This window comes from Phascolarctos cinereus, unplaced genomic scaffold (assembly GCF_003287225.1).
Source record: "Phascolarctos cinereus isolate Bilbo 61053 unplaced genomic scaffold, phaCin_HiC Scaffold_726;HRSCAF=1367, whole genome shotgun sequence".
Classification (NCBI taxonomy): Eukaryota; Metazoa; Chordata; class Mammalia; order Diprotodontia; family Phascolarctidae; genus Phascolarctos; species Phascolarctos cinereus.
The window spans coordinates 243,454,212-243,526,300 of record NW_027556098.1 but is presented as its reverse complement, the minus strand read 5'-3'; the positions used below and the strand labels follow the sequence as shown (position 1 = coordinate 243,526,300).

Sequence of the window (72,089 nt, the reverse complement as noted above, 5' to 3'; positions counted from 1 at the left end):
ATTTTTGTGCTGTTGTCATCTCTGTAAATATAAAGCTTTTAAAGAAAATATTAAAAAAAAGTAGTTATCATTGTTATTGATGTGTTGAGAACTCCTATGAAACTTTATTAAATTAGCAAAAAAAAAGTATTTAGAGTCATTAAGAACCAACATCTTTAAAGAGATTTATTTTGGTATCAAAATTTGCTAAAGAGTGGGTGAAATAGAAGCTAAATTTCCCATTGTAATCATCTCATCCTGGAAAAGGGAATGTAATGAATATCAGATAATGTAGTTTGAAATAATTAGTTATATTAATTATAATTTTAATATAATTAAATCATATTATACATTTAATATTATTATATTATTGCACATTTAATTTGTTATAATATTATATTGTATAATATTTAATATAATTAATTATATTAATTACATATAATTATAATTAGAAAGATAAACACATACTGCTAGTATTCAACAAATAAAACGGTTACCCACAAATCCAAAGGGAAGAATAAAAGCTTTGATTAGAAGGTGGCCACAGGCAGGACCAACATAACCACATAAGTATTCTGTGAAGTTGGTTGGAGACACATGATCTTAAGGGCAACCATGCTGTGCAGACAGGGGGCTAGGGTCCAAAGACCCTAAAGCTTCCTTCTGTCAGTTGTTCCAGTCTTCAGTATTGCCAACTTGCCAAGTGTTCAATAAAGCCTTATTATCTTGTTGGGTGGTTTGGCTCTGTGGGTAAGTCTAGTATTATCACAGCCATGAAATACCTTGCTTTGTGGGTCATTCGTTTCTTCAAAAAATTGTTAGATTTGTTATTCCCTTTCATTTTATTTTACCTTCAGAGCAATCCTATGGGGGTGACAGAGTAGGCATTATTGTAAATTGATGAACTAAGAAACTGAGACCAAAGGAGGATTGAACGAAATTCCTTAAAATTACACAAGTGTTTGGTGGTAGAGACAGAATATGATGACAATGATGATGACCACCACTACTACCCATCTACCTAACATTTATACAGTACTTTAAGGTTTGAGAACTTTAAAAATATTATCTCATTTGATCCTCACAACATATCTTGGGGGTGGATGCTATTATTATCCACATTTTACGGATGAGGAAACAGGCAGATAGTTGTTAAATGACTTGTCCGGGGCCAAACAACTGGAAAGTATCTGAGGCCAGATTTAAACTCACGTCTTCCCGACTCCAGGTCTAGCACCACACCATCTAACTACCTCGAGAATAAAAATCTCCTGATGTCCAGCCTTGCTGTACTTTTCCCATTGTAGTACACTGTCTTCCAAAAGTGGGAGGGAGGATACTATCCAGTGGCATCTTCTAATGAATTGGATATCAGCGTTCATGAACTTCACCAAATAACCAAACCTCAGAGTCAGAGGCTACCCAGTCCAAACTGCACCTTGGCAAAAATGTCCACTCCCCCCAGTATTCTCAGCAAGTGATTATCCATTCATCTTTTGTTTAAAGATCCTTTGTAAGAAGGGATTGGATCCAATTTTTTGTGGGGGATCCCATTATTTTCTAACTAGATCCTCTCTGCTTTTGTATAGTTCTTATTTTCAGTATGTTTTTCTTTATATCAAATCTACTTTTGCCATTTTTGTGACCACCACCTGTTGCTAATAGTTCTACTCTTTGGAGCCAAGCAGAGCAAGTTTCATTCTTCATATGCATGATAGTCTTCCATATATTGAAGACAGTTATCCTGTCTCTCTCTCTCTGCAGATTTCAAAGGGGCAGCTGGTGATGCAATGGATAGAGCACTGGGTCCAGAGGCAGGAAGTACTGAGTTCAAATGTAGCCTCAGATAATGAGTAGGTATATGACCCTGGACAAATCACTTAATCTCTATTTGTTTTGGTTTCTTCAGTTGTAAAATGGGGACAATAATAGTACCAACCATGTAGGGTTGTTGTGAGGATCAAATCAGATAATTTTTGAAAAAAAAGTACTTAGTGCAAATAATTAGTAGATGGCATATAGTAGGTGCTGTATAATTGCTTATTCCTTCTTTGTTCTTCCTCCCAAGGTAAAATCCCCAATTTCTCCAACCATTCCTCATATAACATGTCCTAAGGGTCATTTGTCAGTCTGTTGACCTATTTCTGGATAATCTCCAGATGACCAAGACAATTCCTAAAATATGACACCCAGAACCACAAACAAACCCATTCTGAACAGGGCAGAGGATTAGCAGGGCTGTTACTACCCTAGCTCTGGACAGGATTCTTCTTTGAATGCAGCCTGAGATCTTATTAGTTTTTTGGGTTATCATATTGTACCGTAATGCACTGTAAGCTTGCAGTACACCAAGATCTCCAGACCTTTTTTCACACAAACTTTTGTCTGGCTTTGTCTGCTCCATCTTGCATTTTCAAAGTCGATTTAAAAAAAAAAATTCAAATGTAAAACCTTATATTTTTCCCTACTCAATTTCATCTTATTATATTTGGCCCATTGATCTAGTCTGAGAGATCTGCATACATTTTATATTTTCCAAGGAAATGGACATTCCATGGGGGACAAAGATTTTCATGTTTTTCTCCTTCTGTCCTTCATGCCAAGAACATTACATTGTACATAGTGGGCACTAAATAAATGCTTGTCTAAGTGAACTAAAGATTTCTGAAGCCTGATTCTAATATGTACTCTGTTAGCTATCACTTCTAGTCTTCTGTAAATAAGAAAACCCCAAATAGGATCATGAAGAGTTGGACATGACTTGGAACAACAACATCCTTCTGATTGGGTGGCTTAGTCAGGTACTACTAACTGTGTGACCCTGGATAAAGCTTTTAACCTTTCTGTGCCTTACTCAGTTTCCTCATCTGTAAAATGGGGATGATACTAGCACCTACCTCCCAGGGTTGTTGTAAGGATTAAATGAGATAACATGTCTAGCACTTTGCAAACTTTAAAGCATTATGTAAATGCTAGTTACTATTAGTAACTCATATTGCAATTTTAATTAACACCACAACTTAGCTTTTAATTGTCTTCTGATTTCCACATGTGTTAGATCCCTTACTTTTAAACTTAGGAAAATATCTCTATTTCTACTGCATTTTCCACAATGTCTAGCCACAGTTCTGGATATATTGTCCTCACTCAATAAATACTTCCTGATTGATTAGTTAAGCCTGACATTATCCTTCTTTTCAAGACCAAATGAAATTATAGATTTTATTTTGACTTCATTTTATACTTTTTTGTTGCAGCAGTTTCCGCATTAGCAATCAATAAGGAGAATATCAGGGTGGGGAGAAGGTTCTATTATAATTACTGTTATTTTTCAGTCAGGCTGGTTTCCTTCTCTCTGGCAGCTTTCAGGCTAGAAGCATCGTGAGCTTTATGAAGTGCTGGCAGTTCTGACAAGGCTATTGTCAAAGTTTCTACCAAAATTAGTGGGTAGATGACCGCCTAATCTTCCCCATTACTTCTTGGCCTTTATTTGCTTTTCGTCTGGCTTTCTGCCCTCCTAAAATGAGGATGACTGATGCACTGACTGGGGTAGTTATTTCACCAAAGCACTGGTTGACATGTAGGTTGTTATTTTATGATTCAACATGTTTTTATGATATGAGATATATCTGGTGATACTGTATTCACCCATGATGAAATTGCCTTTTTATCGTTGCTTTGGTTTATTTGGTATCCTAGATAACTTCTATTAGCTGATTGGCAACACTTAATCGTCTGTTTAGAAGTTTAAAACCCAAGTATATATCATTTAACTTTTAGGAAAAAAATAAATTTTACCCTATCATTTTCCAGTATCATCTTGGAAGTTTCATGTGTATTATGTTCTACGTATGAAATATTACTTGGGTTTCTTATGACCTTGTCATTGTGGGTGATATATAGTAAGTTTTGCACAATTCTTTCACAATGCATTTCTCATAAAAATAAATGTTGTTTCACATAAGTAGCTTCCCTAGTAGTGCTAGATCACACAAAGCCCTATGTCACATGACTCCTTTCTCTGAACAACACCCTTCCATAGATGAGATATTCTGTACTGAAAGAATCTGACCTTATGCTTGCCCATCATTGCTCACTCTATATTGTGATACAGCATATGGAATACCAGCAGCCAGGTCATGGTCCTAACCCACATGCAAAGTCTCTATTTGCAGGCCAATGTCTAACTCAGTCCATTCCTCAAACATACTAGTGTAGAGCTCAAATTCTCAGCTGCATCAACACCCACTCTCTCTCTTCTCAGTCCAGATACAAAATTTGTTGACATAGCTTCCAAGCACTACGCTACATTTTTTCTGCTCTGACTTTTCTAACTCTATAATCTCAGGCAAATGCATATTTAATACGTACTCTCACCATAACTCTTTCCATGCTTCTGTGTTCATACCTCTTGGTCTTCCAAATCTCCAATTGACACATACTAATACTTCCTTTTAAAATATTTTAAATCTGAAATTAACACACAATCAATGAGAAAAAAATATTAGAATAGAAGAAGAGAATTGCACATGAAGTCATGAATCTCTGTTACATACAGCTTTCTTTTCCTCTCAAATATATGATAAATTCAACATGGAACTTTGAAAACTGTTTTTCTTGCCTGTGTTTCCTTCTGTTCTTTTAGGTACATTAAAGGGTTCTGATGACTCTCTTTTTTTCTTTTTCTCCCTAATTCCTCTTCTCAAATTAAAAAACAAAACAAAACAAAATCCATATAAACAAATATGTATAGTCAAGCAAAATAGATTCTATACTGTTCATGTTTATGTCTCATTATGTACCTTGAGTCCATCATCTCTCTTTTAGGAGGTGAGTAGCATGCTTCACCATTTTATCTTCTGGAATCATAATTGATCATTGCATTGAACACAGTTCTTAAGTCTTTTGAAATTGTTCTTTACAAAATTGTTACTCTGTAAATTGCTCTCTGAGTTCCCCCTTCACTCTGTGAAGTTATATAAATTTTTCTCTAGGTTCCTTTTACTTCAATGTATATGCACTTCAATTTATGCAATATATTATAGCTTCTTGCCTCTCCTAAATATCAGTCTAGACTTGAAATTATCTCTGAAATGATGGAAGATAATAAAGAAATCTTTCTCTGTGGAGTATAGTTGTGCCTTTCTCCTCTACTTTCCACTTTATAACATCTTAAGATCCTGACCATTATCTTTTCAAGATTCTGATAAGACTTTTTAATTGTATTAATAACCAATATTTTTTCATAAGCTAGAAATTTTTCTGGAGGAATACAAATGATTGAAATGGGTTTGGTGAGTTGCTAGTAGTTTGTTGGAGAAAGGGATTAATTCTATTGGTGTAAATGACATTGATGAGTTGATTATCTATGGATTTTATGTAGCAACATCCCTCATTACTATGAATAATTGCCTAGCTGTATTTTAGCCTGATGAAAAGGCTTTCATGTTTCTTTATACTTCTTAGTCAAGAAAGGAAAATAGTTACTTACATAGCCTGTACAGAAGAAATATGCTGAAATCATTATTCAGGGATTTCTGTCACAAAGATTTGTTCAACTTCTCTGATTCCCTGTAATTCTTTTAATTTTTGTTCTTGGATAAGTTTTCACCAGTCCCTGGGCTCTGATCTTTAAAGACTTGATGTGCCTTTAAAGTAGAGAGTAAAGACCAAATCTAGACAATTTTTTTTCTTGGAGGTGGGAGTGAGGGGAAATACACAGAAGATCTGAATTGTCTAACTACTTTTTATTCCAACTCAAGTTGAATAGAATGGTAATGAACTAGGAGTGAGCCAGCACAAGAAGGAGCTCTTGCATATTGATATTAGTACATGTAGGAAGATTAGTAATATCATGTCATGATTCTTTGTGCTTCCCTTTCAATAAGACTTGTCTAATGATGGAAAGAGTCTCAGTCTACCCTTTGTTTGCTTGGAAGATTGAGAAATAAGGGCCCTAGAAAATGTATCCCCTTTCAACACTTTTCTTTCCTGGGTCTGAGATTATATGTAGAGCACTCAAGTTAAACTTCTGCTCTCTTTATGTGCATACTTAGACACTGAAACATAGACCATTTATTCTTATGGGTCAAGTCCCTGTAAAAATTAATGAGATGTGGCAGAATAGTGCTCTTGGGAATGATGAACTTGGTGGTTGTTGGGTTTGGTTTGAGACAATAGCCCATGCTGCTGGTAGGGGGAGTCATTGACCTGACCCAAGGAAAGAAAGTACCAAATCCTAGAGGTGCTTTAATTATGGCAGATCCGTAAAAGCACTATTTACCACACATTATACATTTTTCCATACCTTGAATTTGGAAACGATTGAGGGAGGAAAGTAAGAAATAGAACCTTCTTGAACTTTTTATTTTGTTGTTAAAAGAAAAAAGCCCCATCTTTTATAATAGGTATGGTCTGCTTTTAACATATCTAACACAGGAAAAAAATGGATCCACAGAACCTAAGCAGTGGAGTGATTTGTCCTATGAAAGGATTCTTTTCTTTACCAAAGGATTAACAGTACAAATCTTTAAGTAGCAGGGCCTTAAAATATAATTCAATTTGTAGAAATATATTTATCTGCAACTCTTTAAAGATATATTTATTGCATGAAGATAAGGATATGTTTATTGCATGAATCTCTATAAGCAATGTTTATCCTTCCATTAGATCTTTCATTATTATCATTATAGTTATTAATATTTCGACTCTGTTGATAAAGTATTGAGTCTGAGACCAATAATGCAGCACATCTGTATCATGGTCTGTCATAAAGATGACTACTGCTAGGTATTCTTCCCATGTGATGAAGGATTGAGATCAGTCATTAAGGATCAAGTAGACATCTGAAGGACCTCTGGATCTTCAGGACACATTATCACTGTCAAAATCTCTTCCTGGGGCAGCTTGTTGGCGCAGTGGATAGAGCACCGGCCATGGAGTCAGGAGGACCTGAGTTCAAATCCGGCCTCAGACACATAACACTTACTAGCTTTGTGACCCTGGGCAAGTCACTTAACCCTGATTGCCTCATGAAAAAGCAAAAAAAAAAATCTCCTATTATAGATGTATGCTATGTCTTAGCTCCCAAGCAGTATGGAACCTGACCTTGGACCACACCAGAACCTCAGGGAAATGCAAATGCCACACAAGCCTGGTAGGAATTTCTCTCTCAAAGGAATATTAGTTAGGACTAAGCATAGTAACACCAGAAAAGACAAGAAGAGAAAAACTACACCATTGCATCTGAGTCAGTGCAAGCTTCTCAGATCCTTATTTGAGGATTCCTTCCCCATCTATTCAAATACTCTACTGGAATCTCAGAAGGGTTGGGCTGCCTGAACAGGGTACACTAGCACTGAAGGCAGTACAGAATACATTGAGTATCTATTGGATCTGTGTGGGATCTCTGATGCTAGTATCTGGGGCATAGTTTCAGCTGACTTTTTATATCCCACCCATGCTCTTTTAAAATACTCATCTCCCTGTGCACTTACACATTTGCCATTCCTCCATCCCCACCCAACACAAAAGAGTAGAAACCAATATATACTGTTTGTCTTTCTTGCTTGTTTCTTGGGAAGCTTATTTGAAAAATCATTTAGAGGGATTGTTCTCATTGGAATAGAGGTATAGGGAGTAGATTTGTAATTTCCTCAGCAGATGGAATTCCTGGATGAGGAAATTCTCTCTACTAGTGCAGGTCAGGGACTTCTCTGATACTTATAATAATGAGTAGTAGTCATTGGAAGATTCTGCTTATGGTAACTTGGGTTCTGATAGGTTAGGTTTCACCATATTGTCTTATCTAGAATCGAGCAAACATGCTACTTGGCCACCATTTTCAAATTCTGTTATTCAACCTTGATATCCCTTTCCAACATGTGCCCTAACAGTAGAATGTAACTTTCCTGAGGGCAAGGATGGCCACGTTTGTTTATATTTATGTATCCCCAGTACTTAGCACAGTGCCTAGAACACAGTAAGTCCTTAATAAATGCTATTTCATGAATTCAGAATTGCCTAGAGCACTGAGAATTAAGTGACTTGCTCAAGGTCAACAGCCAATATGTGTCACAGGCAGGACTTAAATCCAGATGTTTTTGGCACTAGGGGTGGTTCTATATCCATTATGCCTCTACTTCCTCATCATTGGCTAAAAACTGCATTTTTCAAGAGTTCAGTTCTGTGAAGAAATAGGATTTGGTATGGGTTAGCTGAGATAAAAGAGGGACCAGAGGAGAGAAAAAAGATGATACAGTGTCTTCATATACTTGAGAGTGGTATTGAATGTTCTTAGATCTCTGCAAAAATGAACATAGTTGAGTTGGGTTTTGGTGTGTGTGAGGACTCTTTCCCTTTATGGGCTGCACATTGTGTGGTGAATATAACTGTACCAAATGCTTACATTATGAAATGTCTATGTTGACCTGTATAATCAGATGTCATAGCTATAGTAGTGGAGCATGGCAAAAAACTAACTTAAGTCTAGAATTTATCAGTTGCCGTGTTCATGGCAGAAAACTCTAGTAAATGTACAGATAGTTTATGGCATCAAGATTATATCATGTCTCTGTGCCAAGTTTGTGATCTATTTCCTGAATTCATTATCCATTTCTTCCTTCTAGGCTCAAGTGGTGTCAAATTCAAATGGAAACAGGAAGCCACTAAACTGTTGATAAAAATCCCCCTGGGCCGCAAATAAACTTAAAAACCACAAATTAGCATTATCTATATTCTATTGTATTTTTATTTATTTCATTAAATATTTCCCAATTATGTTTTAATTTGGTTCGGTTTGCACTTGAGTGTTGCAAGCACTGTGTTTGATACCTCAGTTTTATAGCATATCCTCACTATCATTTATGTTTCTTCTTCCAGTGATCTTCATCCATTCTGTTATTTTTGAGAAAAGTATGCACTTCCATAGTCATGAGTCACATCTCACCAAGTCAATGATGCTAGTGATCTTGAATTTACCTTTTTGTGTTAAGATCTTTAGTTCATTTAGCTTATTACTCACATTTTGTTCATTATTGTATAGACATCTGAAGCTCTGAGTTTAATTGATCCCCCTCAGATATTTTCTTTTGTGATATACAAGTCAAATTCACCATTATCCTTCTTCTCATTGCTACCTGGTTTGGTTAAATATATGTTGAAAGTTTTTTCTCTCTCCCTCTATTTTTAGTTTAGAGCTCTTTTGATTATCGACTTTGATTTAAATTCCTGATAAAATTTCCATGCTATTTAAGGTATATTATCAAAGGAATGGTTAGAGAATGTCTAGAAAAGGAAGTGATATTCACAAAAAACGGCATGTGTCCATATCAAGAATAGATCACTTTTTGATAGGATTACTAGGTTAATTGATTTATGGAACTGAATTGATTGATTTTACCTATATTTTAGTAAATTTTGACAAAATCTTTGATGTTATTCTTCTTGACAAGTTGAAGAAATTTTGGCTAAATGGTAATATAGTTAGATAGATTGTGAGCTGATTGAATAGGTAGACCCCACATTAGACATGAATGGTTTAATATCACATTATAAAGAGTTCTCCAGTAGGATTCCTTAGGGATTTGTTTTTGACCCTGTGTTCCACCCTCTGCCTTTACTTTTCATAGACAGAGATTACAGGAGCTTTGAAATGTGCCATTAATATGGGCAACATCTGATTGGTCTGTCTTGTCATTGCTCTTAATATATTGCTATTATTAGCTAGAAACTACATATAGTTTTAGGATTTAAGTACGGGTGAAATGTTCTAGAATGCCACTCACCCAACTAACTACTCTCTCGACCTTCAATCAAGGCTTAATGAGGGGAAGGCCCAACTCTCTGGCACACTCCAGAAATGTCATGGCATAGTTCGCAGAATGCTAAACTTGAACTATATCAACAGCTGAAGCCAATTAAATCTAGAAGATACTTTCAATATCTTTTTTTTTGGACTTTTATTTTTCAATTAACAAGCATTTTTTTTCTTCTTCCTTCTACCTTCCTCACCTGGAGTTGCAAAAAGAAGAAAAACAAAACCCTTGTAGCAGATATGCATAAGGAAGAACTAGACTAACCTGTCTGGGATGGCACCTCTGGATATTGTTCCTACCATAGATGTGGCATTAATTAGTATTCCGTATGTTATTGTGTTAGTTTAGTTCAAGTAAAACATATTTTATTCTAATAGGGAATGAATGAATTTAACAAAAGGAAACAAAGAAAAACTTTGGTAGATATGAAAACTAAGACAATATATTTGCCCTCCAGAATCCAACAGTTTATTAAATAACATTTCCTGAAAAAGACAATCCATCTTTAGACCCCCATTTCTGGAATGCACTCTATACTCATCTAAAACTCACAGAGTTCCTGACTTTATTCAAAGCACAAATCAAGTGCCACCTTTACACAAAGCCTCTATTGATTTCCACTGATTCTTAGTGCTCTAGTCCACTTGTAATAACCTTGTATGTACTTCGTATTTATTTATCTGTGTAAGATCTGATTCGGATTTGGAAGCCAGGAAGGGCAACAAATGACATTGGGGAAATAGCTTATAGGATCTCTTGTTTCAGTTAATTTGGCATTCTGGTTTGACTCCCATGCCTGACCATTATCTTGAATTGGGCAAGAATGCCTTGCTCGATAAATTCCTTGACATACAGCTAGCTAACATTAGATAGGGCCCCAGCATCCCATAAACCTAAGAGGCAAGGCTAAGGTGTTAATGACTATATTTATTTTAGCTGAACCAGCCACCAGGGCATAGTAAATGCCTTTCAAAAATCATTACGTTTACAGTATTTAAATCAACTTCTCTTTTGGAATCTCTCTTTTCTATGCTAGTTCTTTTCCTTGTCTCCATGTTACTAGATTTTAAATACACAAGAGATTAAGTAATACAGACATATTCTAAGATTTCCCATAGTGAAGGTGGCTTATGCTAAATGAGGAAGTGGTAGAAATGATGCCATGCTGGAAACCAGTGGTCCTTGGTTCTAGTCCCCATTCTACCAGTAACTAACTTGAAGTTCTATTCAATAGATATGTTATCAATTACAGGTAAAGCAGTGTTCTGGGCACTCTGAAAATAAAGACAGAAACAAAACTTTCCTTGCCATGAAGGAGCTACCATAAGGAGTGTTGGATCCAGAATCAGAGCACTGAGGTTCAGATTCTCTCTTTGCCACTGACTTTGTACCTGTTTGCCTTAGATAAATCCCTTAACCTCTCTGGGCTTCAGTTTTCTCATCTATAAAATGAGGGGGATTACTATCTGACCTCTGTGGGTCTTTCTAGCTCTAGTCTATCATCCTATGAACATTCTCTTGGAAGGAGGAGATAGTACATGTATCAAGGGGGGGAAGTAGAAAGGAAGATAGAGGAGGAAGAAATTATTAATAACTGGGGCATTTGAGAAGGCTTCACAGAGGAGTTGGGCTCCTGGGCTGAGCCTTGAAGGAAGAGAAGGATTCTGAGACATAGAGATAAAGAAGGAATGCATCCCAGGCGTGGGGGATGACCTGGACAAATGGATGTAGGCAGGCAGATCAAATGGTAGGTAGTAGATACAGCACTATCTGTGTGACCCTGTACAAGTCACTTAACCTTTTTAACCTCAGTTTCTTCACCTGTAAAATGGGTATAATAATAGCACCTGACTCATAGAATTGTTGTAGGGATAAAATGAGGTAGGATATATGTAATCTTACTTTGGACCTACTCTTCCAGAAGGTGACTGATTACATCTCCCCCTTGGGTTCTAGGGATACCACTGAGGGGCATTAGTGTGGTTGAGCACAGCACTTGGCATACAATAGGTGCTTAAAACATTTTTAGAGCTTATTATTTATTGACTTTCTCTAATTCTATTAGCTTGAACTTCCATTTTGGTGTTTTCCCATCATGTTTAGCTTCTAATAATCAGTATCAGAGGAGGCAGCTAGGTGGTTCAGTGGATAGAGCTCTGGGCCTGGTGTCAGGAAGACCTGATTTCAAATCTAGCCTCAGACACTAATTAGCTGTGTGATCCTGGAAAAGTCACTTAACCTCTATCTTTGCCAAGAAAACTCTATGGACAATATGGTCCATGAGGTCATGAAGGATCAGACATAACTGAACAACAATTAGTATCACAGTTCCTTATAGCCAGTTGACATCAACTAGCCTTTGAAAAGGGATATTTAATTTGAAGATATAGTAAGGATAGAAATAAAAATATTCTCCTTCCCTCTCCCAGTGTAAAAAGATTGCAGGTATGGAGGTATTGAGAAGGAATTTGAATGCTCAAAAGATCACGAGTCAGGTAGTTTGTTACTCATGTTACATACACACATGTAAGTGTGCTTATCTCGCTCAGCTTCCAGTCTCACAGTACCTTGATTAAGAACTCAGACCTCTTGGGTCTCTGCCCTTCTGTCTGATTGCCATTGCTGGGCAGATTCATAGGGGCAATGTGGGAGGGGGACCTTCGGGGCACTCAATCAGAGGGTAGTCTCCCCTCCATCAACCACAAGGTCAATGTGATTAGTAAAGTTTGCTAACATTATACACCTGGGTTAGATGAAGTTTGCTAAGCTGTTTTCTTTTCTTTTTTTTTTTTTTGCTAACCTTGCATTCCTAACTCTAAATGGAACTGACCAAGCCAGCTACTGGGTACATTGGAACTTCTCTGTATATATGTGGGTCAATCGGTGGTCAAAGATAGGGTCACTCCTCTCAGGTAGGGCCTTGACATAGGCCAGTCCTCATACTCCCTTTTCTCTTGTCCCCACAACACCTTGTGGACACATCCTCTTTTATGATACCACCTTGATCCCTGTGGATAGTTGTTTGAGACTTAACACAGTTTTTACATAGCGTTTAACCCCACCAAGTTCACTTCCAAATTTGACTTGATTGATGGATGGATATCTGCATCTCTTCTATTGCTGGACTGGGCCAGGAAGATCACTTGGGGTTTGGTCCCAAATGTTCTTCTACTCATTATCTGGCTTCTGGCAAATCCTCACATGGATTCACTTCCTGACTCTGGTGACTTTCTTTCCTGACTTTTTGAAGCTCACAAGGTGAAGCCATCTCTAATTTTTTGAAGCCATCTCTAATCCCCTTTACCCAGAATAGGAAAGAATAAATGCTGAGGAAAAAACAAAGATCTATATTCACAGGCCACATACTGGCCTTGGACAGGGAGGGCCTGAGTCCTCTCCCTTTATAGCATCATCACTCACCTGAATTCCATCTAGGCCAAAAGAGAACAAGCCAGACAAAGGCCAAGTCCTCTCTGACTGTTTTTAATGTATTCCTGCTCTAGCTACACAGTCAACGCAATCATGTGATTACAGTACTGGATCCAGTTCCAGCATACCCCCACTTGGGAATCAGGGCATTTCCATTACACATCATCATGCCTTTCTAGAAGGAGGCTCTCAGCTTCTTCCATGTGGGAGATTAACTCATTCCCTCCATTATATATGCAAATTACTTTGCAAATCTTAAAATATTATATAAATCATAGCTATTATTATTATGCTGAGTTTGGGAAACAGTTTTCTAGTTGGCATAAAAAGAGTTCAGGAGCTGAAGTAATATGACTCAAGGCTGGAAATATAGGTTGGAAACAGATTGTGAAGGGTCTTAAATGCTACACTGAGGAGAAATGGTAAGAAGCCATTGAAGGTTTTTGAGCAAGAGTGACATGGTCAGATCTATGCCTTTGGAAGATTGTTTCACAAATAGTTTAAGGATTTAAAGTATAAGTGAAGTGATCTAGAATACATCTCACCCTGCCATGTAGAGCAGAGGGGTCAAGGCAATGGCCTGCAGTCCTGAGTATAGCCCAAGCAAGATTCAAATGTAATCAGGAGATATTTAATGACATAAATCCATAGATATTTTGTAATAATATTTAAGAAAATAAATAAAAATATAATAAAACATGGAAAATAGTACATTTTTAAACTAAGTCAATATGTGGTCCACGGGAATTTTTATATATGGTTTTGCTGTTGTTCAATTGTTTTTCAGTTGTGTCTGACTCTTCACGACCCCATTTGTGATTTTCTTGGCAAGGATACTGGAGTGGTTTGCCAGTTCCTTCTCCAGCTCATTTTACAGATGAAGAAACTAAGGCAAATAGGCTGAAGTGACTTGTCCAGGGTCACACAGCTGGTAAGTGTCTGAGGCCAGATTTGAACTCAGAAAGATGAGTGTTCCTGACTCCAGGCCCAGCACTCTATTCACTGCATCACTTAGCCACCCCCTATGTATGGTTTAGGGGCTCTTTCATTTGAGTTTGACACCACTGTTTACAGAGGATGGATTGAGGGGGAGATATTCAGGGAGCACACTTTTAGAAGATTAGAACAATTGTTCTAAGCAGTAGATGAAGAGGAAGTTAACATCAGTAAGTCAACATGGCAAGTACTTTGATATGGAGGAGAAGAAAGGAAAAGAGAAGACTGAAGAACAACTCTGTGGTGATAAACCTTTGTGAATGGGAGGATGATAGCACTCTGAATAAAAATAGGGGATTTTTTTTTTGAGGATTGGGTTTAGGAACAGAGATGATGAATTCTGTTTTATGAATGTTGAGTTTTAGATGCCCATGACAAGAGATATCCATGTGGATATATATAATAGGCAATTGTAAAACTGTGGTTCAAGAGAAATTAGGACTGGGTATATAGATTTAGAAGCTGTTAATATATGATAATTGAATCATTGGGAGCAAATGAAATCACTGAGAGAGGGTATAGAGAGAAAAAGGCCTAGATAAGAGCCATGGAGGACACTCAGGTTTAGTGGGCCAGAGATGGATAAAGTTCCAGTAGAGAAAACTGAGAAGGTATAATCATGTAGGAGGAGAACCAGGAGAGGGTTAGCGCAGAAGCCAAGGGAGGAGGGAGTATTGAAGAGGAGAGGGTAGTTGACTGTGTAAAAGAGACGTCAAGGAGACAATATTGTAGAGAGGTGGAAGAGAATGAAGACATAAAAGACTGTAAGCAGCTAAAAGAAATCATACATAATCTTTGAGATAATCATTCCAACTGAGTGGTTGGGTCTCAGAAGTCAAAGGGTAGTGGAGAAAAAGGACCAAGAAGTATAAAGAATTCCATGACATTATCAGTGAAATGGAGAAGAGATAGGTTGAAAGCTTGAGGAGATGTCAGGGTAAAGTGAAAGTTTTTTAAGGATGGGAGAAACTTGATCATGTTTGTAGGCACTGAGGAAGAAGTCAATAGATAGAGACAAGTTGGAGAAAAAAGAGGGAGGAGAGATTAGAAATGATTGATAGGGATTTACTTTGGAGGAAATGATCAATAGGGCTTTACCTTGGAGGAAACAGAGATTATCCTTTGCAAAGAAGGTTTTCTGCTTTAGCACAGACTAGAGAAAAGGAAATAAGGATGGATGAGGAGGTAGAAAGGAAACTTTAAGTGTGGAATAGGAACTTGGATCGGATGGTCTTGATATTTCTCAGTAAAGTAATAGTCAAGATCATCTTCAGGAAAAGAGGAATATGAAGTTCTCTTTGGGGGCTGGGGAAAGAGGAGAAAGTTTGGAACAGCTTCTGTGAAGAGTGTAATGGACAATAAGTCCTCTGGGGATCAGTTTCCTCATCTGTAAAGGGAGGGGATTGGATTGGATTGGATTGGATTTAAGGAGATCTTTTCAAGATCTAATATTCTACTGCAGCATGTATACTCTGGCTTTCTTTTCCAGAGCCAGATTGCCACATTGCCCCATTGCCCCATTGCCCCTTAAGATTTCAGAGGGTAAACCTGAGGAGTTGGGGTTGGAAGACCACATTGGTACCCAGCTCTTTCATATGGCTTTACCCATGTAGTATTTGTTCTCACAACAATTTTTATTGCTTGTTGTTTTTTTTTAATTTGCTAACAATGTCTTCATTTTTTACATCACCTCAATTTCTAAATATATTCCTGAACCTTCCTTACTGAGCCAGCCACCCTTATAACAAGGAATAGCAAGATGGGGAAATATCAGTTTAGCAAAACTAATTGACACATAAACTGTCTGGTACTGTATACAAATTCTATACCTCTGAGAAGGACTCTGGATACATTTTCACATCCCTTTCTGGGGGTCAATCTTGGTCATTATAATTGTCCAACAGTTTCATTTTCTTGGTTCTCTCCATGTATCAGCAGGATATAGTGAATAGAGAGGCGGCCTTAATGCCAGGAAGGCATGGGTTCAAGCCACACCTCTGACACATACTGACTGTGTATACCTGGGTATCACTTACCTATTCACTATGCTAGGCAGTTTTCTAAGATGATCAAGTTACAGAGAAATTGCTGACTTGCACTGGCAGAGGGGGTATCTGTACTCAGCAGCTTCCTATTACAATGAATTCACAGAATTAGTCTTTATCCCTTTCATATATGGTGCTGGAATCATAGTAGATAGGGTTTTCCTGATTCTTTGTACTTTAGTCTGCATCAGTTCATCTAAGTCTAACTGGGCTTCTCTGAATTCTCCATGTTTATCTTTATTACAGGGCAATAATGTTGCTTTATGTTCATGTATCACAGTTTGTTTAAGCATTACCCAATCTATGGGCTATGTTGCTTCTAGTTTTCTTGCTATCACAAAAATGGGCTGTATTGTATGTTTTGTTCTTATGAAATGCATTTAAGTTTGAGATTCTTATTTCCATTTTACAAAAAGAGACATTGAATCAAGAGTTAATAATTATTTTAATGGTAAAATTAAATAAAGTCAAGAGAGGTCCATTGCTCTTTCTGCCAGCCTGTGTTTCTTTTCCATTATTTAAAGCAGCTTTGTTAAGTCCCTATAATATTCTGTGCAACTCTATAGGAAACAATAGTCAAGAATCTCTGGCTCTCTAGGATCCTGACACCATTAACTTCCAACCTAATTATCCCAAATATTATTGAATATAAAATCAGTTTTCTTCCAGGCTTTATTTTTACATAAAAATGTTCACATACATCATTGTGGCATATGAAGAAACTCAGCTTGTTGAAATGGCTAATCAAATTCTTGTTTCTCCATATTTAAAAAAAGCCTCTAAAATCTAAACCAAGTAATCATTGCTAAAAATGCTTTAAATTTCTGAAAAGTGCTAAAATGTGTTGGAGACAGAAAACTTAAGTAGTCTATTCCAGTGTTGTTATTTTCTTAAAAAAACTTTTTTTTTTAAAGTGTCATCTGTAGAGCATTTTACTCTCTGATAGATTACAACTGTAAGGACAAGGGAAAAGAAAACACAGTGGTTTAAAAAGAAATCTCCCTCTGTACAGTACTATTTTTTTTTCTTAGGTGGAGTTGTCAAAGAAGACCATGAACTATAATGAGATGTCACAGCCTGGAGTGACGTGTAAAGTAGCTTAAAAAACATTCTTCCTGATGTCGATGTTAACAATAAAATAGGTAAGTATATCTGATCCCTTTATGACCATGTTTGCAACATGGAAATCTTTCTTGCTACCATTTGGCTCGGATGGGTGGAAATATATTATTCAAACTCCAATGGATTCCCCACTGAAGTTCAAGTACTTTAAAACAATAATAACAATAGGCAAGAGCATGAACAAACAAAAAAATCCCACCTGACCCACCAAAATCTAAGGAGTTATAAGGCGCCTTCAGAAAGATATGATTGAATTCATCTTATTTTACTGTACAATTAAATCCCCCCTGCTTCCCAAACTTCTTTGCTAACAATGGTAAGAATGACTGGGCTGGCTGCTTCCTTGGTATTCAAGACAGATGTGGTCTAAAGTTTTAATAGATTAGAAATATGGAGATTTAATTCAGCATAGAATTTTCTGCCTTACCAGGTTTAGGTGATTGTTATTATATATGGTCTCTTTCCATTCGTATTTGTTTGATAGTTTAAAAAAAGTGAAATAATTTGGGAGAGGTGAAGCCTGCTACAGGATCAGAGCTTAGAGTAAATGTGTCTGATTAATGAGATAATCTAGTTTTTAGAGTGGCACGGGAAAAAAAAAAGAACACACACACACACACACACACACACACACACACACACATACACACACACACAGGAACTCACACGTGTTAAAATTTACCAGGCCTCTAGTTCATTAGCGTCCTTTTCTTTTCTCATGTGGAAAAGAGTAGATAAAACATACATTGAGAAAAGAAGACATTACGTTTCAGAGGTGACCACGATATGACAAGGCCTCCTTTTCATAATAAACATTGTTCGTTCTCCGGGCGGTAAGACAGTGTGCAGTGCTATAAAAACTGTAATTATTCTCTCAACAGGAAGCCTGCATTTAGAGTGATAGGAAGTATCTCTAAAAACCTGTTCAGTTCAGACTGCTAGTCTTAATTATATGTATTAGGAGTTTGTGTCTTCACTTTTTCTCTTTAAAAATTCAAAGGAAAAAACCTAATTATAACTTGGACCCTAGTAAATTGGCCCATATTTAGACGATGAACATTTGGCAATCTCTCTGCTCACCATGATGCTCTTGACTGATGCAGCTGCTACTGCAGCCAAACTGACTACCCCCACATAATTTGTTGTTGTTGTTCCGGGACAGAACTAAAACAAACAAAAGCCAAACTGAAGGGAAATGACAAAATGGTGTTGTCTTAAGTAAACAGGTGCCCAATTTTGAAAGGGGTGAAGTTGATTCCACAAGTGGGGCCCTATGTTTAGAATGGCATGTGATTCGAAGTAGCTAGATGACATGGACTCGGAGTCAGGAGGATTTGAGTTCAAATGCTACCTTAGACATTTAATAGTTGTATGAATCTGAGCAAGTCACTTTTTTATCTGTAAAGTGGAGATGATAATAATAATGATGATGATGATGATGATGATGATGATGATGATGATGATGATGATGATGATAACGGGGTTAGTATGAGGATCAAAGGAGACAATATGTGTAAAGTAGACCCGAAAGCTTCATAAAAATGTTGGTTATTATTAAATGTCCACCTTTCTGTATTTCACTTAGAAAATGGTAAATGAAGAATTAAAGCTTATTGGTAGGAGCTTTACTTTCCCTTCAGATTAAAATTGGGAATGAATGAAGCTTTCTAGTGATGATTACTTATGGTCATTTTTCCTAGTTCTAAAATTCTGGGATTCTATGATATCTCTCTATGACTGAAGCATAATTGGATGGAAATGGAATTTGGCTTCAATTCTCTTGGTAGAGAGACTACTTTACTTGAAGATCTTCATTTTAGTCCAGATTAAGCCATTCACTAGTTGTATGATTATGGACAAAACACTTTACTTTTCCTTTGGTTTCTTCCCTCTTCAAACCACATGGGTGCCAAAATAATCTACTTAAAAATACATATCTGCCCATATCATTCCCTTTCTCAAGACTTTTTAGTGGCTCTTTATTGCCTCTGGGATATAGTATGAATTATTTAGTTTGTCATTTAAAATTCTCTACAGTTTGGTTCCAGCATGTAACTATTTCTTATGCACCTGTGACCAAATCCTACCTTCCCCCCTCAACTCCCCCACCAAAGTTCTGGGCTCTCGTGGACCTGGTATGGTCCTTAAGACTAACCCAAAGGTGGTAAATTTTTTCTTCTCCTTTTGCCTATTTCTTTACCTCTTCCTCTCATCTCTTTTCTTTTTCTCCTCCCTCCCCTTTCTACCCAGCATTATTCCAGGAAATATCTGAAATAAAGCTTGGGTGAATGTAGCTCTTGTCCATGTTTCCAAAAACATGAAGAAAAGGGTCTGTAGTTCCCATATAAACACTTAGGGTATGTTGTGGAAATCAGGTATGGAACAGCCTTTATTTGTCTCTGTAGAAACTGCAGAAGATGCAGAGGACTTACAGGAGCTCATAAAGAGATACAAGAAAACATAAGCAGTCAAAGAGTCTTTCAGCTTCCTCCTCATCTCCCTCCAGAAAGGAGCTGAATTTGGGCTTACTGTTGAGGGAACCCTTTGTGGTCCCAGTGAATGCCTCATTCCCATGGAGTCCTACACAGTTGCTCCCTAAGACATGTAGTGTGATGTGGTTTAGAGTCATTCTGGAAGGAAAACATGCTCTGGGAGCTGTGGAGCAAGCAAATCCCCTCCCCACTGGACTTGACTTGTTTGAATAGTTTACCTGGCCTTGCACTTTAAATAGCATGATGCTGGGGAACTAGATAGAGAGTCCTCTTCTTTCTCCATGAAGTACTCTGTATCAGGAAATCCTCCTTAATTTCTAAAAGGGGACTTCCCTGAACTCTTGAACTTGGGAAATGCCTAGGAAATCTCCTTACTTAAACTAGAAGTCCTGATTCTAGAATTCTATAGTTCAGGGAACTAAAAAGTCCTTCCTCCTCTCCATGTGTCAGAATTCCAACCTATGTCTGACCCCAAGGTAGCCATTTTCAGTTCAGAGAACAGATTGTATATAGGCACAATTGCCCTTCTCTCTTAGAACTCAAATCTACTCAGTTGTGTACTGGTCTGTCTTCTGAAGACACAAATTCACAAGAGAATGTGAATAGAATTGTCAGGTTGTTTTTATAGATCATGGAGAGGGGCAGCACCTACTTCATTTTGGGGATCATCCTTTCTCCTGCCCCACTGGCAGGACAGACTAGGACAGGTCACTTCCATCAGCCCAGTGGTGCAGAGCCTGAGACCTTCCTCTATTTTGCCCCAACCCACCAATAGGCAGCAGAAAGACTGGCAACATCTGAAGGAACCACAGATTTTTCTCATCCCCAACTAATTCTCATTGTCTAATTGTCTAGTTCCTAATAGGCACAGATCACACGCTGCCAGATCTCTTCCCCTTCCCATTTCCATTCCACTTGCTCTTCCATTTCTCTTTCCCTTTCCCCTTCTGTGTTGAATTCCTCAGATGCCTTTAAACAGTAGTCTACATTCCATAATTCCATCAAATTGATTGGGTGACTTATCAATTTGATTGGGTCTCCCTTTATATACATTATTCTCTTGACCTCTAAATAGTCTCATTCCAGCCAAATTACCCCACTTGCTTTTTCCCTAATGTGGCATTCCATTTCACACCTCTGTTCATAAGCCTTACCCCATTCCTGTAATCTGCTACCTTATTTCCCCTGCCTCTTAGAATCCTTGGCCTCCTTTAAAGCTGAGGCTAGGTACTTCTTCCTATGAAAAGCCTTTCCTGAACCTTCCTTTTGCTTTGTTCTCTCTCTCCTTAATTTATATTATATTTACTTGTCTCCCTATATGTTGAATCCCAGAGTACAATGTAAACTCCTTCAAGGTAGAGAGTATGAATTTATGTTTACCAGAAGAATGTCTGGAGCTATAGAGTAGAGCTCTAGAACCCATTGTCACAATACTTATATTGTTGGGATGACCCTGGGAAAATGAGACTGACTTAATTTTACTGTTCAGCATCTGATGTTTATGTCACATCATCATGTTCCTCAGAGGTAGTGATCAGGCTAAATTTCCCTGCATGAACTTTTCCCTCATGCCACTATGGTGGCCTGAGAGATGTATAGGAAGCATAATTTAATTAATATCTAGTCAATCTTGGGTCTCAGATTGTAACCACATGGGAAAATTTCTTAACATTGGGGCTAATGGTTTATTTGTTCCATAGGAGTTTTTGAAACACCCACACAGATGTGTATATTTCATATCTTTCATTAGCAACTCTAAGGAAAATTTAAACATTGAGAAGTTTAGGAACTGACTGGGTTAACTTGTTCCAGTGGTGCCCAATCAATCCAATAGATGATGCCAATGTGGCTTTGATTAAATCAGATTAGGGTAAAAAATAATTTAATCATCTGCTCTATAGTTTCACACCTGGAAGCACTGGTCCCATAGCTTAAACCAGAGGTGTCAAACATGCCCTTGTGGGCACATTCCCAGTGTAGCTGAATGAGATTAAAATGTAATTGAGAAATATTTAACAAAATAATTAGAAATACAATAAAATATAAATAACATTACATTTTAAAACTAAGTCAATATGCTACTACCAAAGAGCCTTGCATATGACTTAGTGGACCCCTGTTTGTACTTGAGTTTGACAACATTGGCTTACATAGTGTTAAGGTAGTTGGCAAATTGAGATAAGTCCATTTTATAGCCTGAAACCAGATGTTGCTATTCTATATGGACTCAACTAGGATCACATTTTATAGCTTATAAAATTTCTTGTCAGTTGAATTTTTCCTGTAAATTGATTGGAAATCATTATCTCCTATCATTAAATAACTGTCTAGGCAACCCTAGTTTCATCTTGGAATGATTTAAGTGGACAGTGAGAGTTAGAAACAGGGTGTGCTGGTAAATGTTTAACGACCCAAGACACATTTTAAAGTTTGATCTGCATTATTAACATTTCCCCTCTCACTTTGTTAGGTCTAGAAAATCAACAAAACAATAAATCAAGCCCTGATTTGTAGTGGTTATTTATTTCTGAGGTGTAAATGCTCACAATGAAAACTTAACAGTTGGCTTTTTGAAGCTGCTATGAGTTGTTGCCAGCACATACCTGGTTGGAAACCACTTACCTTTGGCATGAACCAGCCAGTTCTCAGTGGAGTTTATATCTCCAACTACTAAACTGCATCAGGTATTGATTTTCTCTGTAACAAGGGTCACTAGAAAAAAAGCAACTAAGGGAAAGTATTATGCTTAAAACTATAAAAATTTTATAGCAGAATCTTACTGAGTCTCCTTAATGATAGGAACCTATAGTTTGAAATATAGGATTTTTTCTAATTAACCAGCATGTGAATGAACACAGTAAAAATCAAGCGATGTTGCTATCAATGATGAGCCATTCATTAATTTTGATAAATTGAGTTCAATTTGGATTGTATGTCACAGTGTATTTGTTATTTTTTTGTTGCATAATTTATGAGAGTAATATGCAGCATGAAATATCTAGACGGTTTTCTGCATATTACCAAAATAAATTATTTGATAAGAAGCTGAGTGAAAATTATCAAGTTCAAGGGGGACTTGGGAGACTTGACTGACTGTTGAAAACAGCACACACTAGAGAATTATCTGGTTTTTCATTTACTTTATCACTAGAGAGATAATATTTTACACAAATCCCTAATATAAATTCAACTAAAAATACCACTTAATTCTTCTGCCCATTGCTACCTAGCCCCAGTGTGGGATGTTTTAGGTAATCATAATTGTGCAAAGGCAGCCCAATTCTACATATACAGTGCTTGTACTACCAAAGTAAATAATAAATTCTGTATCAAAACAGTAAATAACAAAGGAAATCAAATGGTAGAGTTATTCTCCACTCTATCCTCATATATGGAAAGGTATCATTGTTCAGGTCCAAAGCAGAAGGAACACTACCCGGAGAGCCATCCTTGGTAAGGAGGGATTATACATAGCAGCTAAATGTAGCACCAGACGGTGCCTCAACACTGTTCTACTCTCCCTCTGCAATGGCCACTCTGCTGTGCCTTCAATGGCATCATTTGCTGCTTCCCTGCTGCTCTGATTTCATTTGCTACACTTCTCTTGTTGCAACAGCTTGTTCTTCCTCAGAAGAAGTGTCTACTGTTTTACAAGACTGTCTGGGCCAACATGCCTGGGATTTAATCAACAAATTTTCAGCATCAGGTCTCATTACACCTAGCGGATGCTCAGGTATCAGTCAAGATCTTTTGACCAGATTCATTGCTACCCCAAAAGATTTTTGCTTAGACCTTCCTTCTAGGGGGGTCCATAGGTTCATAGATTTGGAATTGGAAAGCATGTTATAGATCATCTAGTTTAATTTTCTTAGTCTTCAGATGGGGAAGCTGAGCCTCCTCACCAATTGCCCATCTAGTAATTCTCCTTGCCTTCAAGTGGAGCCATACCTGTGTCAGACCAAAGAGACTATACTATTTCAAAAGACTCCCAATGACCATCTCTCAATAATCCATTCCAGTGTACTTACAACTTAATTGTGATAATTTTCCTTACTTCTTTTATTTCTTTCTTGTTTTTAACATTTTATTTTTTCTTAGTTACATGTAAAAACAATTTTTAACCTTTTTTTTTTTTAGAATTTTGAGTTCCAAATTCTCTCCCAGCTTTCCTTCCCTCCCCCTCCCCTCTTTGAGAAGGCAAGTGATTTGATAATGGTTATACATATACAGCCATGCAAAACATGTTTCCATATTAGTCAGGTTGTGAAAGAAAACACAGAAAAAAAAGAAAAATAAAGCAAAAAAAAATCGGTATGTTTTGATCTGCATTCAGATTCCATCAGTTTTTCCTCTGGAGGTGGGTAACATTTTTCTTCATAGGTCCTTCAGAATTGTTTTGAATCTTTGTATTGCTGAGAATAACTAAATCCTTTACAATTCATCATTGTACAATATTGCTGTTAATGTGTATAATGTTTTCCTGGTTCTACTCACTTCACTTTGCATCAGTTTGTACAAATCTTCACAGGTTTTCCTGAGAGCATCCTCCACATAATTTCTTATAGCACACAATAGTATTCCATTACAATTAAATACCACAACTTGTTCAGCCATTCCCCAGTTGATCGAATATCCCCTCAATTTTTAATTCTTTGCCACCACAAAAACTAAATATTTATAAATAAATATAAATTTGTACATGTGGGTGCTTTTCTTTTTTTTTCAATCTTTTTAGGGTACACACTTAGTAGTGGCATTGCTGGGTCACAGGTTAGTTTTATAGTCCTTTCGACAGCATCTTCCTTATTTCTAACTCAAATGCCTCACGTTACAAATAAATCAATTCCTTTGTTCAATCTTCAATAGAAATGGAAAGCAGAAGGGCACTCTTCTATCAGCTCATCTTCAAATGGAAGTGGAATGGCCCTTCATCTGAGCCTCAGCCTAAGGCCAATTCTGCCTCCTGTTTATCTGGTACCTAAAGTAGTAGTTCACAAGTTGTGAGCTGTGGACCCAGGTGATCATGGACTTATTGTTAAGAAGCTCTTGAATCCATATGTTTCCCATGCACTGGTATGTTTGTTGTTGTTGTATAGTCTTTTCAGTCATGTCCAACTCTTTGTGACCCCAGATGGGGTTTTCTTGACAAAGACACTGGAGTGGTTCGCCATTTTCTTCTTCAGCTCATTTCACAGATGAGGAAACTGAGGCAAACAGGGTTAAGTGACTTGCCCCAGGTCACACAGCTAGTAAGTGTTTAAGGCCAGATTTGAATTCAGGAAGATGAGTCTTCCTGGTAGCAGGTCCAGCACTCTATCCACTGCTCCAACAAAATATGCCTCACGAATAGTGTTTTCTGCCAATGATTTTTATTATCCATGTTTCATTTGTGTCTAATGAGAAAAAAATTTCTGGCCTTTTGGGAATAAAATGTGATCATTTCCTTTAAAAGCATTACTGCATTCATCATAACTTTTTGTCATGTATTTTTTCAATCAACAAGTACTACTATAACCCATGATCATAATGGGAGGGGGTCCCCGATATTTTTGAGGTTAAAAGAGATCTCATTTAAAAAAAAACAATTTTGAGGACCACTGATCTAAGTCATATGGATATTTCTTCCATTAACAGTTTATTTTAGTTAACAATTCATGTACCGCTAAGATCTTAAAAGATCTCAGTTCGTTCAACCATAAATGGACGATGATCCAGCACTTGAAAAGAGCCTGATTAAGACACCTGATATTTCAGAGAGACTGCCTAATGGACAATTTGGCTATTTATTCCTAGAGGTTGTCTAAACTCTATCCCTGTATTAAGTTAGATCATCAGAAAACTATGCACTGGAACCATATTATCTTAGGTCCCTGTGAAAAAGCTTTCACTATGTTAAGATGGAATTTTATGCCTCAGCTCTTATAGAAGGTCAATATCAGTAATGTCTACTTGAAAAATGTGTCCATATATTTTGTGAGACTGTTGCCAAAGACATTGTCCATTATGTTGCTCAGTGCCCCTCACATAAAGATCCATGTAACAAATTCCTGTTGATAGAGGTCAGTACCATGACAAAGTATGTCTGCCCCCAAGCCCCAGCATATCTGATTCCTTATAGTAAACAACGAGAGCTATATAATTAAGTGTATCTTCTTCTTTGCTTTATCTCTGATCAAATTCAGAGTTAACTCAGAGCTAAGTTCAGGGGACAATTCTAATAATTCATTCAAGCCAGGTGCCTGTTTAATCTGTTTTTCTGCTCCTTTCAACTATTCTCTCAATTCTGATTATTATTTTTCTGTTTTTAAATTTTGAATTGCAGTATTTCAGATGTGATTTTTATGCAACCTGTATCAAATCCTTTTCCTTTTTGGAAGACAGGGTATGAATCATTAACGAATATTTCTTATCAGAGATTCCTGACTTTTTTGGGGGGTGTATTTTTTTTGCTTGATTTTGAATTATCCTCTTCTTTTTCCTCCTGTGCTTCTGGGCTACTCACCTAAGAATGCCAGGTGAGTGGCCTACTAAAAGATAACAATGTATATTTGAGATCATAAAACTGAAAGGTATAAGATTCTGGGAAAAGATACACGTTGGAGAGCACTTCAATGAGGAATCATCAAAGAGATCTTGGAAAATTGAGTGGAGATAGTAATCTGAGCTAGACATGATCAGTCATAAAGCCTAGGATCCATCAGCAGTCTCAGCTGTGCAAATGATCTCAGAACTAGAAGATTGCCTCAAAATGTAGTTGGGAACTTAGTGGTCTTTCCCATGTGAAATAGAGACTTTGGAGCAGTCAGATAAGGCATCCTGTTCCTGGAGACCAATGGGAGCTGGTATAAGGTTGCAGGAGTAATGGTATCTGCTAACAAGTCTGCATGGACACTAATGAAACAAAGCCCAGATGCCAGCATAGATTATAATGCAGAATTAATATTCACCTTGGAAGTATAGAACAAGATTGATCATCTAGCAAATTTGTTTCAGGAAAACCAATCAGGAGAGGGAGAAATTGGTCAGAGAATGGTAGGACTTCCGTATGCAAAACCATGGAGACATCCAGGGAGCTGACAGAAGGGAATGTGAGGTCATTGAGGGACAGTCTAGCAGAGGTTCCCAAAATGGGCTACACTGCCCCCTGGGGGTGCAGGAATGATCCACAGAGGCAGTAGTAGCCTCAAGTGCAGTTGGGGGACGTTGAATAAAAATAAGGGGGAGGTGGAAGCATAAGGAAAGAAGAGAAGAAAAATTTGAAAAATTGTTCATACATGTTTCATTTATTGTGTAACAGAATTAAAGTCGCAGTGATTATGTTATTTAAAACACACACACACACACACACACACACACACACACACACACAAAATGCAAGTTATAACCAATCAGTGGTCAAGTCAGCTGACAAATCTTAACAAGCAAGTGTTGGCAGGCTTGTAGCACATTGTCGGGAAGTTCAGAATGCCTCAGCAGGATTATATGTGTGTAATGACTTGTTAACAATACGATACTGTATGCTTACATGACTCGATATTGCATCATCAAAATTTCAATGCAGGAAAAACCCCACAAATTTATAATAAATTAATTTATGTCATTTTTTTAAAAAAAAATTAATATTTTTTTTGAAATGATGCAAATTAAAGGGTTAAAGAAGGTAGATTTCCAGGGAGGCGCTGAGTATTTTTTTTTTTAAAGGGGGTGGTAGGCCAAATAAATTTGGGAACCTCTGTTCTAAAGCCTAGGTGAGAAATATCTGAGACTAGATTTCTCTACTAGGGAGCCAAGAGTAAAATTTCAAAGGGCCAGAAACTATAGCAAGCTCTAGGAAGGGATATAGGATATACCTGCAAAGTCAGTATACTATAACCTGAAATTCTGAGAATAATATTTAGGTCCAGGTAGGGAAGTATCTTTCACAACTGTGGCAGAGATAAGCTTGTAAATGTTTAACAACCAGCTCTCCAAGAAAAAAAGTACACATGACACAAATGTTTAAGTTTAATCCACAATATTAACGTTTCCTCTGTTGCTTTCTTAAGTCTAGAAATCAACAAATCAGGCCCTAATCTGTAGCATTGGCCAATTTCCCAAGTGTAAACACTAGCACTGAAAAATGAACAATTGCCTCCTGGGCCAGTAGGAATGGGCTCCAGCACACCCAGAGATAAAGCTTGAGGTGCTGACTCAGAGCAAACAGCTGTCAGGTGGACAAGCTAGCTTAGCAGTTTCTGGTAGAGCTGGCTTTCGTGGAAGTGTTGGACTATCCTGCAGCAGCTACACAGAGGTGTACTTGTGGTGGAGGGGAGTAAGGCAGTGTCCTTCCTCTCACATGGCAGCAGGTGCTTACAGAAATCTTTCACTAGTCAATTAGCATTTATAAAATAAGTTCTTGTCTGACCCTGCATGACCCCATTTGGGGTTTTCTTGGCAGAGATACTGGAGTGATTTGCCATTTCCTTCTCCAGCTCATTTTACAGATGAGGAAACTGAGGTAAACAGGGTTTAAGTTACTTGCCCAGGGTCACACAGCTAGTAAGAGTCTGAGGCCAGATTTGAACTCAAGAGAGGAGTCTTTCTGACTCCAGGCCTGGCACTCCATGCTCTATGGCGCCACCTGGTGGCTCAAAGTAAGCATTTACCATGCATCAGTTACTGAGACTACAAATACAAGTAGAGAGACAGCTTCTTCCCTAAGGGGGCTTACATTTTAATGGAGGAAGGCAACACATAAAAAGAAGGTGCAAACTAGGATAGGGGGCATGGCAGAGGAAGTCTGGAGTGAGCCTGCAGAGGAACAAGGCATAGTGTGTCTGAGTGTACTCATTAAATGGACATTCTAGGAGGAGCCATTAAGGGAAGTTCTAACATGTGAATTCCAAGGCTGGAATGAAGCTTCAGGATGCAAAGCTGGGGTGTGGTGCTGCTTTGGCATGGTAGAGACAGGTTGGAGTATAGACTGGAGCAGCATTAGTCCTTAATGGTTGTTATCCCCACCTTTCTGGACACTTCTACTCATGGAGGTTATCCATTGTGTTATCATTAAGACTGTCCAGCTGCCTTAGAGTTCCATGATGGCAGAACCAGGGAATGCAAATGACTCTACCCTTCTAATTGTGAGTAACTCACCCCCTTTCCTCCCTTAGTGGGAGATTTTTGTGCCATGCCCCATGTGTCAGGAACTTTGATCAGTGATTCAAGTCAGAGCTACCTTCTCCTTGTCGCCTGCAGAGCAGTGTCATTGCGCCATCATAATCGTTTTGACCAGACTTTGACTTCACTTCCAGGGATGATCAGTACCAGCTTCTGCAGCTTGTAGACAGCTGCCTGGGAACAGTGAGAGATCAAATGACTTGCTCAGGGGCAAACAGCCAGTATGTATTAGAGACTGACCTTGAACCAACATCTTTCTGATTATAAGCAAATCTCTATTCACTATATCAGTCTGTCTTTGATCGTCATTATCTTATTAACTATCGTTAGAGCCAACTAGGTGGCACAGTTGCTAGACTATTGGGTCTGGAGTTAGGAAGTCTTGAGCTCAAATCTGGCCTCAGACACACATTATACCTGTGTGAACGTGGACAAGTCATTTAACCTCTGTCTACCTCAGTTTCCTTATTATAAAATGGGAATGATAATAGCACCAACCTCCCAGAGTTATTATGAGGATCGAGTAAGATGGTATTTATAAAATGGTTAGCACAATGCCTGCCACATAGTAGGTGCTTAATAAATATAATTTCCTTCCTTCCCAACTAGGATAGTGTTTTATGGTTGTAAAACTGGCATACATTATTCTATTTGATCCTAACAGCCACCCTGTGAGATAGATAGCACACAATACTCAATACTTTGATGGGTTTGTGATTTCATCTATGTGGTGCTCCTTCCAACCACTTTGATGACAATTCATCTGATCCTTCTCATCCTGGGCCAACTCTTGTCCATATTCTCCTATCTACAGAGGGTCCAGCTAGTGTCCTTCCTTTCATTCTCTTGATGAGCTTTATTTACCAATAGAGGACACAAGTGGTTCATTTGTTAGTCCTCATTCATGCTACATGATCACCTCATCTCTTTTCTATTCATACACATATTCAATAATAGGATCTGTTTTTTCAGCTGAGGAGACTGAAGCTCTGGGAAATGGGGCCATTTGCCAAAGGTCACACTGATTTTAAGTAGTAGGTCCAGGACTCAAACCTCAGGTCCAGTGTCCTCTCTACTACTCCATGCCGGGGGGCCCCAGTGCTCTCAGGGTGTGTAGTCATAGGAAGTACTCCTGCAGAGCCATCCTGCACAAGTCAAGGTGGTCTGGGATAAGGTTTGGCTCATGGACCGCTGCCTGAGGCAATTATGTGCCGCAGGCAACACCTTTACACATCCTTCCTTGTAGACAGGAATATAATGGGGAAATGTAGGGAAGACTGACTTTTGTTCTGGCATCCAAGCCAGGCAGAACTGGGGCAGGGCTGACTCTGGGGAAAGAATTAAAAGGATGAGTCAGTGCAATAAGAGGAGAGTGAAGTAAGAGCCGACCTACTCCATTTTTATCTTCATTGAGGATTAAGTCTAGCTTTTAAGTTTTATAACTTTGTAACTTGTCTCCTTTACTTATTATTTTAAAACTTCTCCTACTTTTTTTTTTTTACTAGAAAGAGAAGAACATTTTTAGGATATATAAAGGAAGATTATTTAGGAAAAAACAAGTTGGGAGAGAAACGGAATCCTCCCGCTTCACACTGAAAGAGCTGAATTGAGAAAAGGGGGGGGTGCAATGAGTTAAAAAAGGAGGGGGCAAAGAAAAGGAAGGAACTAGTGAGTCAAGCCCTGGGATTCATGGATGAAAAAAAAAGTAGGACTAGGAGAGCTGATAGGCCAGCCACCAAGAAGAGCTTCTAGGGGTGTAATATCAACAGAAACACCTCTGCCATACCACATCCACAGAGATTTTAAAAATTAAAATGTATTTGGTCTGAAGAATTTCACACCTCTTGAGCTCAATAGAGACAACTTGGATAAATAGCTTGACCAGGGTTGGGAATTGTAATTGATAATTCAATTTAATTTCGTTCAATTCAATTCAATTCAATTCACATCTATGTAAAATGTGAGGCAGGGTTCTAGCAATGTGAAAGAGAAGTCCCAAACCAGTCCCAACCCTCTTACATTCTAAAGTAACACTTCTTGTAACTTTCATAGTTTTAATCCAAGTTAACAGCCTTTTCTAAGCTAAGTAAACAAACTCTGGGCCCTTAACCTTTTGCTACTCTGTCAGAATAAGAATGAAATTTATCAATATTTGTGGAAATAGAATGGAATGCATGGTTATATTTGAGGTCCAAGTGCATCAATTCGGTTCATTTGTATGGGAGAGAATAGACTGTGTTTGAAGTCAGCAGATATAAAGAACTTGTGTTTTGATTTGTTACTGCTCCAGCAGTTTGTTGTTGGGTATCAGACCAGAAAGCAGAGTGTCAAGAAATCTAATCCTCACACGAGGCTGCGTATTTGGAATTCATCAAGCCTAGGAAAGACATACACATTTTTAAAATGCCATAGAAGATAATCTCTTATGTGGCATTTAAAATGTGTGTGTGTGTACATACATATATACATACTTACATACATACTTACATACATATGTACATGCATACATATATAAATATAAATATATATATACATATATATATATGTAAATATAAATGCCATATAAGGTAATCCCTGGGGCAGCTAAATGGCATAGTTGATAGTTTGCCTGGAATCTAAGCCTGGAATCAGGAAGACCTGGGTTTAAATCCAGACTCAGACACCTACTAGCTATGTGACCTCTGGCAAGTCACTTTAATCTTTGTTTGCCTAAGAATCAGCTAAATGGCTCAGTGGATAGAACTCTGGACCTGGAATCAAGAAGATCTGAGTTTGAATCTTGACTCAGACTCTTACAGCTGTGTGATCCTGGGCAAGTCATTTAACTTCTGTTTGCCTTAATCCACTGCAGAAGGAAATGGCAAGCCATTACAATATCTTTGCCAAGAAAACCCCATGGACAGTATGGTCCACAGGGTCATGAAGAATAGGACAAGACTGAATGACCAAACAACAACAAAGGTAATCCCAGGGCTCCTACGAATAATTCTTTAAAACATCAAGACACTCCACCCCTTTTTGAGGATTGAATTTAGTTCATTTCTTTAGCTCTCTTGTAGAGATTACAGGAGCATCTTGTTACCTCAAGGACTGAATTCTATTGTATTTGAGCAATATGTTAGGCATTTCTCTTATATTTCTTTTTTATAGGAAAAGCCTGGAGTAACAACTGTTATCTCTCTTCTAGGGAGACTGCATATAGGTGAATCTTTATTGCATCCCTTCTGCTAACATATGTGAAAACAGAGGTGACATCCTGGCTGTGGTCCACTCATCTGAGTATTAAGTATGGTGGAAAGAGTCTTGGAGACAGAAGACCAACTCTGACTCCTACTAGCTGTTTGATTCTGGAGAGGTCACTTAGGCCTCTCTGAAACTCATTTGTAAAATGAGTACTATGTGCTTTACAAATTGGTTGTGGGGGAATGGATTGTCAACCCTAAAGCTGAGAGGGAGAGGGACTGGACCTAAGATTACATTGACGGAGGGTCCTCCTGAATGAGGAAGTTCCCTCTACCAAGGCTTGGCACCTTCTTCAAAACTTATTGTTGGGGCAGCTAGGTAGCGCAGTGGATGGAGCACCAGCCCTGGAGTCAGGAGGACCTGAGTTCAAATCTGGCCTCAGACTCATAACTCTCACTAGCTGTGTTGACTCTGGGCAAATCACATACTCCAATTGCCATATCAAAAACAAACAAGCAAATAAACTTGTTGTCTTGGAGAGTTGTCAAGAGCATGGAGAGTTTCTGTGACTTGTATGGGGTCATATGGTTTGTATGTGAAGACCCCTAAAGTGCAATAGAAATATGGGCTTTTTTTTTTTATCATGTTGCCTTCACTCAATTTGCACAAGAGGCAAATACAAGGAGAGGACAGCTAGGCCTGTTTATAGTTCAGCAAAGATAGGGGGAAGCTAAATTGAGCCATTTGCCTGTCTTGGTTTTGGTTCAGCTTTTATCATTCCTGGGACATTCCCCTAACACAGTCCTGTCCCCTCCCTCCCCAACCTCCTTTCACCCCCACCCCCCCACACACATACAAAAAAAAAAAGATCATATTTTTGCATAACTATAAATTGAGACTTTGGATGATTTCTTTGGTTGTAAATAACAGGTCTGCATTTTCCATCTCAGACATCATGTTTATTAGAAACCTGGGGCAATATAACTTGAATTGAGTAATTTCTTAGCTCCCAAATTTATGAGGCTTCTGTCTATTAGAGGGGTGGGGAATGGAGTTCTACCTCTTTAAAGCACGTTTTTATTGGGACAGCCTGTTTGCCATTGCCGCTCAAAAAGGACCTGAAAGGGAAAAGACCATGAATCACTGGACTATTTGCCTTGGAGTCATGCCAAGAGGCAGTAAGTTTTCAAGATAAACAGTGCTCAGACTGAAAGAGTGGCACCAAAGGTGGAAGACTCTTCCCTTTAGGCATTTACTGTATTTTACAGCTGTTGGCAAGGAAGGGGCACAAAGACTTGTAGAATATTGTGCAAAAGGCAACTGCCCAGTGACATTTACTTCTTGGCATGCTTTCCAAACTCATCCTGAATAGAGGAAAGAATTCCTTTTCTTGAGTCTTGAAGTACATAATCACTGGTGAAAAACTATACAGATCCATGTTCCCATTGATTTCCATTTGATTGTGAATCTAAGGCTTGATTTACTGGAGTGCAGGTAAAGTAGACAGGCCTATGATATTTGGTGGGTCTCATTTGTCACATACAAATATGATATTTGGTGGGTCACATTTGTCTTCCAAACAACTGTGCAATATGATGAGGACATCAGAATATTGACCTTACTCATTCATTCATTCAATAAATAATTACTGAGCACATTCTACTGTGAATTATGTACTTTGGCAGGGTACGCTAATGTATAAGACATAGTTCTTTTTCTCCAAGATTTTTTAATCTAATAAGAAGGTTAAGGCATGTACACATATAACTAGAAAATGTGACAATAAATGATATGTCAGTGAATGGTGTCAACAAATTTCAATTCAATCCAGCAACTCATTAAGCACTTATTAAGTGTGTACTCTATGCCAGGCACTGTGCTACCTGCTGGGGATATAGAAACAACAACCAAACTGACCCTGTCATCAAGGAGTTTACATTCTTTTAGGGGGGAATTGTATATACATTAAAAATAAATACATACTATATACACAGTGATTTCTGAGGAGAGGGCACAGTTCTAATGTGAAAGGCCATTTGTGAACAATAGAACAGGGGTTCCAGAGGACACAATAGAGGTTAGAGTAGAGCAGGTAAAGTGAGAAGGACTGGGCTGACATGAGGGAGCAAAGAATGTTTGTTGAGCAGCTCATGGGAGCCAGGTTGTCCATGATTCTGAATGGAACCACAGGGCAATCTAGATTGTTATGCCCTTCACAGTAGCAACGGTAATGTTGATTTGATTATCAGTAACTGGTAGAAAGTGGGCTTCACTAATTCATAGGATGGAAAGATCAGCTGTAGCTGGAGAGAATCAGGGAAGGCTTTATAGAGGAGGTGACACTTAAGCTGGGATTTAAAAAATGGGTAGGATTTTGAGAGGTGGACAGGGATAATAATGGATAGCATTTATATAGCAGTTGTGCAAAGCACTTTACATATTTTATCTTATTTGGTTCTTATAACAACCCTATGAGGTAGGCCAATAAATCAACAAGCATTTATTAAGCACTTACTATGTGCCAGGTTCTGTGATAATCACTGGGAATACAAATACAAGCAAAAAGAACAGTTCTTGCCCTAAAGGAATTTGCATTCTAATGGAGGCAGACAACACATAAAAGGTGAGGGTGAGGAGAAGATACCCAAAGTGAGACATGGTCAAGAAAGTCCAGACAGTCAGGAGTAAAGCTGGGAGATGAATGAAGACATGGCTGGCCTGGGAACTTCCCTTAAAATGGAGGTGTTGGCAAAGGTAGGGACAACAATTCAGAGGAAGGGGCAACACCTCTCATCCTAACTTCCAGGGTCAGAAGGCCAATGGCAGCATGAACTTTAAGAGTTAAAAGGTTTCTGTGGCAAGGTGGTGGAGTCCAGAGAGGAAAGCAGAGATGTAGGGTCACACAACTGGTGCATTATTTAAAGCCGAATTTGAATTTCTTGACTCCAGGCCAGGTACTCTATCCACTGTACCAGGGATACTCTGAGATAGAGGAAGTCTCTCTACTAACAGATTGATACCTTCCTATATCTTATAGTCTTAGATCAGAGATTCTTACCCTTTTTGTGTGTGTAATGAACTCCTTTGGCATTCTCATGAAGTCTACCAATCCCTTCTAAGAATCATATTTTTAAATGCATAAAAGATGTGGGATTGCAAAGGAAACCAAATATATTGAAACAGTTTATCTATCTGTCTCTCTATCTATCTATAATCTATATGTCTATCGTGTATTATTTATCCTCAGACGCTAGAGTAAGAATTCTTCTCATAAAGCGCTAACTAGAATGTTGAGAGGTTAAGTGATTTGTCCAGCATGTGTGAGAGTTCATTTCAAGTTTTTCTGGCTCCAAGACGTTTCTATTCATTATACCACTAAAATTAGAAAAAACTGGCCATCACATCCACTGTCCGGCAATATATACAATGTTCCACACCCACAGTCCCCCACCTCTGCAGAGAAGGGAAATGAGGCACATTTTCTTATGTCTTCTTTGGGAACAAGCTTGATCATTATAATTATAAAACATCCAGGTTAAATTTTTTGTTCTTTTTCATTTCCATTGTTGTAATTTTGTATATCATTTTCCTGTTTCTGTTTCATTTATTTTACATAAATTAATATAAATCTCATTTTTCTTTTTATTGTTCATATTCATTGTTACTTGGGGCACAGTAATATTCCATCCCAATCATGTATAAAGTGCATGTCATTTCTTAATACACTAAAATGGGAGATTGGAAATACATAAGTCCAGGCCTAACATTTTTAGTACTTTTCCATGCAGATTTGTGCATGGCTGTCATGTTTGTCCAGTGATTGTTACTTAGAAAGTTTTAACCATTATTGTGTGTTGCTAATCATTGATTACCATCCCCAAAAAGCCTTGTGAAAATGTCATGCCCTATGTAACAGCAAAGTTATATAAAATAAAATTACATTTTATAAACCAAAAACAACAATTTGTTTAGCTATTGCACCATCCACTTTGAAAGCTCTTTTATTAATGTATCTTTATATTCTCCAAACATTATTAAAAGTAGAATAGCTTCAGAGGAGAGAAAAGACTTCAGGCCTGTTCAGAAAGGGTATCATGTAGAAATCAGGAATCATGCTAGAAATGGAGTATCAACCCCTTCCCTGACAGAGTTTGAGTAGATTCCTCATCTCTCTCATTGAACCATTTTATTTACTAGGGTGTCTTCTATTTGTTCCCAGACTAATAACTGGTGGAGAAAGCAGTAAATAAACTCAGTGGCCTCTGGTTTTCTTCCTGTTGATAGCTCTGGTTTGAAGCTCCATGGTGGGAATGACAGATGAGCCAAAGTCTTTGGAGCACTGGTATGGTTCAGATCTCCCTGTGTTATCAACTATGTAGGGGAAGCACCTGCCTCCTACTGCTTCCCAGAAGATACAGGACTCATGCATCAGAGCTCCCTTGACATTAGCCCCAGGTGCTTGACTCCCAAAGGGCATATCAAATTGACTCCAGAAATAGATAGGCCTAGAAATAACACCAAATTGGCCTCCTTACAAGTTATCTCAAGGGGGACTCTACAGATTATGTTTTTCTAATTTCAAAACCTGAAGCCCCAATTTTCCTTAAGAGTTTCTCATACTATTTCCTCTGCCCACTCAGTGCTCTTTCATTTTTCTTTAACAGTGTACACTAATTCTGAATATTGTAATGTCTTATCTATCTAGTATCTTTAGGGAATGAGATGCTCCACAAAAATGCATTTTCTAGTTAATACAGCTTACCTAGTTAAGTGCCAAAACTTGCTTTAAAAAATGATTGATAGGAGTCTTTTAAAAACAGATTGCATATTGAGACTTTGATAATGGTTCCTTTTCTGACTTAAGGGGATTCATGTAAGTGGGTGTTGATGTTTCTCCAATGACCTTCCATTGGTCAACTATGCTGCTAGGTACCTAGTTTCCCAAGGACTAGGCCCATTAGTAAATTCCATTCTGCTTTAAGAAATGTAGATTCTTCTAGAGGCCCTGTCCTCATAAGAAGCACAAGATTCTCTGGGGATGTGGTGAGAACACTACTAGCCTAACCCTTTCCCTTGTAAAATTTAGGCTATTTTTCCTCTGAAAGGAGACAAAGCTGCCCTTAGGACTTGATTAACCCAGAGGGGCCAAGGCTCAAGCTTCATTTTCTTTGATACAGTTTTCTGGTCACCTAAGGGGATAAAAGGCTCACTTGTGGAGTTGAGGCATTTCAGACTTGACTGATACCCTAAGACCCCTAGAATCACTACACTCTGCCCTACTGACCAAACACATTTCCATAAAGAGACAAGGAGTAGCCTAGAATATCCTTGTGGAATGTGTTGTCTATGCCATAGCTAAGTAAACCTCTTTTTAAAAATGTTGAATGGCTCATAAATGTATCATTTATCTGAATCTAAACTCATAGAGGATAGACCTGAGCCAGGTCCACTCCTCACAGAGAGCCCCAACCTTTGCTAAGTGTACTCATTGTCCTACTTGATCCTTGACTTTGGGATGGGAAGCAGGAAGAAGGTCAGCTGTAACTACTCACTAATTTTACATTTTATTTCATAGCTTTATTATAACTTGTTCATCATAGGCTGTGTGACCTCAGAAGCAATGCAAGGCACGGCCCAGATTAATACAAAAATCCATGAACATCTCTGTGTACCAATTCCCAATTATGATGCAAGGGAAGATGTTGGCATGAAAATTAGTGAAACAGCAATAGAATGGCAGCTCCTTGAGGGCAAGAATTATTTTTATTTTCTATTTTGAAGCAATTCTTTGAGGGCAGGAATTTAAACATTTTTTCTATTTTTGACTTTATATCTCTAATACTTAACATAGCTCCTTGCATGTAGCAGGCACTTAAATATTTGGCGAGTTCCATTGAGCATCAGGGAGCAGCTATATACTGTGTCTTAAGTAATTGAATTGGACTATATATTTCAAATAACCGAACCATTTTTCTGGCATGAAGAAAACATGTTTATTAAAATTGTTAGGTATTGTTTTCATTTTACTTTTAAAAAATACATTTTATTTGATTTTCAAACAGGGATCTGTCTTCTCTCTCTCCTATCTGCTTCTCTCCCTCATTCCCTGCCTCACTGAGAAAGCAAGAAAAAGAAAACCATTGTTACAAATGTGTATTGTTGAGCAAAACACATTTTAGCATGGGCTATGTCCAGAAAATTATGTCATGGTCTATACACTAAGTCTCTAGAAGATGAGTAGCACATTAAATCATGAGTTAGAGTCAGAGTCAATTAACATTTATTAAGAGCCTACTGTGTGCCAGGCAACATGCTAAGTGCTGAGGCTACAAAGAAAGGTGTGATAGTTCCTGCCCTTAAGGAACTCACAATCTGATAGGAGAGACAACCCAAAAAAGGAAGCTAAAGAAGGTGGGCAGGGGAGAGGGAGGTTGGGAGGGCATGATGAAGTTCTGCAGCTGGGGAGGGGAATCATCTGAGGAAGGGAAGTTTTCAGAGTTGATTTCATCTTTCAGAATGATAAATTTCTGGAGATCAGGAAGTTTAGGAAAGCAGCCAAGTGGGAAATGGTGATGTAAATTCCCTTTAAATAGTGGAGGATCTGAGGGGAGCTCTCTAATGTCAAACCTCCACTCTCTTCAATAAGAGGGAGAAAGGGGCCCCAGAGACAGAGGGTTTGGGGGAGGTGTGAGTTTCTGAGTTGATTTCATCTTTCAGAGTGGAAGGCATGGTTAGCTGCAGTGATTAAATAGAAAGAATGGGAGTGACTATTGCCTAGAGATATTTGACTAGCCATGACATTGCCATTTTTGAGTGACTTGCCTTTTCAGTAGGGAAAAGAGCTAACCTACCTCATGCCAGCAAGCACACCATGTCTGGAGCTAAAGAATCTGGGTTTAAATTCTACCTCTGACGTTTACTTCCTATGTGGTCTTGGCCAAATGACAGCCTTCTTGAGCTTTAGTTTTCTCACATTTATAGAATGAAGGAGCTGAACTAGGTGACCTCTGGAACCCTTTTAGCTTGAAATCTATTATTTAAGACTTTGAGACCCTAGGAAAGGTAAAACTGTTCTCTATAGGTATCTCTGGTATAACTGTCTTGTATAAGTATCCCAAGAAATCTTCGATCATACAGACATTTCTGTGTTCTCTGATAATGTGCTAGTCTACTAAAAAGGCAATTATGTTATGTCTTGTCTCCTATAGGTATATGTAGATCTTGTCACCATATGAATGAGACTGTGATGGCATGGAAATGCATGTAGCCAAGGCTTTATGCTACAAAATCTAGGGATGAGAGTCTCTCCCTGAATGTTTGAAAACTCCAGACAAGAGCTAACAGTGAGGATGCACCAGCTCCTCACTCTTCCTAGCTTCTGCTATTAGTCTCTCCCCTGAATGCAGTCTACTAATACCCAGCACTGCCTTCCAGCATTGGTAAGTAGATAACAGAGGTCCTTTGAATTGTAACTAAAATAAGAGTAAAACAGTCCTCAAGTGAGGGCATGAGAATATATCCTAAAGTATTCTTCATAGCACTTGCTCACTTTGTGCTATCAAATTAGCATCTCTCCCCAGATTCGATGAGTCCTTATATAACAGTTTGGGGGCTTTAAATATCCCGAGGTCACCCATAGGTGACCCTTTACTTTATCTTTCCTAGAACCCTCAGGATCCAATGCTACCCATGTCACCTTTCTCCCCCTTTTCCAACTCTTCTTTATGTATTTTCTTCCCCATATTAGAATGTTAGTTCTTTGGGAGGGCAGGAACTGTCTTGATTATATTTGTACTCCAGACTTTACTGAATAAATGTTCAATAAATCTATCCATTTTATCTTATCGATTTATCTTATCTTATCTCTCTCTCTCTCTATCTTACCTATCTACCTGTCCATCCATCTATCTCTAACCACTTTCCAAGTTAGTTCCTCTATTCAAGGAAAACAAAGGGGGAATTCCTTTTCTGTGCATGCTAATACCTGTATTCAATATTCTTCCTCAAATTCTCATAGTACTCCAATCTTCTGACAGAAGTTGAAGATAATACCCTCGAGCTCATCTGTGGTAGAGATGAAACGTGTTAGGGGGCGCCTGGTTGTCTGGTAAAATATTTGGAACCCTGGAATGAAAAGTTAGCCCTCATTTATCTGCAGCCAATAGAAACTTACCTTCCCACTTGGGTCACTGTAGCTTCTCAGTGCTGCTTGATGCCTCCTAGGCAGATAATGATACTTGATTACTCCTCATTTCCTAGTCTCAAATGCAATCTGTACTTCTCTTTTAAATTCTAAAGCAAATACTTTTTTTTAAAAATAGTTTTTCTGTTTCTTTTCTTGTCTATATGCTGGTTACCACTTCTCGGTGATCTCATTATGCCTTCCTCTAACACACACCCTCATCTGCACTTCTACTTTATAGTTTTTAATACATTGGGGAAGAATTGGTAAGTAGATAACAGAGGTCCTTTGAATTGTAACTAAAATAAGAGTAAAACAGTCCTCAAGTGAGGGCATGAGAATATATCCTAAAGCATGAGATTTAGTGCATAAATTTTGACATTCCTTTTGACTCTTCAGGTTTTGTTTTGTTTGGAGGTTTATGTTTTTCTTTTTCTTTTTTAGGCAATTGGTTATTTTTGTTTTTCATCTCTAAATTCTTAATTCTCTGCTTTCTTATAGATTGTTGAAATGATTGGGCACATAAACTTTCAAATGAATGAGAGAAATTATGAAGGTATTTAAAAGACAAATGGAGGAGTTTATGTAGTGTGTCTCAAAAGTCTTAAAGTCTTAATGCAGCTTAAAACAGCACTAAGACTTTTGGGACCCTGTATTTGATCTTAGAAGTAATAGGGAGCCATTGGAATTTAATGACTAGAGGGGTGACACAGTGGCAGGTGTGTGGAGTATGGATTGGAAGGAGGGAAACTGGAGGCAGGGAGACCTCTTGGCTGCTGCAATAGTATAGATGATGAGGGCCAGAACTATATTGGTGGCCATATTAATAGAGAGAAGGTGATTGATAGTATTGATACTAGAGTAATACTATACAACTAGAAATAATAAAATATGGCTATTTACTGGATGTATGAGGAAAATGAGAGTGAGAAGTTTAGGATGATACTGAGGTTATGAACTCTCATGACTATAACGTGATAGTACCTTAATAGAAAAAAAAAGAAATTTGGAAGAGACGTGGGTTTGGGTAGAAACAAAATGAGTTCTCTGAACATGACTTAGAAATACTACAGGGCATCCAGTCTGAAATATCCAACAGTCAGTTGGGAAGTGGATCTAGGGCTCAGGATAGAGAACAGGGCTAGATTTATAGATCTGGAAATCATTTGCAGAGAAATGATGATTAAACTCATGGGAGCTGACATCTGAATTTGGCTTATTTCCAGATCTCTATGAGTGGGTTTCCAGTTTCACTGTGAACATCAGGTTAACAATAAGTGTTTAAATGTAGAACAGGTTTATTAATTGGCATGTAAACGATAGTAAAAGGGAGTCACCTTTGAGCTCCATCAGCAAAGGCGTAGTTATAGCCTACTTTCCCCTGAGTATCATAGAGAATGAGTCATAATCCCCACAGAACACTGTTCCCACCAGTCCCGTCCTTGTCTCAAGTGCTCTCAGGTCTCAGGGTCAGTCTGGTGTCAGATGCCCATCTCCATTTCTCTGGGTCTTCGTATTGTTCCCTATTGCTCTAGCATTGACTGACTCTCTTTTCCCCCCCAAGACCATTATTTTATTTAAAAAAAAAATATTTAGTTTTTAAATGTTTTCTTAATCACGTGTAAGCACAAATTTTTAACCTTCATTTTTAACATTTAACATTCATTTTAAGAAAAATGGTGAGTTTCAAATCCTCTCCTTTCCCTCCTTCCTCCTCCTCGAGAAGGCAAGCAATTTGATATAGATTATACATGTGTAGGCATTGACTGGCTTTATTCCTGGTTCTTAACCACTTCCATCATTCAGCACAGTCTGCCAGTCATCCTAACTCCTGTAGCTCATAGCTTGAACCAAGAAATCCTTGTGGCTCAGCTGGCAGCTACTGACTATGCCACTGCCAGCTTTCATTCCCTGAGACCATGACACCAGGAATCTCCTTATTGCTTTCTCTTGGTCCTGTGCCTGTGCCTGTGGCATCATGAGAAAGGGTTTCTGGGCTACTGTTGTTGCTGCCCATTTCACCCTCTTTGGAGGCATTATGGATATTTATATATTTCTTGATCAGATTCATAACATTAACTCATTAATCATGCCATAAGTTCCTTGAATCTTCTAAGAACAAAAACCAGTTTTGGACAGAAGGCTTATTTATACAAAGAAGCATGCACATGGCATATATTTCTAAACTGAATGAAGGTACCTCAAACTAGAGGTATCAACCTTAAAGCTGTTAATGGCCAACTGAACTCACCAGTATGGTTCAAGTCAGATCAAAATGTAATTGAGAAATGTTTAACAAAATAAGAAAGAATACAATACAATACAGATAATGTTGATTTTTGGTTTTCTTAGTCAACATGCTTCTAGTAGGATCCATTTCTATTTGAGTTTGACACTCTCAATTATTTTGTGTGTTAATGGAAGGAAGAAGTGCTGATAGCACAAAATAACCCACAATGCCATTCCCAAACCATGTATGTTTTGTTTCAGAATGATGCAAAATATTCTCACTCTCTTCCTCCCTCCTCCATCCTGTTCCTCTGTCACAATCTTAGTGTGCTAAACATTGGGCACATTCAGGGGTATGCTAGAGCCAGCTTGTACAGGTTCATGAAAGCTGATTATTAAATTTTTCAGTGTGAGCATTTACACTTCAGAAATTGGAAAAGACTACTACAAATTAGTGATTGATTTTTTTTATTGTCTAGACTTAAAGTGATATAAAAATGTTAATAATGCTGACCTATCTTAAATATATATCTTGTCCATTTTCTTTCAGAAAATTGATTGTTAAACGCTTACCAGTATATCACTGGTCATATCCTTATGGAGAAAGTACTCTTTTCTTTTTTTGCTTGGTGAGGCAATTGGGGTTAAGTGACTTGCCCAACGTCACACAGCTAGTGAGTGTTATGTGTTTGAGGTAATATTTGAACTCAGGTCCTCCTGACTCCAGGGCCAGTGCTCTATCCATTGTGCCACCTAGCTGTCCCTGAAAGTAATCTTTTATTGAAACAAGACTCCTACATAGACCTATTTCTTTTCTTTTAAAAAAATTGCTATCTTCTGTTCTTATATCACCTACATTTCCCAAGATAGTCTTCCTCTTGCTCCTCCCACTCAGAGCCATCCTTCTAACAAAGAATTCAAAAGAAGGGAATAAAAGCTTACCAAAACTTACCAATATATAAAAAAAAATCAACAGTGTTATCTTCAATGTTCCATACTCATAGTCTCCCACCTTTGCAAATGAGAAGTATGTCTTTCCATTTCTCCTCTTCTACACCGAGCTTGGTCATTATAATTTCACAGCATTCAATTCAACTGTTCTGTTTTTATTCTCTCTATTTACTTTATTGTGGTTATTGTATATGATGTTTTCCTGGTTCTGCTGACTTTACTTTACATTGGTTCATATAAGTCTTCTTCTGCTTCTCCACAGTCATCATATTAATTGTTTCTTATAACATAACCGTATTCTATCATATATGTAGATATCTATCTATCTATCTATATATCTATCTATATATATATACATGCACACATACATATGTATGTGTGTATGTATACGTATTACAATTTCTTTACCCATTCTCCAGTCCAGGGGAATATGCTTTGCTTACATTTTACACAGACTTATTTCCTATCTGGAGGTATACCATAACATGTAGTTTTAACTTACCTTCACTCTTCTTAGAGAGATAATACCTCCAACTAATTTCCTCATCTTCCATCACCTTCACTTCTTCTGTGACGCTTTCCTCTTAGCTGTCCATGCTGTCTCCTTCCTGAATTTTTTTTTTATGATATGCTTATTTGTGCACTATTGTATCCTTTTAGAAGAACATATACCTTGGGTGTCAACAGCAGGGGGTAGTCTCAGGATCTTCTCAAGGGGCCACAGGGCCCAGGGCCAGCAAGAAGGATAGATGGGGCTTGTTCCTCAGGTTTCCAGGGTGGCACTTAAAAGAGGAGAAAGTGGCAACATTCTGGTCCTTCTTTTTCCTCTTTATCTTGCTCCAAGGTCTGGGCAGATGTTGGTGATTATGAGAAGAGATGAAGTCTGAGCAAGGAGCTGGGACAGTAAGTAGAGCCTGGGAGGCAAAAGGGGGCAGCATCTTAGTCCAGTAGACTTGATAGAAGGCAACAATAAATCAATAATTTGTAAAGGGCCTATTAGGCACGGGAGCATTATAGATCTAAATACAAAAGTGAAAGTCTGTGCTCTTGAGGATCCTATAATCTATCTGGGGGAGATAATGTAAAAATAAATAAATATGAAATAATTTTGGGGGAAGGCATTAGAAGCTAGTAGAAACCAGGAAAAGCCCTGACGGAAACTAGGGGATTCCATGCATAAATTTTTTTCACTTGTAGAGTTGTGCGAACAAATAGATAGGAGACCATTATAGCATGCCACCTAACATAGAGCAGACACATAATAAATGTTTCTTGAGTGGAATGGAACCAAACTTGAGCTTGTCTTCTATCCCTGAATACATTAAACAATGTACAAAAATTTCAACAATGAAGCAAAAACTTGTCTCTCAGGTGGATTTTTTTTTTCTCTGCTCTAAATGATAAGTCCAACTTAGCATCACTCATGTGGTATTTATTTTACTTGGCTTTTAGCATCAAGGAAGAAGCTAAAACTCCACACAGATGGGAGCCCATGTACTCCAACCTATTTTGTCCAGACTCCGAAGGCCAACGCGGAAGTAAAAAGTATCTTCTCATCTACAGGGACAATATGAAATTATTGTTTAATCTGAAATCTGCACATAGAATAAAATAGAGACAAAACGTTCTAATCTTGTAATGATAAAATGGATATTGAGAGAAGTGATTATTTTTCTATTTTATTAATCACTAATTATTAAATTAAGATTAAGGTTTTTCCTTTTTATTTCCTCATCCAGGGACCAATCCCTGTAGATCAGTTAGTCAGTCAGTCTCTGAAACACATTCTGGTAGATGAGATTGTTCAAATCCTCCAGGTATATGCTCTATTCTGAGATCTTGGGTGGGACCCTATCCTACTAGAAGATTTTGCAAAGAGGTGAATAATCTAGGTGAATTCTTGCTTACGAAGTAAATCCTAGAAGCCCTCCTATGGTGGTCTAGGATAATCGTAGGAGAAGAGTAATGAAGGAGAAAACCAATTAGAGAGGTCTGAGTAGATTCCTTCGTCCAGATTGCTGGAGGCAGCTGAATTGCAAGATCAAGTCACATCATCAGCAGGAGGAGCTGAAGACTTTTAGCCCATATCTACATTTGAAAGACTCCCCCCACATTAATTGTTCACTAATCGGGGATGATTTTCACCTCAGGGCCCACTCCCCTTTTCCAAAGGTATTTAAAAATTCTGCAGTCTCCATGGTTTTATCTTTGGTTAACTAGAGAAACCAGTGACCACCAATTTATCAGTTATTTTCTAGCCTAATTAATAAATCAGTTATTAATTATCCAGAAACTCTTTCTCTCGGGCTTTTCATTCATCTCACTGCCGTAGCTATAGTGAATCTAAATTGGAGAGATCTATTTGACTTAAAACACACCTGGGGAGTTTTTTTTTCCAAAGGAATTTGAGTGAAGAATGAAAATATATAATGTAAGATAATGAGTGTAGCTGGGGTGAGTGCTATTTTGGAAAGTGTTTTTTTTTCTTTTTAAATGGACCAGTAGGTTGCTATCTATAATGGCTTTGGAACAATCAGAATTCTAGTTGGAGACCGCTTCAAATACCATTTGCTCACGTTTTAAATGATCTTATGAGAACTTGATGTTAGTACACACGATACAATATCCTTTATGAATGATTTCGGTGATTTGTGAGCAAAGGGCTTGATATTAATGATTGCTCAATTGTTACAAGACTTCCTCTCTGTAGATACTTAATTCTTTCTCTCCTGTTTACTTTGCAGATCTATATAGTCTGAGGACCCTCAGCTCCCAGTTTGAATCTCCCCTCAGGTGACTGTATGGGAGTATAGTCCCTCAGCACATGTGTCTGATTTCTATTGTTTGTTCAGCTACTGTTGTGGAAAAAAAATCTCTTCAGGGAGAGAGGTTACTTTGCTGTGAATTCTGCCTTCAAGGGAAAGAAATAGCTTTATACTTTATTTGCACAAGGATTTCATTACTACAGCATCACCAAGATTCATTATTGCAGCATCACCAAGATTGAAGCATGCTTTCTTAGGGGAGCAAGGAAGCACATTTCTGCACTTGAGATGACCTGTTAATATCTAAGCACTTTGCGTCTGCCACAGCAGGGGCCACAAATGATTGTTCTCTGTTAATGTGGAAGGATGGAGGTTCTTAACCTGGGGTCCATGCACCCAACCGTAGACAGAGGTTCTGTGAACTTCTATAGGGAAAAATAGTTTATCAATTATCTATCTATCTATCTATCTATCTATCTATCTATCTATCTATCTATCTATCTATCTATCTGTCATCTATTTACCTACACCTCTATCATCTATCTACACCTCTAGCTGTCATCTATTTATCTATACTTCTATCTATCTATACTTTTATCTATCATCTATGTACCTATTTGTCATCTTTCTACACATCTATCTACACATTTATCTATCTATCTATCTGTCTGTCTGTCTAACTTTTCACTAACCTCAAGGTAGAAACTTGTATTTCTTTCATTTATTAATTAAAAACAAACAATTTCACAAGAGTTCTGTAGGTTTCGCTATAATGCCAAAGACAGCTATAACACTGAAAAGTTTAAGAACCCCTGTTTCAGATAAAAGGAAAGGTGATTCTGCATTGGACTTTGTATACTCTGGGCCACTGATTTAGTTTCACTCCACATATGGAAGACTTCATTATCCTTTTGTCTCACTCTATCACTAGGTTACTAGGCAGAGTGATGTAATAGAAAGGGAATTGGGCTTGGGGCTAGAGTCTTCTTAAATTCTACCTCTGGTGCTTCCTTTGTATGTTACCTTGAACAAGTAAGTTATTGCTCTCTGGACTTCAGCTTCCTCACCTGGAAGGACTAGATAATTTATAAAATCCTCAGCTAGACTAAATCAGATGACTTCCGAGCTCCTTTTTTAGCTCTAAATCTCTGATTCTTTAAATTTCTTGAGGAAAGAGATCCATCTTGTTTATCTTTGTATAACCAGTACCTGACAAAATGCTGTGTGTGCGTGTGTGTGTGTGTGTGTGTGTGTGTGTGTGTATGACATATCAGTTCAGATTTATGATTTCATTAGTTTTAGGAACTCTCAGTGTGGATACTTCATTCTACTGACACAGACTGTCAGCTCATTGGTACTAGACACTTAATATAGACCTATTGAATAAATAGCCCTAAAAATTTCTTCTCAAGGAACTCTCAGACTTTACTCCTTTCCCTTCACAGCAAGGTTTTCTTAGTGTCTATTTCTTCACTTAATCTCTTTGGGCTTTAGTTATTCAGTCTGTAAAATGGGAATAATACCTTACCTGTCTGTCTGAAGGCAGGTTGATGTATCAGATCATCTCTTAAAGCCCTTTCCAGCTCCAAGTCCTCTGATCCTTTTATACATTTATTTCAAATGTATAGGTCTTTGGAATCCAGGTCCATTGCTCTTTCTCACCCACTGTCCTCCCCCTTCCAATTTTCTTTTTCTTTATAAACATCAACAAATACCAACATTTCTATTCATGAAGAACAGAAAAAAAAGTTTTATATATGACACTGTGAATCTCTGTTGCACAAAAATTTTTTAAAACTGCGTGTTAAATTTAACACAGTACCAACACTGCCTTGCTTGTTAATCCCTTCCTAAATTTCTTTCTGCTCTCTTCTGTGTATTTTTAAATGTTTTGCTGACACTTTTAAAAATCGCTTTCACTACTCTGCCCCTTTACTGCCCTATAACTCTCCTCCCTGCGAAACATAAATCTCTTTGCAACACATAAGTATAGAAAAACAAGACAAATTCACATATTGGTTGTGTCTGAAAATATATGCCTCATTCTTTAGGAACAGAGAAATCACTTCTCTGCCAATAGTGGGGAACCATGTCATATCATCAGTCTCCTGCAGTTATAATTGGTCATTGCATTGATCAGAGTTCTTGGGTCTTTGAAAGTTTTCTTCCTTGACGAGTTGCAGTTATAGTATAAATCAGTGATTCATAACCTTTTTTTTGGTACTGGTACACTTCAGTAAACTTTTCTGTACCTCCATTCAATACAAAATGAAATAAATTCTAAAGTTTACTATGCAGATGCACAACAGAAATACAATGGAGATTAATTTTTCATTAAAAAAATCAATATGCATATATATAACATCAAATTGCTTGCTGTCTTAGGGAAGAGGGAGGGGACAGAGGGATAGAGAAAATTTGGTACTCAAAATTTTATTTAAAAAAGAATGTTAAAATATTTACATGTAATTGGAAAAATAGAATACTATTTAAAAGAAAAAAAAGAATTTAATACCTAATATTTTTAGTATCATAAATTTATAAAAGTTTTTTTAGAACACAGTCAAATAAATGAGTGAGACCCTTGATTCTTGTCGACCAAAACTTTTATTCTCAGGATAGGTTTTGTGTGTGTGTGTGTGTGTGTGTGTGTGTGTACATGTGTGAGATATTCAAATATAATAGCATTTGTAACAGTGAACATGTATATAGTGCTTTAAGATTCACAAAGCACTTTATATATATTTTCTCATTTGATCCTAAAAACAACCTTTGATTTAGATGCCATTATTATCATCATTTCATAGATTAAGAAACTCTGACTGAAAGTGATTATGATTTACTCCGGATCATTAAGCTAATAAGTATCTGAGGCAGAATGTGAACTCAGTTCCATTTTATCCACTGTGCCATTCATATATCATATTCTGCCTCCAGGGTTTTTGTTTGTTTGTTTTAGATTTGATTGAGAACAGGACTGAGAATCCTGATTCACAGAGATAAGTTTTCATAAATGAGATGAAAGTCCTGTGAGTATGCTTAATAAGAATGGAATATGCTTAATATTTTGTTCTTTCACTGATCAACATTTTGCAATTTCATTGATTGGAAATTACTTTGCAGTTTTTCATTACTGCATAGATCAATTAGCTCATCTTTCACTAGTTTTTCTTGCTGATTTTTGACACCTCAATATGAAAAGAATTTTCTATACAAACCTCATTAACTTTTTTTAATCAGGAGGAATCCTTCCTTCCTTTGTCATATGACACTTTCACTCTTAATTCCTTCTCTGCCTTCTTTCTTACTCATCTCTCTCCAATCTGCATTTTTATTTTACTGACACTACTACTTTTGGAAAATTTCAAAGGGAAAATATAGTTATTTACCAAATATTCCCCATATTTCCTTGAAAAATTTTTCATACCATTTAGGGTATATATACCCCAAGTTAGGAACCCTTGATATAAATTGTTCTCCTGGTTTTGGTCACTTTATATGAAGCTGTACAAGTCCTCTCAGGTTTCTTCCCTTTAACCATTTCTTATGGCCCTATATTTCATTACATTTATATACAATAATTTGTTCAGTTATTACTCAACTGTTAGGAACACCCATTGTTTCCAGTTGTTTATTATAAAAGTGCATATATATTTTATATATATGTGTATATGTGTATATATACACATATCTCTGTCTATCTATCTATCTATCTATCTATCTATCTATCTATCTATCTATCTATCTATCTATCCCTATGGTTCTTGTCTCTTTCTCTTCCTTTGAACACTCTGGAGTATAGGTGTATCACTGAGTCAAAGGTTTGTGTAACATAGTGAATTTTTGAGGATAATTCCAAATTGCTATCCAGAATGGTTAGACTACTTCACAGCTCTACTAATAAAAAATTAGTGCACCTTTCTTCCTAATAATTTTCATTTTCCTTTTTTGTTATCTTTGCCAATCTGATGGGTTTGAGGTAAAACCACAGAGTTGTTCTAATATACATTTTTTTATTGTTAGTGATTTGGAACCTTTTTTCATTGGCTATGGGTAACTTAAATTTTTGTCTTTTGAGAACTACTGCATTACTCTTCAGTGGATAAGTTTTTTTTTTTTAAAGAGGCTTCTAGGAGCCTTCTAGGAAATGTAAAAGGGGTTTCCTTCATTAGCTCACTACCACATCTAGGATAGACTGCCTCCCACCCTCTGGGTAACTCCAGCAACCTTATTAAGCTTTTTATTGAGCTTCCTTTTGGATTGCCTGTTGGGTTTCATCTCTTCAGGGCTGTCCTCTGGCAATCTTAGCTCCTGTATGCTAAGGCATAGGACCACAAAAGCAATACCTTGACAAGGTTGGCAGCGATTTCAGTGAAGCTATAAGCCCCCATATCTTGCTAGGGATAGCCTCAAAAATAAGAGAGGGTGTCCTCAGGGGAGGCTAAGTCTTCTTTTGACTACCTTTGGTGCTAATTGAAAGTCTGTTGATACCCCCAAACTATGTAATTTACTTTTAGAAAAATTCTTAAATCTCCTGTTTAAGCTCTGAGGGCTATCCTGCCTCCCCCAAACCCATTTTTGCCTTTCACCCACATTTCCTTATCTCCCTCTCCCACTCCCCCCTCCCCTTTAACCCTATAGAAGATGAATGATGTGCAGTCTGAGGCTATGAAGAACAATACACTTCTAAGAGACTTTTTGGTTGGTATGAAAATAAACTAAGCAAAAATTCATTTCCCTCTATCCCCCTGGCCCCCATTTCTTCCCTTTGTATGTAGATCTATCAGAAGCAAGATTCTCTGTTGAGTGTATGTTTATGCATCTGTGTAGGTATGTGCACGTGTGTGCATGCTGTTTTTTGATCTATGCAAAACTTTGTTTACCTACTTCAGCAAACATTAATTAAGTGTCTAATATGTATCAGGCACTATGCTAGGCACTAAGAAACAAGATAAAATGGAATAGTCCTCATCCTCATCTTACATTCTGCTGGGCTGGTGGCCAAGGCTTTCTGACAACATCACTGGTTATATCTCTTCCTAGCCTTCCTTGTTCCCCATCTAGCTTTGGAGGTATCTGTCCTGGCTCCAGGGTGGGGAGTCAGCGAGCAGGCTACCCTAGGTTGGAGCTGCCAGTCCTGGCCCCAGTTTACAGGTCAGCAGGCTGCCTTGTACCATTGTTGTACCTGCCTTCACCTCTGTGCTCCGTTGAGTATCTTCAGTTACGCCAAATGACATTCCCATCTCTCAATGTGGACTGGCTCATCTAATTCTCTGTGAAGCCCCTTTAGTTACAGAAATGGACAGGATCTTAGACACACAGACCTAGAATGGGGAGAGAGTTTAGATATCATCCAGTTCAGTCCTTCATTTTGCAAATCAGGACACTGAGATCCAGAAAGTGAATCACGGTGCCCAAGGTCACTCAGGTGCTAAGAAACAGAACCATCCTTCAAACCCAAGTTCTCTAACTCCAAATCCAAGGTGCTTTCTGGTCTGCCACACATGCTTTCAGAAAACAGAAAAATTGTAAGTAGTTGGAATCAAGATGTCCTTCCATACATTCCAGACTGGTTTATTAAATGATCATTTATCCCATGAAGTCTGGGGTTGACTTTTCAGCACTCTCTCCCCACTCCACCACTGTTGCTGCCAGAACTAATTTTAGTGATAGAGAAAAATTTTGAAAGTTGAAAAGATGGATGAACCTGACTGCCTTCAGGGTTCCCTAATTCTTTGAACAATTTTCCTAAATTTGGAGCCTGACCAAGCCTAAAATTTGCTTGGCTCCACATGATTTTCCACTTAATTTTACGCACACACCCTTTCCTTCCCAGTGTTATTAGAACCAACAGTAAAATCATGTATTGTATATAAAATGCCTTTCTATTTGAATCCTCACTCATTATCCATTAAGTGCTGCAGTAATGCATTTGAAGTTTTTTAAAGTGCCAATTACATTTTTAACTAAAAGAAAGATAGTCAAAAAGTTTGAAAGCCAGATCTGTGATTAGAGATTAGGTTCAATATGATGAGGGCTCTTCTCCTTTTCTAAGTCAGGTGTGTATTTATGATTAAGGGAAATTCCTGTTTTTGAAACCAAATTGAGTAACTAAGTTTCTATTGGGGATGTGAGGGTGCATAATAAAATTAAATCTGTCCATTGATCATTGGGCATTTGATTTTGGTATTTGGTGATGTTTTTCATATTTTAAGGTTGAAGGAAGTATGAAATTCAGTTAGCTATGATTAGAATGAAAGTATGAGAATAATATAAACCATCCCTTAGAAAATGGTTAAGAAATCAAATTAGAATGTGAATAAGAAAAGATAGCTATTTACAATTTGGATTGTTTATTTTTCATGTTTGTAAAACATGAATGCACAGTAGCCCACTAAGCAATGTCCAGGAGTCTTTAGGTGAATGTGAAAGCTGGTCTGCAGGAATGAATCTTAGTAGGGCCAGGATTTTTAAAAATCAGGCAGTTGGCTTTGGACTTGGAGGCAGAGAGAATTGGATTTGAATCTTGCTTGAATACTTAACTTTATGATCCTTGGTCAGTCACTTAATGTCTTTGGCCTCCTTTTTCTCATTTGTAAAATGAGGGGAGTGGGCTTGATGACCTCTTTTGTTCCATCTAGCCTTAAATTTAAGATCCCATGATAGAGTAGTATTTTTACAAAGCCAAAGAGGTTTTACAAAGCCAAAAGCCTTCGGATTTACTGAAGACCATAAGAATGGAAAGAGAGATTTTTCAGTTTGTGGCAGGGAGTGTGCATGTGACCGCCAAGTAAAGAAAGAATAAAGACAGGGACCCCAATGGTGCAAGGCATCTGCTGACCTGTACACTGGGGCTAGGACTGGCAGCTGCAACCTGGGGCAGCCTACTCACTGACTTCCCACCCTGGACCCAAGACAGACACCTCCAAAGCTGGATGGGGAACAAGGAAGGCAAGGAAGGGAAATAACCAGTGTAGTTGGAGACAGATCCAACTGTCTCTTGAGATCCAACTGTTAAATTTTCAGGGCATCCATTCTACACCTTGGAAATCAGCAATACTACAAATTAGGACTTGATAGATTATTTTATTGGTGGTCTAGACTTAAGAAAGTAATAGAGAAAATGTTAATAATGCAGACAAAGCTTAAAAGTGTGTCATGTGCACATTTATGTATTTAGTTTTTTGAAGAGCTGATTGTTGAATATGTAGACCTTTTAACCTTAAGTTCCTGGCTGCTTTTTCTGACTTCTTGTTTTCCTTCATGAGCATGCCATCACCTAGTGATTCTTAGTAATGTACCTCAATGGTGTCAAACTCAAATAAAAATAAAACTCTATGGGCTGCATATTGACACTCTCTTTTGAAACATATATCTACAATTAGGAAGCAGTTACTTAACACTAAATTCCCATTTCTTTACTTTTGCTATTAGGTTTTTTGTTTTATTTGGCTTTTTATTTTATTTGGCTTTACTTCTCATGTCATAAATGAATTAAGAAAGAAAAAATAATGCTATCTCTATTAAGGGCAAAATAGTAAACTAATTGAGTATTATAAGCCATGATTTTGATACAACTATATGGAATCATAAGGTCATAGATTTAGAGGCCATCTATTTTAATCCCTTCATTTCACAGGGGAAGCAACTGAGGACTATAGACTTGCCCAAGTTCACACAAGCAGTGACAGAGCCAGAACCTAGGGCCTCTAATGCTAAATGCAGTTCTCAAGTTCATTATAGCAGGAAAGAAACAGTTGTATTTATTAACAAACATACATCTCTCTCTCTCTCTCTCTCTCTCTCTCTCTCTCTCTCTTTCTCTCAGGCATTGAATTAAGAGGAATCAGGAAAGTCTTCATATGGAAGATGGAATTTAAGCTGGGACTTGAAGGAAGTCAGGGAAGACAGGAGGGAGAGTATTCTAGACATGGGAAAGTCAGAGAAAATGATATGAGAGATAAAGCATTTTGTTGAGGAACAACAATGAGGCCAGTGTCACTGGTTTGAAGAATGTGTGTGTGTGTGTGTGTTTGTGTGTAAAATGTAAGAAGACGGGGCAGCTAGGTGGAACAGTAGCTAGAGCACTGGCCCTGGAGGCAGGAGGACCTGAGTTCAAATCCAGCCTCAGACACATAGTACTCACTAGCTGTGTGACTCTAGGCAAGTCACTTAACCCCAATTGCTTCACCAAAAAAAAAAAAGATGTAAGAAAACTAGGAAGGTGGCAGGGAGGGGACAGTGGGAAGAGAGCTTTCAATGCCAAACAGGATTTTACATTTGATCTTGGAAGTGATTGGGAACATTAAGTCAGGGGTCAGGCACTCTCTGATGGCAAAAGCTATTTCTTTGTTTTAAAGAAATTTTAAAAATTCATTTCATTAAATATTTCATAGTTACATTTTAAAAAAAATTAACATTTATCAAAATATTATTTTGAATTCCAGATTCTCTCTTTGAGAAGGTAAGCAATGATATTGATTATACATGTGAAGTCATACAAAACATATTTCCATATTAGTTGTGTTATAAAAGAAAACATACACCAAAAACAAACAAGAAAAATGAAGTTTAAAAAAGCAGGTTTTGATCTTCGTTCAGACTCCAACAGTTCTTTCTCTGGAGGTGGATAGCATTTTTCATGAGTTCGTTGGAATTGACTTGGATCATTGTATTATTGAGAATAGCTAAGTCATTCACAGCTGATCATCATCCAGTTATTTTTTGTTACTGTGTACAATGTTCTCTTGGCTTTGCTCACTTCACTTTGCATCAGTTTGTGTAAGTCTTCCCAGGTTTTTTTGAGAGCATCCTGCTTGTCATTTCTCATAGCACAATAATATTCTATCGCAATCATATACTACTACTTGTTAAGCCATTCCCAATGGATAGACATTGCCTCAATTTCCATTTCTTTAAGGCTATGTCTTTCTAATTTTTTTTAATCTCCCTTAGGGACTAGCATAATGCTCATAACAGGAGCTTATAAATGTTTGCTTAATTGAATTAAGTGTCTTCTTCTAACAATGATGACATTGTCACATAGTGAAGAGAGCCTTTGCATTAGGAGTCTGAATAGACCTGTTTCTTCTCTGTTTCTATCTCTAACCAATACGGTCTTAAATTACTAAAACTCTTTGAGCCACAATCTCTCCCTTTATAAAGTGTAGGGGGAGGGGGTTAGACTAGATGATTTTAGGGTCCTTTCCAGATTTAATCTTCTGTACTCCTAGACAACCACTCACTCAATCCATAATGGAATTGAGGCTACCCATAATGACAATGAAATTCATAGAAATCTATGTTCTCTGCATTTGGTGATGCTAAAGTAGTTTGCAATTGCTATGAATCTAAGTGTATCCAGTCCTTTACAGTATATGCCACCCCAGTTCTTTTTTCCATATGAAGCAGGCTATGATGGAAGTTCAAATATAAAAGTTGAGAAACTGCAATGATAACTTTCATTGTCAAGGATTACAAACATGCAGCATGGCCACATTCACACAGGACAGCCCTTTAGAAGCTCAAGCATTCAAAAAAAAGTATTTAATGTTGACTTAGCCCATAGCCTCAGTGAAACAGGTGGAATCTAGAAACTGAGGAAGCTTGCTTCATTCACAACTCACTTGCTTTGTCCTGCAGCCTATAGTTCAAGTTAACAAATCAATTTCTAGCCTAAGACAATCAGCGCCTTTTTTTCTCTGCATAGATTGCTGTGTCCTCTGACACTTTATCAAAGCCTCCAGATAGAGGGACGTTCTTATTGCTGTGTAAATGAGGACCACACCACAAATCATGCTTTATGAATTCACTGTGGAAGCACCAAAGTTCAAAGGTAAAACTGCCAAACAGCCCACATTGATTAATTGATGCAAGAAAGGGCAGGCTAATCTTTATCTAGCTTGAAAGCCTTCAGTTGTAAGCATCAGGGTGGTTCAAATGATTTCTGGGTAAAGAGATAAATAATTAGAAACCCAATGGAAAGAAAGAAGAGCACCCTCATCAAAATGTCAGTCAGAAAAGGTTAATGGAAGCTAAAGCACTAAGAATGGGAGGACTAAAAAGTGGATGTTATTTAGATTTTTCTTCATCTTTATCTTTATCTAGAAGAAGTTGTCAGGAACAAAGGGGATGAGCTAAGGTTTTCTCCTTTAAGCCTAGGAAGGATACAAGGTAGAGAAGAGCCTTCCCTGCCCCTTCTCTCTGAAGGAGAGAGTTTAGTGTTCCCGGCTATATATTCCACATAGCCATGCTGCACTGATAAGAATTAATGTGACCACTTCAGTGTGGATGGAATGGTTTCCCGAAATAGCATTAGGCGAATAGCTATGGGAGGACTGAATGTCCTGCAGTGCATTGCTTCCCTTTCTTCCCCACACTATTTTCTTTTTCTTGGGGTGGCAGTGGGAGTGCCCAATTAAGACAATGTGCTGGCAGGGAAGTGACCCACAACATTGCTTCAACAGGGTGCTCTGGGGAAGTGAGTCCCCTGTCTATATGTGAAGAAACTTTGAGCATTCAGGAGTACCTTTCCAAAGACCCATTTCATTTGAACCAAGAGAGAAAAACAAACACTGAGCAGTCCATCCAGAGAGGAAAAGTGCATGGCACCAAAATAAAATGAAGAAGGATTAAGGACTTGCTATGCTCCAGAAGATGATCTAGGGGTCATAGAAAGTAACAAGCAGAATGTGAAACATCGGTGTAACATTGTTGAAAAAGAAGTAAGCATACCATGAGAATTCAGAAATGGAAATGCATGGGGGGGGTGGGTATGATCCTCTTATGCACATTGATCCAACATAAACTATAAGCTTCTTAAGTCTAAGGACTTTTATTTTTGCCATTGTATCCCTAGCACCAATATAATGCCTGCCACATGGTATATATGTAATAAATGCTTGTTGAATTGAATTGACTTGAATCATAAAGCCCTTCCTAGTTAATTGTGCCCAGGCTTAAACTAATATATATGGGATATAAGTTAGATTCAAGGATGACTTCTTTCATTATGAGAACTGAGTTTGTGCAAGGCTTCTTGCTGCTACCTAGACTTGCCTAGAAGTGAGGCTAGCCTTCTCATCTTCTCAGTACTTTTTCTCATAGATACATAGGAAGCTATTATTGTATTGAATTTTCAAAAATATAGGTGCAAACAACAGAAACAATACATCCACTGTCACTAGTTCTTAAATGATTTGAATTCAGTTACCTTGGCTGTCTGTGTACGTGGAGAATTGGCACATGCAACCTCAATATATCTCATTCCCCTGGCATATATCCATTCTATGCCCAAATAGGTGCAGCAATCATCACTTAGCATCAATGCATATGTAAAATATTAGAGAGAGAACCTTGACACCGTATTCACTAAATCTGAGATAGGTTTGTCAGTGTATTATTTTGCGTGTTTGTACTACCCACTTCAATATATGTTAACTAGATGGTAATTCTATGCCTTTCATTTGGGTAGTCTCTGTCCAAGGGTGATTTAACCTACCCATGTCTAATGGGTCACACTCAGCTATTGATCATGTGGATCTGAGTTCAATTTGTGGGGCTGCTTGTTAGATTGGAAACTGTAATCATGGGGAAAGATAAATTACAAGGTCTCTGCAAATCAGTCCTGTCTTCAGATTAGTTGCCCTCTTTAGACACAGAACACTACGTAGAGAAGGTCAGAGGAAATCTGTGGCGGTGTTATGTATGGGTTTTCTGAGAAACGTATTCATTGCTTCTGTTCCCCGCACATCCAGTAAGGACAGGAATGTTCAGAAAAATTATGTACTACAGATCTCACTAAATATTATTGTGACTGACAACATTTTGTTAAAGAATAATGAATGAGCATGCAGAAGTTATTAGTGAAGTATTTTTGCCGAATTGAAAAACAAATTAAAAAATCTTAATCAGTAAACATTAATGTTGATAGTAATAAACAAAATTAAATATTGCATGTAATTAGTCCTTAAGACCTGGAGCTTTGCTTTCATTTGTAGGATAACTCAAAAGAAGGCAGACTTGAGCCAAGGAAGTTTCTAGTGGTCTCAGTGTTGTATTTGATGTAATAGGTGCATAAGCTTCCTATTTTTATTTTTAAGCTATTTCTTATTAGGCTGGTCTTAATGGGATTGACTTTAGGGAAGTACAGAAACACAAAATGAAGAATTAATTGTTCTAACCAGAGAAAATATGATGCAAGGGAAGAAGATTCAGCAGTATCAGACCTTAAAGTATATTATAAGGTGAGGACACTGTTGAAGTATAAAATGGATAAATTCAATTATTTTAAGTTAAAAATAAATAATATCAATGCAGCCAAGAATAGAAGGATTGCAGAAAATTGGGTAAAAAACTTTCATGGACAATCTTTCAGATAGGATGTGATTGTGTTGGAATAATCTGTGATGTAGGAAATGATGAGCTGAATGATATAGAAAAATATGGAAAGACTTGGACCTATGAAGGAAAATGCTATCCACTTCCAGAGAAAGAGATGACAAGTCATATATATATATACATATATATACATATATATGTATATGAGTGCATATGTGCATATATGTGTATGAGTATGTTTATAGATATCTATATATGTATATGTGTGTGTATATATATGTATATATAAAAACATACACACACACACACACATATATATATATATTATATATATAATATATATATATATATATATATATGTCCATATTTAACTGTAGTTTTCTTTAGGGGTGGGAGGGGAGAGAAGGAAGGGGAAAAAACAGAGGCAGAGAACAAAGGAAAACCCACAAGGAAGCAAAGAAAAGCTAAGCAACTTTGAAAATGATGTGTAGTATTTATTACATAGGTTTTCTTGAAATGGAAATTTATTGTTTTATATTCTACTATGTACAGAAGTATTCCTTTTAAATTTTCTTTTCTAGTTTTGTTTTTAAGTTTAAAATGAATAAAAAAGTACCAAAAAAAGAAAGGATTAATTGTTTTGAAGCTATATTGCTGCAGCAGTCCAGAAACATTTTGAAAGAGAAAAAGCATAGAACCAGTAATTTGGTGTTTGTAATATGCCCCAAATATTTTCACTAAAGAGATCATGCTAGATCAGTCCAATAATTTTCCCCTTTGCCTGATTTCGGCTGCCATGCTTGTTACCTGATTGGTCAGTGGTTAGGACTGGATAAGAGGTATGTATAATTTTCATTTGAGAAATATCGGTAAATGGAGTTAATACCTGTCTAAGAGTAGTGGACCAGAAGTCATAGAACATGAGTTCAAATCTCAGTTTTGTCTTTTATTACCTTTAGTGAATCACAACCTCTATGACCCTCAAAAATCCTAACACTATTTATGGCACAGGATTATTGTGAAAATAAAAAAGCCTCTCCTCTTGGATTCTCCTTCCTTTCTGGGTTTTTATGACACTACTCTCTCCTGGTTTGCTTCCTACTATCTAATGTTCCCTTTCAGTCCCCTTTGTGGAGTTGTTATTCAAGTTACAACATTTAATTATACATTTTCCCCTAGTTTCTGTCCTAGACCTTCCTCTTTCCTTCCTTTATATTCTTTCAACTTGGTAGCATAATCAGCTCCCAGTTTAATAGTCCTTTCTACATAGGTTACTTTTTGTGTTTATCTAGCCTTAGCCTCTTCCCCAAGCTTTAGTTCCATATCACCAATTACTTACTGGACACTTTCATACTGGATGTCCTGGAGATATCTTAAACTTAGCCTATCTAAAACTGAACTCAATATCTCCTACCCCTCCTAAACTTTTACCTCTTCCTGATATTCCTGTTTCTCTCATAGGCTTTTCATTCCAGAAAAAACAACCTCGGGTTTGAGGCTAGATTATAATCTCCTCTTCCCCATCTGCATGTTTTTTCCAGTCCTCCAGAATGACTACTAGTTCAACACAAATAGCATTTAATCAAAGAGTATAGCAAATGAAGTGACAAGAAAAAAATATTGCCGTTGTACACATGAGGTATACTGTCTCAAAGGTATACTCTTTTTGCCCACAAATAGTGGGTACCCAGATAACTCATTTGACTGCTGAACAAACGTGGAAGACACACATATAGGGACATGTGTGGTTATAGAGTATGTATAACTAGGATATTTAAACCTACAATGTGGCAGAGCTGCCAGTATTTTCTGGTGATGCTATCTTATTGTTCTGTACTGGACATGTGTTTCCATTCTGACACTGTCTTTTCTGGAGGTCTTTGTGGGGGTGGGTTTTGTGATTGCCAAGCTACTGTCTTCACTATGTGGCTGAGCATTTGCTCTTTAGTTTACTAGCTTTCTTCTCCCATCTGCATCTATTGACATGTGGTTGCTAGAAAGTATCTTCCTGACTAGGGAAAGGTTGATGTTCTTTTAGTGCATAGCTAAATCTATGATTTACTACACCAACAAAAAGTAGAAGATCCTAGACTAAGGTTGTCTTTTTTTCTTTTAAACTGCTTTGTCTATTGCTGCTTTGAAGTCCTTGGCTCCAGATAGTTATGTGACTTGGGGGTAGGAAATTCACTCTCAGTACCATTCAATACATCCTTGCTTGCAAACCTCTTGTCGCCCAAACTCCATAGGTGCTGTGTGGACAGTGGTTAACAAATCAAACCTCATTCCCAGGGTTCTGTAGAATTGTCTGGCAAATAAAGTTAAAACAAAAACAAAAAAACTAAGTGATGCAAATTAATAAACTTCTTGAGGGCAGGTTCTTGTTTATCATTACATGCCCTCTGGCAGAGAAATGCTATGAGGAACTTGACAAAATCCTCTAAATTGTCAATATTATTTTACTATGAGATAATTTCAGTGAGAAAATGGATCCAGGGGAAGATGGCAAAAATATGTTGGAAATAATGATTTAAGTTTAAGAAATGAAACAGAGAAGTTGGAGGTCCATGGGTGTGAAACATTACATATAATGCGAGATTTTTTGGTTACATTGATGAGTTTTTGCTGATTTTTTTCTTTTCCTCTCCTCCCTTTTCTTTTCTTTTCTCTCTTTCTCTTTTTTAGTTATTTCTTTTTTTATTGATTAATTTATTTTTAGTTTTCAACATTCACTTCTACAAGATTTTGAGTTCCAAATTTTCTCCCCATCTCTCCCCTTTCCCCACCCCAAGATGGCATGCATTCTGAATACCCTTTCCCCCACTCTGCCCTCCCTTCTATCACAACTCCCCTCCCCTTCTCTTATCTCTTTCCCCTTCTATTTTCCTATAGGTCAGGAAAGATTTCTATACCCCTTTGCCTGTATATCTTATTTCTCAGTTGCATGTAAAAACAATTTTTAACATTCATTTTTAAAACTTTGAGTTCAAAATTCTCTCCCTTCCTTCTTCCCCACCCTCCCTTATTGAGAAGGCAAGCAATTCAATATAGGTTACACATGTGTAGTCACATGAAACATTTCCATAATAGTCATGTTGTGAAAGACTAACTATATTTCACTGTATCCTATTCCCCCCCCCCATTTATTCTGTTCCCTCCTTTGACCATGTCTCTCCTCCCTCCCCTAATCTGCCCTCCCATCTATCATTCCCCCCTCTCTTATCCCCTTTCCCCCTGTTTTCCTGTATGGTAAGATAGATTTCCATACCCAATTGAGTGTGTTTTGAGTGTTATTCCCTCCTTGAGCCAAATCTAATGAGTAAAATTCACTCATTCCCTCTCACTTCCTCCCTCTTTCCCTCCACTGTAAAAACTTTTTCTAGCCTTTTTTATGTGAGATAATTTACCCCATTCTACCTCATCCTTTCTCCTCCCAGTACACTCCTCTCTCACCCCTTAATTTTATTTTTTAGATATCATCCCTTCATATTCAACTCACCCTATGCCCTCTGTTTACACACACACACACACACACACACACACACACACACACACACACGTATATGTTCTCTCCAACTGCCCTAATACTGAGAAAAGTCTCATGAGTTACAAATATCATCTTTCCATGTAGGAATGTAAACAACTCAACTTTAATAAGTCCCTTGTGAATTCTCTTTCCTGTTTACTTTTTCATGCTTCTCTTGAGTCTTGTATTTGAAAGTCAAATTTTCTGTTCAGCTCTGGTCTTTTCATCAAGAATGCTTGAAAATCCTCTATTTCATTGAATATCCATTTCCCCCCTGAAAGATTATACTCAGTTTTGCTGGGTAGGTGATTCTTGGTTTTAATTCTAGCTCCTTTGACCTCTGGAATATTATATTCCAAGCTCTGTGGTCCCTTAATGTAGAAGCTGCTAAATCTTGTGTTATCCTGATTGTGTTTCCACAATACTTGAATTGTGTCTTTCTGGCTGCTTGCAATATTTTCTCCTTTACCTGCAAATTCTGGAATTTGGCTATCATATTCTTAGGAGTTTTCCTTTGGGGATCTTTTTCAAGAGGTGATGGGTGGATTCTTTCTATTTCTATTTTACTCTCTGGTTCTAGAATATCAGGGCAATTTTCCTTGATAATTTCATTGAAAGATGATGTCTTTTTTTTTTTTAACATGGCTTTCAGATATTCCAATAATTTTTAAATTCTCTCTCCTGGATCTATTTTCCAGGTCAGTTGTTTTTCCAATGAGATATTTTACCTTGTCTTCTATTTTTTCATTCTTTTGGTTTTGTTTTGTATTTTCTTATTTCTCATGGAGTCATTAGCTTCTATTTATCCATTCTAATTTTTAAGGAATTATTTTCTTCAGTGAGCTTTTGGACCTCCTTTTCCATTTGGCCAATTATGCTTTTTAAGGCATTCTTCTCCTCACTGGCTTTTTGGACCTCTGTTGCCATCTGGGTTAGTCTGTTTTTTAAGGTATTATTTTCTTCAATATTTTTTGGGTCTCCTTTAGCAAGCTATTGACTTGTTCTTTCTCTCTTTATAAAACCATCTTTTGTTACAAGGGACAACACTTTTAGAGGGAAAGGAACATAAAGGGAAATGTAGGAGAGGTAAAAGCAAAAGATATCAATTAAATTTTTTAAAAGAAAATAATATTGACTTGAGGGTAAATTTTATGCTTAAAAAGTTTTGTAGCTCTTGGATTTCAGTAATGAGAGAGTGATACCAGAATTAGCTGTGTGTAGTCAGATCATCAACTATAGGAGAGGCTAAAATCAACATCAAATTGGGGAAAAAAGCAAAGATGGAAGGTAGATGGTATAGTAGACAAAGTGCTAGATTTAGAATTTGAAAAACCTAAGTTCAAATCCTACCTCCAACACTTATTAGCTGTTTGATCCTGGGTAAATTACTTAACCTCTCTCAGCTTCTTCATCTATAAATTGAAAACAATAATACCAACTAATACATAGGCTCAACCTTAAAGCATCATATATGTATACATATATGATTTTGTTGTTCAGTCATGTTTGACTCTTCATGACCCCATTTGGGGTTTTCTTGGCAAAAATGCTGGAATGGTTTACCATTAATTTCCTTTTCCAATTCATTTTATAAATGACGAAACTGAGGCAAACAGGGTTAAGTGACTTGCCCAGGGTCACACAGATAGTAAATGTCTGAGCACACATTTGAACTCCCAAAAAATGAGTCTTTCTGACTTCAGGTCAGGCTCTCTATCCACTGTGCTACCTAGTTGATCATGTATACACATTAACTATTATTATTATTATTATGTATAATAGTTTCAATTTAACCTATTCAAAGAATCTGTCAGTGCTGAAAAATTGAAAATAGAAAAATGCAAAATTATTGACCTTGATTATCACCATTTCCTGTAGGTAAAGTAAAGCCATTGAGTCAATGAAGAAACAAAAAGAGCCCAGAACTTGCCTTAGCCAGTGCTTGATCTCTTTGCCAACTGGATATACATGGCAGCCAACGGCAAAAATGGTTTAGGATACATATTTCTTTTTAAAAGACTGTAGGGGAGAATATTAGTTTACTAGCAGTGTGGCTTCATAAAATATTGAAAAGCAATGTAAGTAAAAATAAGTTGTAGAGCACTAGATGTGAAATCCATCTAAGCTGTACTATCCTAATGAAATTGTCAGATGGAAAAAAAATAGGAAAAGGAACAACTTTACCAATGTTTCTATAATGCTCTGTTTCCTTCATTAATAGCAAATGAAAACACATTCGGACACTTAACACCTCAGTTTCTGATATGCTCCATGCAAAAGTAGAAGTAGACAAAGGTGGGAAGAGGCTGGATCAAACCAAGAACAGAGGGAAGAAATGCTTGCTGGAGGTGACACAAAACTGAAAATACTGAGGGAACATTTTACAAGATACAGCAGAGAAGGGAAGATATAAAAGAATGAGAAACACTTGAATGATATTACTATTAAAAAGGCTATCAGGAGAATATCAGTAACTCCTTTTTGAAAATGATCAACACATGCATCAAAGGTATCTTTGATGAAAATATGAGAAGATGATAAACAGGCTTATTACAAACACATCCTTATTGTAATTGCTTGCCTAGAGGTAGCCAGGAAACACAGTAGATGAGAGTGCTAGGTGTGGAGTCAAGAGTTCAAATATGACTTCACACAGTAGCTGTGTGATCCTGGGCAAGTCACTTAACCTCTGCTTCCCTCAACTGTGAAATGAGGGTAACAATAGCACCTACCTCCCCAGGTTATCGTGAAGATCAAATGAAATAGTATTGGTAAAATGTTTAGCACAGTGTCTGTCACATAGTAGCCATTTAATTAGTGCTTATTTCCTCCTTCCCTCCCTCTCTTCCTTCCTTCCTTCCTTCCTTGTGCAAAAGTATAAGACCCAATGGTGTGCACTGTTTCTTGATTTTAAAAAATGGCATTTGGCTTAATGAAGAAAAATTGAGGCTTTCAGGCTCTCCTCCAACAAAGAGACCATAAAAATTACTTAATAAAAACTATCTGGTAACCAGTATCAAGGAAGGCATAAAACAGAATGTTAACTTCTCACAGATGTTCACCATTGCTTCGAAGAATATTCAGACCATACTCCATATAGAATAGGGGTTTCCTATAGATACTGAGGTCCTTTGGACGCTTCTGTTTGCAGATAGCATTATGGAAAGGAGGGAGGTTGAAGGAGTTTATATCTGATGGCTTAGTGGTCCAAAAACATTTTCATAGTGAGATTGTTCTGGGTACCCTAGACTGCATATTAGCTGCCCTCCTCCCTCATTCATACCAATATCTCCCTGATCAGCCCTCTAATTTTACTTCTTGGTGGTAGGAAACTACCCTTATTACCTCTCTCCATAAAATGATGATGAGACCATCAGAAAAAAAATAAAGGATTTAATAAGATAGTAGGTGGATACCTTATTTTAGAAGGATGGTTTTTAAGCATGGTCTATTTCAGGGGTGGAGAATCAGAGGCCTTGAGGCCACATGTGGCCTTCTAGGTCCTCAAGTGTGGCTCTTTGAATCCAAACTTCACACAACAAATCCCCATAATAAAAGGATTTGTTCTGTAAAACTTGGACTCAGTCAAAAGGCGGCACCCAAGGACCAGAAGGCTACATGTAGTCTCGAGGCCACAGGTTCCCCACCCCTGGTCTATTAAAAAGTCACCAATCCCATGAGCTTGATTTTCCTATTGCATAGCCAAATCTACCTTCCCTGGGTAATAAAGGAAAGAGATTTAGGATCTTTGATTCCATTTCGTATGCATAGGTAAACTACATTAATTTCATGAGGGTAAAGGAGGGTAAGAGCTAATCACCCTCATTCACCTGACTGAAATGCCCCTGTCCCTACACAGAGTTTTGTGCAATTCAAAGTCAGCCAAATATACATGTATGAATGCAGCCAGAGGAGTTACTCTGCAGAAGCCTATTCGTCAGCCTTAGCCACTTCCTGTCCTCTCCCACTCACTTTGAATCTCAACAGCAGGGAAACATTGTACAGGCTTCCATGCTCTGGCTTAGGGAAAGAAATGGTTCTATTAATGTGTGTATACACTGCTTCCTCCCCTGGCTCCATGGGCCGTGGAGAATTGGATTAAAGAATTGGCACTCAACTCATCACATCCCTTCCCTTTCTGTCAGGAAGGCTTGGAGAAATAATTCTTTTAGTTAGTGGGTCAGGGAATTAAAATGAAGTAGAAGTGGCTGAATCCCCAGTTCTGTATCACCATCATCACCATTACCACTACTAGTACCACCACCACCACCACCATCATCATCATTATCATCATCATCATCATCATCATCATCATCATCATCATCATCATCACCACCACCACTATCTTAAGCAAAGAAAGGAATCTGGCCTTTACATTCTTAGATGGCCTTATATTTACAGTGAGATCAGTGCTTTGCTAGTCATCCTTGCCAAGAAAACTTTAAAGAATAAAATATCCCTCTGATAGTGAATCTTAAGCACATCCTTCTAATGTCTCTCATTGCTGCGAGGAAAATTGCGTTGAAATAATTCCTTTAATACCAAGCAGTCTCACTTTGCTGCCCACAGGGTGGGTTCATATCAATGATAGCTTTCTTCAGCAGCATAGATTTAATGGAGGCTATATCTGGCCTAAGGAATTTAAAGATTCAATTTGCTTTTTTAAGACATTACCCCAGTTAAAAGAATTAATTTCATTTCTGCACGGATCATTTATAGGACTTATCTCTGAGTTTGGCATGTGTTGCTTGTCTTATTTTTTATTTTTATCTGCATCACCCTGGCTATAAAGTAGCACAATGATTCACCACGAAGTGAATTAACATATTGTGCCACTTAATTGTTGTTGTACTTTTTATTTTGAGGGGAAGAAAAAAGCTGGTGCAGTTTCTGGTTTTTGTCATCACTTGCTGACCTGGATCTACGTTCCTCTTCTCTGACTTTTAAAGTACCTTTCTGCATACAGCTGCTTTGGCAAGTCAGGAATCAAACTGACAGTCTGTCTGGGCAGGCAGACTCAGATACCAGCCTAAAGAGACACCGAGTGACATTTCACAGGCTGAAGTGCGAGGCCCTCCTTTCAATCTTCCTCAGCTGGCACGGATTTCTGCTGCCACAGGGCTCCAGTACCAGACAGCAGAGGGCCTGAAGTAGCAAGCGTGAGGGCCTGCGAGGTAATTGGGACTGACAGAATGTTTGCCTGCCCCACAGATTCCTCTTCGACAGGCAGCCAACTTTAATACATCCTGAGGGAGTCTAGGCACATGTATTTTTTCTTTCTTTCTTTTTCTTTCTTTCTTTCTTTCTTTCTTTCTTTCTTTCTTTCTTCTTTCTTTCTTTCTTTCTTTTTTTTAACTCTCCCTATTGAGCCTCTTCAACTCCTCCAGCCCCCCTTTTATGGCATGAGTCTCTCATTTGACTATATCACTTGGTCTGTGATCAGCAGGGGGCATGAAAATCATCTTGTTTTCCTTTTTCTTGGATTATGGTTTAGAATGAAGGGACGCTCCTGCATCAAGGCAGGAAAGACCCCAGAGCTGAAAAGTGCTCTGTTCAAAGGAGTGAAGCCATCCTGAATGACTGAGCATCTTTAAGGTGTTATTCATAATCTGCTATTACATGGGGGGTGGGAGGGAGACGGATGGACAGACAGGTAATAAAGCTAGACTCACTGCCAGGTTTTCAGTTTTGGCATTTATGAAGGGCAGATAAACTGTCTGTAGTACGGGGGAACTTAGATTTCAAAAACAGGGGCCAAGAAAGATTCTTAAATGGGGTAAGGTTGCATAACCTCATATTGGGGAAGAATTAATAATGACTGACATTTATACAGTGCTTTAAAGTTTAGGAGGCATTTTTCATCCATGACATCATTTAAGCTTCAACAACACTAAGAGCAAAGTACTACAGCTATTATCAATGACCCCTTTATTCAAATGAAGAAATGAGGCTTATAGGTTAAGTGATTTGCCCATGTCCACAGAGAGTTGAACCCAGGCTGCCTAACTCCAAGTCTAGCAATCTGTCCACTATGACACACTACTCCTACCCTTCTAATAACCTGATTATATGATTATGGTTGTTCCTAGAGCTGATCAGCATAGAAGAGTCTGACCAGGAAAAGCACATAGCTGTGAAGTCCTTCTCTCCTACAGATAATCATAGAATCTGGACTGCTTGTAGCCTCTGGAACATTTTTCTATTAGCCTGACTGGCAGGACAAAGATACTCTGGGTCTGAGGGGTGGGAAAAGACAGGGGATGTATTCAGAGGCTTGTCATTCTTCTGTTTTCAAGTGGGCTTTTAGAAAGATTCATCCATCCAAAAATATTTATTATACACGCCTGTGTTCTCAGTGCTTGCTCTAGGCAGTGTGGGGACCACAAAATTGATGCATGTAATTATAATGGTTGGTCCAAGTCTCCAGGAGGTTACAATCAAGTCAGGAGATGAGAGATACATTTCTATCCACCTCAAAATATTTCATTATCCACAATATTATTGCCACTCAGAAATATAACTCTATAGTTTCACTCATTTTGTCTTTCTTTCTTCCCATTTTAGAGAAAGATGTATTCCTTTCTAAAGCTGCTATTCATCTTTCACGCATACTATTCATTTCAAACCTTCATACTTCCTGAGATCTTTAATCTCTTACTCTTTACTGGCTCCTTCCTCTCTGCCTAAAAATGTCCATGAGCCTCTCCTATCATGAAAATGGAGAGCCATGGGTCCCTTTCTCATTCATACCATCCTTGCATCTCTGGGAAAAAAAACCCAAACAAACAAACAAAAAATTATCCTACGTTAAGGCACTCCATGGGTCATCAGTCTTCACTTAAAATCGTGGCCCATAGCAGTCAGTCAGAAAACATATTAGGTCAAACAAAAGACATTTACTTAAACAGTATTGCAGATAAGTGACAAGGAATTTTTTCCTATGCATACATGGGATATACTCTTTCACAGATTTGTTGCTGTTCAGTTGTATCAGTTGTGTCTGACTCTTTGAGACACTATTTGGGGTTTTCTTGACAAAAATACTGGAGTGGTTTGCCATTTCCTTCTCCAATTCATTTTCCAGATGAGGAAACTGAGGCAAACAGGAATAAGTGACTTGCCCAGGGTCACTTAGCTAGTAAGTGACTGAGGCCAGATTTGAACACAGGAAGATGAGTCTTCCTGACTCCAGGCCCAGCACTCAATCCGCTCCACCACCTAGCTGCCCCTTTCATAGGTTACCACACTACAAGTGGAAGATGATTCATATGCAGAGCTCATGTTTTAATAATAATAAATACCTAGCATTACGTATCATTGTAAAATTTGCAAATTACATATTTTATTCTCACAACAGCCTATGACATAGGTGCTGTTATTATTATTCTCATTTTACAGATGAGGAAACTGAGGTTTTGAGAGGTAAGTGACTTGCCTAGGATCACACCTTTAGTAAGTGGCTGAAACAGCATTTGAATTTGAGTCTTCCTGATTTCAAGTCCAGTACTCTATCCACTATGCCACTTAACTGGTCAACACATGTAATCAAGGAACATACATGGATGATACACACATAGGTAATACTTTTATTCAGGGAATTTTAGGGAGGGGCATATATATGTCAGGCACCTTTGAAGCCAGAGCGTGAACACAGAGGATATGTGCTATCAGGGAATCAAGAGGGTTGCTGTTGTGTTTTGCTGATGTCATGACATTATTCTTTGTGCCTTTCAGCTGAGTACTGGGTCTCTGTTAGGTACTGTTATCTCTGGTATTGTATTATATATTAGCTACTGTGTTATCTCTGCTGTCCATGTTTTCTCTGCACTGGGCATTGCATGGCCTCTGTTGACATCTTTACCGTTGGGGATCATTGATCACCCTCTCTGTTACTCTATTCTAGGCTTTAGTATTTTAGCTCCCTGATATTAAGATGTGGTGGTTAGAAAGACTCTTCCTGACGAGGGTGGGCTGAGCTCTTTTAGGCTATACAGCTTAGATTAAGATTAAATTATTCCTTTGTGTAGTGGAGTTCAAATAAAGAACTCCTGGCAAACAAAAATAGCTTCTGACAAACTATATGACTACTAATTAAGAGAAGAGAAAGACACTGGTAGCAGGGACAATATTAGTATGTGACCTCCAGGGAGTATAATGCATGCTCTAGAAGGCCCCAGGAGGGTATGTATGCATGCATGCATGTATGTATATGCACATGTGTATATGTTTATATGTATACATATATGTGCATATTTATACACATAGGCACATAAAATTTCTATATAGCTCATATATACAAAGAGCCAGTATGATGCCAACAGGAAAGACTACCTTGTTATATATGGAACCAGTAAAATGAGGATTTTTTTCAATTGCCTAATAAGGAATGAGGGTCGATGGGCAGAAACATAGGAGAGTTAACCTTTAATTGTGCCAATCCAGCAAGAAACTGAAAAGGACAGATAATGAATGTTGTCTCAGGATTTATTAGCCTTGGCATATTTGCATTTTGAGGGGGCTGGAATCTTACCAGCTAAATGAAGTAGACACTTTGACTGTTTATGTCTAGTTTTGTTTCAAAGTTCTCTATTCTTGAAAACTATCTAACAAGGTAAGATAATCCTTAGTAATTCCTATTTTAAACCCACTGAGGACCCTATGTCCCGCCCATTTCCCCAAACACTATTTAGGGATTCTGCTAAAACATATACATATGTATATGTATATACATACATACACAGAAAAAGTGTGTTAAAGATAGGGCTACAAGGCCCAATTCATCTCCCACTCTCCACCCCTCCCTAGATTGGTGTACAAATAAAGTTGAGCTAGAGCAAAATTTAGTGAGAATAGACAAGGCGATTATTGCGTTACGTTATTCTTATTGAATAATAATGGTCTTCCCAATATTTTATAAATGTAAGTTTAGCTTATATGTTTTAGTTCCTTAGCTTGAATTCTGGATTTTCTATTCTGTTATATTGATTTACTCTCCTATTTTTAATCTAGTGCCTGATAACTTTGGCAATTATAATTTATAGTGTAATTTGAAATATGTTTCCCCTTCCATGATTTTTTTCTTTTCATAATTCCCATAATATTATTACCCATTGTTGTTTCAAACACATTTTATTGCCATTTTATCTAATTCTATGATTGATTTATTTTGACTGGTATAGCTTTAAATCTGTAGATTAGTTTAGGTAATATTGAGCTAGCCATATACATGGGCTATTCCTCTATTTGTTAGGTTTTTCCTTTATTTCTTTTAACATTGTTTATAGTTGTCTTTATGGCTGTTGTCTTTTGTTCTTAAAGAGGACCAAAATAACATCACTATTTTGGGGTCAAGGTATAGTCTGTCTGACTCTAGCTGATCAGATCAATATGACCTCCGAAGGCTCTACCATAAGTTTGGCACAAATAGTCCAAATTGTTGTCTTTATATAACTATGAAGAATATCTTAACAGTCTGATATCCAAATATTCAATCCATTTTTGTTATTACAATTTCTGTATGTTATATATAAAATCACAGATCATTTTTGTGAGTTTATTTTATAGCCTGCTGTCTTGCTGAAGTAATTTATTACCTCAATCTTTTTGTTGAGTCTCTTGGGTTTTATAAATAGTCCATGATCTCATTTGTTAATAGAAATATTTTGGCCCAATCTTCGCCAGTGCTTATTCCTTTCATATAACTTATTGCTAAGTTAGCATTTCTAGAACTATGCTGAATACCAGTGATGATAATACTCAGCCCTTCTTTATATATTTATTTTTAGTTATAATGACTCTGATACTTCTAGATTTCAAATGGTCTTGGTTTCAAATACTTTTTTTTATTGTGTTAAGGGGAACCTTTATATACTCCTTAGTGTCT

The 72,089-nt window shown here is 37.6% G+C and overlaps 1 long non-coding RNA gene across 1 annotated transcript; it reads left to right on the top strand.

Moving 5' to 3' along the window:
• The first annotated feature begins 39,437 nt into the window (after window positions 1–39,437).
• On the top strand, window positions 39,438–45,188 carry LOC110196896 (uncharacterized). Its single transcript, XR_002321338.1, has 3 exons — window positions 39,438–39,656; window positions 44,424–44,482; window positions 45,032–45,188. It is a non-coding gene; the product is annotated as an uncharacterized LOC110196896 (long non-coding RNA).
• Window positions 45,189–72,089: the final 26,901 nt, after the last annotated feature.